We start from the raw sequence: 72,089 nt of genomic DNA, 5'->3' as shown, positions 1-72,089 counted from the left end.
GGTGAAGATGATCGGCTATGAATGGCCTGCAGACAGCAGTTTAAGCAATCTGGACCCCAACACAAGATCTCCCCAGTCTTCCAATCCAGACTAGGGGAGTGGAGCTGCAGCAAAGGGAGACCCAACGGGATTGCTAAATGAGGCAATACGTAGAAGGTGATCTCTTATTCCAGTCGAGCCACCATGCAGAATTGTTTTGCGTAGTCACTTACAGAAGAGTTCCCCTTTAACAAGTTGAGGAGGGCTGTCTCTGTGGAAGACTCTTGAGCTGGCTCCTCGAACACACTTCATGATAGGAAGGCCTGGAAATTAGCGGTGACCGGATAATTCCGATCCCACAGTGGTGTTGCTCAGGCCAAGGCTCTAGGATACTGATGTTAAATGTTATCACAGACAGGAATCAAAGACAGGAGAACTGGGACAAAAAAACTAAGGACTAGCATGCAGAGGCTCCAATGGGGGGGGGGGGGGGACTGGTCAGGACAGGGGTAGGAATATATAGGGAAGTGCTTTGTGCAATTAAATAATTAAGGGTGTACTGCCACTTTAAATCAGTGGGCAGAGGTAAGAGGCCCTGATCGGCCCTGTTGTCCACAGAGACACGGTAGCGGGTGCAGCAAAGGCCTGGAGTATGGGACGCCACCGCATCTGTAACAATTACTTGTACTCTTTGTTGCCTTTACTTTGTGCAATTACCCATTATCTTAATAACTTTGTGAGTCCTCTCTGTCTTCTCTGCCATGAGCAGAGGTTGATTATGTACTGTTTACATTTAATAATAATTTTTTTAACCCGATTACAACACTAGTTATTGGGTTCATATATACCCCTTTCTTTCAAAGTAAACAGCAGTATTGTCTCCATTTTGGTTGTGGTTTGCAATTAAATGGGTTGTTCACCCCCCAAAAAATTTTCTTTTGTGTTGTCTCTCCAGTCTGACACAGTGCTCTCTGCTGCCACCTCTGTCAATGTTAGGAATTGTCCAGAGAAATACTGTAGCAAGTCCCCATAGAATACCTCTCCTGCTCTACACACTAGAAAGAAAACCACTTCCCACAGGACATACAGCAGCTCAAAGGTACTGGAAGAATTTTTTTTATGGAAGTAAATTACAATGCTCTGGCACTTTCTGGCACCAGTTTAAGCTTTGTTTACTTCAATGGAACCGAGTTACAAAAAAACACCTGAACTGGGAACAAGAGCCATAGTCTCTCTGGAAAAACTCATTACCATTAGAGCTTATAGTCCTGCATTTTCTGTATTTAATTCTGCTGCCAGAATGTAGTGGCAGCTTTTTTTTAACTACCTCTATGCCGGGCCAGAAAAAATAATAAAGACCCCATGCTTACCCACTTCCATTCCTCTGGCGTGCTCCTGTCTGACAGCCTGCTCAGCCAATCACTGCACCCTCCCGCCACAGCCAGTGAGCGGGGACCCAAAAAAGCAGATGGGAGCATGATGGAGGATGCAGTGTAACTGTCATTTAAATGTCATTTTTTAGAAATCAATAAATATCAGTAGTACAAGCGATTTTAGGAAACTCTGTAATAAGTTTTTATTAAGCAAAAGAGTCTCCCTCTGTACTCAAAAAGCAGGATTTTTGTGTCCATTATACCTTATATAGAGGTGAGGGGTCCAGGAGTGAGCATGGAGCGGAGAAAAGCCAGAACTGCAAAACACTACATCCTGCAATCTTCTCTAGCTAAGCTCCCAGATAAGCACTGACCTTTCTGACCTTTGAATCCAGAGTTTTATGTGCCCAGTCTGCAAACTGTACAGCTACTTTTATGTTCTCTCTGCTCACTCATCCCCCTTGACCCCTCCCCCTCCCCCCTCCATAGTTAATAATAGACTCAGCAAACCGATCTTCACATTGCTCCTCGGTAATGATGATGGCTTTGCCTGATAATGAGCAAATAAGTAAGGGGGGAAGTTGAGTACAAAAAGTGGCTTTTTTGCCTAATAAAACCTATTACAGAGTTTCTTAAAATCATTTATACTATTAATTTCTGGGGGGGGGGGGGGAACTAAAAAGTAGTTTTTTTTAATTAAATTTTTTTATAAATTTTAAACAGACAATCATCATATCCCATAAAATCTCATACAATAATACTATTAGATAAATACCCACCCTCCCAAGGAGCACTTATTCAAGTAGGCCCATAAACCATTTCAAAACTTGTTTCTCCAGTGGAGTCACACCGCAAGGCTCCGAGAAGCATTTCACAATTTCAGACTATCAAAAAGAGAGAGAAAAAAAAGAAAAAGAAAAAAGGAAGATAAATAAATAACTAAATAGACATAAGACATCATCAAAAACAACACAACCTGCCAACATTAGCAATCCTCTATATTCACTACCCTCTCCAGCAGACCAAGACCCCGCGGCCTACCTCATCCACCAATCCACTCACACCCAGCGAGTCCGGCCCCCACATTCTCCAGATTGACGGCTGACCACCGACAGACCCCCCACTGCTCTTATTTAAACTTGCGCCAAAAGCCTCTCCACTATCATTGCAGAAGTGCCGCACTTCTTCCATATTCCCCTGGTGACCAGTCAACCATTTATTATGCTCATCAATGGACTGATTTTTAACTCACTCAACTCTGAGGCCGCGCCAAGGGGGGAGGTTGAGTACAAAAAGTGGCTTTTTTGCCTAATAAAACCTATTACAGAGTTTCTTAAAATCACTTATACTATTAATTTATGGGGGAAAAAAACTAAAAAGTAGTTAAAGAAAGCTGCCCCTACATTCTTGCACCGGGATTAAAATCTGCTGCAAAAATGCAGGGCTATAGACTCTATTGTGCCGTGTCGGTGCTGTGAGGTTGTGGTACAGCAAGGTGGGCTTGGGTACACTTTGGCACTTGCTAGCGTGGCCCGGGGTGGGGTGAAACAGTGTGAGTTACCTGCACCTGTAATTGGACAACACAGTAACCAACAAAAACTTAAGTTAACCCATAACCTTCAGCTGTGCTGAAACAAGTACATACGCAGAAGCAGTGTGACACCTAGTTGGGAAATACAAATAAGCACCTTCATCCCCTTAGTGTGACACCTGACAGAGGTACTTTTCTCAGGTGTTATAAAAGTCAGTGGACCAGTACAAATGGTAATGAGTATTGCAGCAGATTTGCTATTATATGCACAAAATAAATTTCGCTGCAAACTCGTTACGTGTGAATCTAATCTTAACCCCTTAACGACATCGGGCGTAAGTGTACACCCCCGCAGGGTGGGCTTTAACGCAAACGGGCGTACATTTATATATGTCCGAGACAGAACCAATTGCCATTAGTGTCCCCAAGAAAGATGGTGCTGGTGCCACCCCCACGATCGCCGTGATAGGCCGGCCAGTACCGGGGGTGTAGAGTACCCCACATGTGGACATAAAGCTTTCCGGGTCATTGGTGACCCGGTGACCCGGAAAGCAATGGTGATTGGTGCTGTCCGAGACAGCACCAATTGCCATTAGTGTCCCCAAGAAAGATGGCGCCGGTGCCACCCCAGCGATCGGCGCGATAGGCCGGCCAGTACTGGGGGTGTAGAGTACGAAAATACCCCACATGTGGACATAAAGCGCAATGCGGGTGCAGGGTAAGCTTCCAAAGGGAAGGAACGCCATTTGGTTTTTGGAGGCTGATTTGGCTAGAATGGATTTCGAGGGCCTTATTGCATTTAAAAGGCCTCTCTGTTGCCAAGACAGTTGAAACCCCCCACAAGTGACCCCATTATGGAAACTACACCCTTCAGGGAATGTAACATGGGGTGTAGTGACGGGCACAAATGTGGAACAATGTGGCGTGAAAATGAAATGTTACATTTTTTACACTATAGCCTTAATTTTTTCATTTACAAGGGGTTAAAAGAGAAAAAAACACACAAACACACATTCTGGAAACTACACCCCTCAAGGAATATAACAAGGGGTGCAGTGAAGATATGGACCCCTTGATGACGGGCACATTTGTGCTGTGAAAGTGAAAAAATGAAAATTTGTGCCCGTCACCAGTGCGGTCCATGTGCACCAGTGCGGTCACTGCACCCCTTGTTAGATTCCTTGGGGGGTGAAGTTTCCAGAATGGGGGTCACTTGTGGGGGGTGTCCAGTGTTTTGGCAGCACGAAGGCTTTGTAAATGCGACATGGCCCTTGAAATCCATTTCAGTGAAATCCAGCTTCCAAAAGCCAATTGGCGCCCCTTCCCTTTCGAGGCTCGTCTTGCGCCCGTTTGGCAGTTTATGTCCACATGTGGGGTATTTCCGTACTCGGGAGAAACTGCGCTACACGCTTTGTGTTTTTTTCCTTTTATCCCCTTGTGAAAATGAAAAATTGAAGGCTAGAACATCGTTATAGCGTAAAAAATACATTTTTCTTTTTCACGCCACATTGTTCTGAAAATTTGTGAAGCACCTGTGGGGTCCAGATGCTCACCACACCCCTTGTTACATTCCTCAGGGGGGCAGTTTTCTAAATGGTGTCCCTTTAGGGGTGTTTTTTATGTTTTGGCACCCCAGAGCCTCTGCCAACCTGAAGTGGTACAGTCAAAAATGACCAAATATAACAGAGGCATTGAAATTCACTAGGCGCTCCTTCACATCTGAGGCTTGTAGTTGCGTCAACTAGCATAATAGGGCCACATATGTTGTATTTCTATAAACTGCAAAAATGGGGCAATCTATATTGGGGTGCATTTTTCTGGTAATAGGTTTATAATTATGGAAAATATTGGATTACAATAAAATCCCTGCACAGAAAATTAAAATGTTAAAATTTCTTACACACTAAGCTTTTATTTCTGTGACTCCCCTAAAGGTTTAAAAAACTTTCTGGTTGTGCTTTTGCAGAGTTTGAGGGGTGCAGATTCTAAAATGGGGTGCTTTGTGGGGCTTTCTAACATACAGTCCCCTCAAATATACTTTAAGGCTATGTTCACACTACGTATGAGTCCGGCCGTAGTTCGTACGCAGCCGTACATGTGTGGCTGAAAGTACGGCCGTGGAAAAAATAGACATGCGGCCGGATTGCGAACATGCGGGCGAACCGTGAACATATGCCTGTAGTATAGTTATGCTTCCTAGCTTGTTTCGAAGCGATCTGAAACAGGTCATTTACTTGGAAATCTTCACCCAGCCCAATAAAACACACAGAACCTTTTGGATCTAAAAATCACGTTCAATTTGGCTGAAATAAGTACTCCGTTTGGGACCGCATGGAAATCCACGGACGTGAGTTGGAACATTTCCGTCCTCAAACAATGGTCTTGTTCATTTTTCATGGCGCCGCATACGATCCGGCCGTAAGCTCATACGTAGTGTGCATTGTGCTGCCGTATAACGTATACTTTCAAGCGAACGCATCAATCTCAAAACTACGTGCGTATATTTGCGGTTCGCACTATGGCCGGAAAGATAGGTAGTGTGAACATAGCCTCAACCTGAACAGGTCCCTAAAAATATCTCTTTTTGAAATTTTACTGAAAATTTGGAAAATTGCTGCTAATGTTTTAAGCTTTCTATTGTCTAAGAAAAATGAAAGATCGTTTAATAAATGCCGCCAACATAAAGTAGACATGTTGCTAATGCTATTTAATATATAATTTATGTGGCATAACCATTTTCTGTATAAGCAGAAAAGTTTTAAAGTTGGAAAAATGCTTTTTTTCAAAATTTTTCACGTTATTTAGTTTTTTTTTTTCATAAAGATTCGTTATAATTATCGACTCCAGTTTACCAGAAATGTAAAGTACCATATGTCACGAGGAAATATTCTCAGAATCAGCCGGATAGGTAAAAGCATTCCGAATTATTAATGAATAAAGTGACACTGGTCGTATTCATAAAATTTGTCTCTGTCCTTAAAGAGGACCTGTCACCCCCCGTGCCGGGGTGACAGGCTCCGGACCCCCTGTTAGACCCCCCTATACTTACGTGATTCCGCCGGGTCCCGCTTCCTGAGTCGGCCGGGTCCCGGAGATATCAGCTCCCGAAGCCCGGCGCGCGCGCTGAGAGATGAGTCCGATGCCCATAGAGAATGACGGAGCATCGGACTCCCCATTCATTCTCTATGGGCGCCTGACTCTGCTGTCAGCGCGCGCGCCGGGCTTCGGGAGCTGATATCTCCGGGACCCGGCCGACTCAGGAAGCGGGACCTGGCGGGATCACGTAAGTATAGGGGGGTCTAACAGGGGGTCCGGAGCCTGTCACCCCGGCACGGGGGGTGACAGGTGTCCTTTAAGGCCATTTCAGGCTCTGTCCTTAAGGGGTTAAAGATGCCCTGTCGTAGATTTTTTTTTTTAAAGAAATCAACTGGAGTTATGATCGCAAGCAGTTTTGCAATATGCCCTCTTTATTTCTTTTTTAAAGTCCCACTGTTGTTTTGAAAACCTTTTGACATGTCATAGAGATATGAGTGCTCAGACCATGATTATGAGAATGTGTGGTGAAAAGGCCGCACTGCAGTGTGCTCTCTCCCAGCTCTGTGTCATGTAATATCAGTCAGGTTCCATAGACCTACATAGGCAATGAATGAATTACATAGAGCCTGAATGATCAAGTGACATGTTCTCCTGATCGATACATTCTGGCTGGTTCTCCTGATCGGTACAGGTCTGAACGTTGCCTTCTATTACATCATGGGAGTTGTTTGATCACCAGTTGGATCTGGCTCAGTATTTTGGCTTTTGTTATGAATAAAATAAAAAATACTGATGGGAAAATATCACATAGTGTCAGTATCCAGTGAACTTAGAGAAGTACTGGGGCCCCCTGCTCCTGGCCACGTAGCCTTTTAAATGATGCAACGAGTGACAGGGCAAGGAGCCATTGTTTCCCTGTTCTTCCAATCACAATTATGGCCGCAGGCAGCATTATTAGGACAGTTTCTTGCACCATGCAGTCCAGGCGACCGCACAGGGTGCCAAAAGCTAGGGGGCACCAGCATACCACCCACCCCACCTGATCCTACTCAGCTCCCAATCACCCTGCCAAAGTCACTCAGCTCAGTGACGCTCCCAATGGCCCCAACCTCAGTAGTGACTGCGATGCCGGGAAAAGATATTTCCAGCAAGCGATGTGATGTGACGTCATCGCGCCTGCTGGAGGATCCTTCACGGCAGCTCACAGCCCGATGAGAGGAAGACCGGCTCCATGCTTGGATTAGGTGAGTATAATTTATTTTTTTAATGTTGGGGCATTATTACTATTAAAGGAGACCTGTCACCCCCCCGTGCCGGGGTGACAGGCTCCCGACCCCCCCCCCCCCCGTTACAGCCCCCTATACTCACGTGATCCCGCCGGGACCCGCTTCCTGAGCCGGTCGGGTCACGGAGATATCAGCGCCCGAAGCCAGACGCCCATAGAGAATGAATGGGGGGTCCGATGCTCCATCATTCCTTATGGGTATCAGACTCTCCTGTCAGTGCGCATGCCGGGCTTTGGGCGCTGATATCTCTGTGAAGCGACCGGCTCAGGAAGGGACCCTGTGGGATCACGTGAGTATAGGGGGCTCTAACGGGGGTCGGGAGCCTGTCACCCCGGCACAGGGGGTGACAGGTCCTCTTTAAGGTAAAGCACAGGGGCACAATACTATTGAGGCACAGCACCAGGGGACATTCTTATGATTAAGGCACAACACAGGGGACAATATTACTATAGGGAACAACTGGGGGTATTATTACTATTGAGACACAGCACAGGGGAACATTATTACTATGGGGCACAGCAAAGGGCATTGTTATTATTGAGGCACAACACAGGCGGACATTATTACAATGGGGCACAGCAAAAGGGCATAAATATTATGGGGGCACAGCAGATTACATTTTTACTATGGGGCACAACAGGTGGCATTATGACTATTAAGACACAGCACAGTGGGTTATTATTAATATGGGGCACATCAGGGAACTTTATTACTATTGAGGCGCAGCACAGGGTGCATTATTACTATAGGGCACAACAGAGGAACATTATTACTATTGAGGCACAGCAAAGGGGGACATTACTACTATGGAGCACAGCAGGGGATATTATTACTACGGTGGCATAGCAGGGGACATTATTACTATGGGACCACATCAGGGGGCATTCTTACTATATCGAGGGCAAAACAGGGGGCATTTTTACTATATGGAGGGCACAACAGAGGACAATATTAATATGGGTGCATGGCAGGGGAACATTGTTGCTATGGGGGCGCAGCGAGGAAACATTTTTACTTTGAGGGCACAGCAGGGGGCATTATAACTATATAGACGGCACAGCAGGGGGCATTGTTACAATATAGGGTGCGGCAGGGGAACATTATTACTATGGGGCATAGCACAGGGGTACTTTATTATTTTGTGAGCACAGCAGGGGGCATTATTAATATATGGAGGGCAGGGTAGGGGGCATTATTACTAAATGGCACAGCAGGGGGAGATTATTACTGTGAAGGCATATCACAGAGGGACATTATAACTTTGGGAGCACAGCAGGAAACATTATTACTATATGGAGGGTACAGCGTGGGCATTATTACTAAATGGGGCACAGGAGGAGATCCTACATGCATGGGGCAACCCCTATACCAACTCACTTTACTGTGAGCCTATGGGTGGGAAAAAGGGAGGAAAGTTGCTGGAAAAGTGCGGCGCCTAAGATGTTTGTCTAGCAGGTTCTGAAGAGATAAATTGTAGCTGCAGGAAATCATCATGCTGGTCTGGGCCAGATGGAGAGAAAAGGAAAAGTGATGTCTCAATCAAAGGAGACATCACCTGTGAGTCACTGAAAACCCGATTTTTTTTTTTTTTTTTGCAGAACATTATTTGGTAGGGGCACCCCTATGTGAAAATGGTTGGGAAACACTTCTCTATGATACAGGGGCAGAGGGGTAAAAGACTTACCTCTCCCCGTCATTAATAACCACAGCAATGGAACTGTAATCCAACTTGAAGTTGCAAAAATATTTTTATCTTGTACTTGAAATGATACAAATAAAGTCTTTCACATAAATAACATAAAGAAAGTCACCACAGTGTAACGGACGGACAGACGCCAGATGGTCTTCGCACCATGCTCCGGTGCACAGCAAGTCTCAGTCCTTACGAGGCTCTCACCCTCTGGGAAATGATGACGCAGAGACGTACGCTGCGTCATCATTTCCCAGAGGGTGAGAGCCTCGTAAGGACTGAGACTTGCTGTGCACCGGAGCATGGTGCGAAGACCATCTGGCGTCTGTCCGTCCGTTACACTGTGGTGACTTTCTTTATGTTATTTATGTGAAAGACTTTATTTGTATCATTTCAAGTACAAGATAAAAATATTTTTGCAACTTCAAGTTGGATTACAGTTCCATTGCTGTGGTTATTAACCTCTTAAGGACATAGGACGTACCGGTACGTCCTATGTCCTCACTTGCACTTCAAAGCGGGGCCGCGCGGCGGCCCCGCTTTGAAGTGCCGCGATCCCGGGTGCCGCGTGTAGCCCGGGACCGCCGCTATTAGCGGGCACGGTCGGATCGCCGTGCCCGCTAATTAGCTAATCGGAGGCAGCTGTCAAAGTTGACAGCTGCCTCCGATTACCGGAGGCAACGTTTCCCTGGTGTCTAGTGGGGGAGATCGCTCCTCCGGGACCTTGTCCCGGAGGAGCGATCTCCGTTACTGATGCCGGCCGGGGACGCGTCCAAGATGGCGCCGGCCGCGGCTCGGCACGCGTTCGGTTTCGGCTGCAGCAGCCGAAAGCAAACGAGTGCCGATCTCATGGATCTCTGCAGCATATCTATGCTGCAGAGATCTCAATGAGAGATCACAGTGTATATACTAGAAGTCCCCCAGGGGGGCTTCTAGTATATGTGTAAAAAAAAAAAAAAAAGTGTTGTTTATAGTAAAAAGCCCCCTCCCCTAATAAAAGTCTGAATCACCCCCCTTTTCCCAGGTTTTAAATAAAAGTAAACAAATAAATAAATAAATAAACATGTTTGCTATCGCCGCGTGCGTAATCGCCCGAACTATTAATTAATCACATTCCTGATCTCGTACGGTAAACGGCGTCAGCGCAAAAAAATCCCAAAGTGCAAAATTGCGCATTTTTGGTCGCATCAAATCCAGAAAAAATTTAATAAAAAGCGATCAAAAAGACGTATATGGGCAATCAAGGTACCGATAGAAAGATCAAATCATGGCGCAAAAAATGACACCTCGCACAGCCCCATAGACCAAAGGATAAAAGTGCTATAAGCCTGGGAATGGAGCGATTTTAAGGAACGTATATTGGTTAACAACGGTTTGAATTTTTTACAGGCCATCAGATACAATATAAGTTATACATGTTATATATCGTTTTAATCGTAACGACTTGAGGAACATGCATAACAAGTCAGTTTTACCCCAGGGTGAATGGCGTAAAAACACATTTCCCCCAAATAAAAGAAATGCGTTTTTTTTTCAATTTCACCACACTTCGAATTTTTTTCTGGTTTCGCAGTGTACTTTATGCAAAAATTCAGCCTGTAATTGCAAAGTACAATTAGTGACGCAAAAAATAAGGGGTCATGTGGGTTTCTAGGTGGAAAAATGCAAGTGCTATGACCTTTTAAACACAAGGAGGAAAAACCGAAAACGTAAAAACGAAAATGGGCCATGTCCTTAAAGGGTTAATGATGTGGATACCGGGTCAGCGGCTTGGTTTTTGATTGGGACATAGTCACACAGTGTATTAAGCACCAGTACCAATTTTATTATTTACCTCTCCCCATGCCCACAGTGAGCAGCGTGGCCCGCCACAGGACCCCTCTCTTTTTCTCTATATAAATATTGCAGGATGTGTTTAGCAGCAAGCTTTTTGTATATTTATATATACATTTATATAGTGTGTGTATATAGTATGCTGAAAGGGGTAGTGCGTTGCTACACATTTATTCACTAAATAACACACATTACAAAGTTTGTAATGTATGTTATGTAAGTGAATAGCCCCCTTCCCCGTGTTCCCCCCACCCCCAGAAGTGTGGTGCATTATACTAACATAATCACTGCCAAGATGGCGGCCGGGGTAGACAGTGATTATGTGAGTATAATGCACCACACTTCTGGGGGTGGGGGGAACACGGGGAAGGGGCTATTCACTTAAATAACAGACATTACAAAGTTTTATAACACCACACTACCCCTTTGAGTCCCATATCTCAGTCTTTTGTGCAGTGTAGAGGATAGAAATTAAACATTAGCTTTTAATTTAGCTGCATTTTTCTGTTTCCTTTAATAAAGATTAGCATTGTGTCATGAAAGGGAGAGCAGGACATCTAAAATGGACTTTAAGCTGTGGCAGCAGATACTGTAGCATATGATAAGCCGGAGCAAGCCATTACAAGGCATGTGTTATCGCAGTCTAGCTCTTCTATGTATTTATACAAGTGATGGGAAGTTGATAACTCTGCTGGGAGTGAAAGCAATCAGCATTTTCCATGCTCACCTATTAATCACATACCAATTTCTTTACCCAGCAAGCTGAAAGAATTCTTAGGAGATGAGGCATATTGTATTTTGTCACTGTTATGTCACTGCACCTAAATCTGGAGAAGTGTAAACAGTTGTAAACTTGAAAACTAAATAGTTTGAGGTATTACTTGTCAGGAAGAGTAAAGCCTTCGAAAAGTGCTAAAATAGTATATTGTAGTTTCTACTGGAAATCTTGATTGGGCAAGAACACATTTTGTGCAATCTATTATATAGGAAGTTACTAATTTGCTCTTCTTGTAATTTTTTTAAACTAATAATAAAAACAGGATTTTTTGTATGTGTGGATTGTGCTATAGGTACCACTATATGCAGAGTTTACAAGCCAGGTGGTAATTTACCTAGTTATGTGTCAGCAATGGGTGACATGTCATATGCTTTCCATAAAAGGGGTTATCTGGTAAAATAAATTGTATTTAAAGGGAATCCGTCAGCACTTGGGCGGTTTTGACAGTGTGCTGTAGTTGTCAGTCCCCTAGTGAGCATGTCCATGCAGTGGATTATGCACAATCTCATGTCTCCTATTGTAATGAACAGTCAAAGAGGAGTTGTGCCACAGTGTTTGTTCCACACCCTAGCACTCCTCACCACTGCTTCCTCCTCCCTCTTCTTCATTAATAATCAATGCAGCCCGTCCTCCTGGTCGCTCAGCTGTCAGCTAGTATCTGCCAACAGAGGTCAGATCTGTAATCCGATATAGTTCAACCTCCTAGCCTGTGTTGGAGCTGTGGTCTACAGGTAAATCACCTGTCTAGAGACCAGTAACAGTTTGTTTTCTTTGGTTCAATTGTCCTGATGGAAATTAAATATAGTTATTTATTTTTTCTCATTACTGTATAATTTTTTAGAGTGCAAAGAATTCCCAGTCAGGGCAAAATTAGTTTTTAAATAGAAGCAGAAGATTGTCGGCAGAAAAAGACCACTGGGTCCATTTAGTCTGCCCTTTTAGTATTTACATTCTTATTATCTTAGGATAGATATATGTTTATCCCAGGCATGTTTAAATTCTGTTATTGTAGATTTACCAAACACATCGGCTGGAAGTTTGTTTCAAGTATCTACTATAGAAACATAGAAGAAATTTGTTTCTTTTAACCCTGCTGTTCTGTTCGGTCAAAAATGACCGAATTTGAAATTTGATATTTTTTATAATATTCATTATGCAGTTCTGAAACTTGTGGTTCATTGACTTTTCCTCATTTGAGGGGTTCTTACTAATAGCAGTTTTTATTTATTTTTTTTGTTTACTTTTTGCTCCACGTTTTTTTTTTACTCTTGTACTGTTCGGTCAAAAATGACCGATAGCCTTTTATACTAATCTCCAGCCATTTTTTGAAAAAAGAAAAGGAGTTATAATCTTATTTTGGTCAATCTGTAACTGAGACAACAGAAAGCCAGACATACAGTAATTTTACATTACAATGCCACTAAAGGGGCAGTTGATACTCTAGATCAACTCATAGGCACTTACACCTGTAAACGCAAAACTAATCGGTGGCCAATGGTTGTTTTTTACAATATTCTTGATGTGTCGGCGTACAATGCATTTGTGTTATGGCGTGAAACAGATCCAAATTGGAACAAAAATTAACTGTGTAAAACAAGAATGGGAAATTCACTGGTTAGCCCATATATTGAACAAAGAAAAGTAACACCCAGAGGTGATGAAGCTGCAGCCATTGTCCACATGATCCAACAGCATGCTGAAGAAAGTGAACCAAGGGCTTCCACTAGCACTGCGACGATGGCCACGTATATTTCAGTCAGTATATTTCAGTCAGTATATTTCAGTCAGTATTGCAACCAAAACCAGGAGTGGATTAAAAACACAAAAAGGATTTGTTCACACAATGTTAAAATTGAGTGGATGGCCGCCATATAAGGGCAAATATTTGCTGTTATTTTAGAACAACGGCTGTTATATTGAAATAATGGCAGTTATTTACTGTTATATGGCAACCATCCACTCAATTTCAACATTGTGTGAACAGATCCTTTCTGTGTTTTTAATCCACTCCTGCTTTTGGTTGCAATATGAGGACCACAATACTGACTGAAATATACATAGTGTGAACCCAGCCTGAAAGTGTATTTGAGGGGACTGTATGTTAGAAAGCCCCACAAAGCACCCCATTTCAGAAACTGCACCCCCCAAACTCTGCAAAAGCAAATCCAGAAAGTTTTTTTTAATCCTTTAGGGGAGTCACAGAAATAAAAGCTAAGAGTGTAAGAAATTTGAAAAATGTAATTTTCAGTGCAGGGATTTTATTGTAATCTTTCATAATTGTAAACCTATTATCAGAGAAATCCACCCCAATATTGATTGCCCCGTTTCTGCAGTTTATAGAAATATCCCATAATTGGCCCTAATGCTTTGTTTGACGCAACCACAAGCCTCAGATATAAAGGAGCGCCTATTGAATTTCAATGCTTCCGTTATATTTGGTCATTTTTGACTGTACCACTTCAGGTTGGCAGAGGCTCTGGGGTGCCAAAACATAAAAAACATCCCTAAAGGGACACCATTTAGAAAACTTTTGGTCTAGCCTTGATTTTTTTCTATTTCCACAAGAGGTTAAAAAAGAAAATGAATGTAAAATGTGTAGGGTAATTTCCCCTGAGTACGAAAATACCCCACATGTGGACATAATGTGCCATATGGGCACAGGGCAAGCCACCAAAGGGACAGAGCGCCATTTAGAGGCTGGATTAGAGGATGGAGGCCATGACGCAATTACAAAACTCTTGTGCTGCCAGGACAGTAGAAACCCCCCACAAGTGACCCCAGAATGGGGTCACTTGTGGGGGGTTTCTAATGTCCTGGCCGCACAGAGGCTTTGTAATTGCATCATGGCAAGCTTGTAATAGGAATGGCGGCCATACCTATTTAGTTGGGGAAAAGGGACAATTTTCATTTATTTGGGGGTATTAGGCCAATTATTAGTTTATAAGGTTGAAAAGGACAGGAGTCCATCAAATTCAACCTGTGTTGATCCAGAGTAAGGCAAAAAACCCTCGTGAGGCAGACGACAGTAGCCTCATCACACTGAAAAGAATTCCTTCCCGACTCCATAATGGCAATCAGAATAATCCCTGGATCAACATGACCCCTGAAATAGGAATAAGGGACAGAATTTAGATAATGTAGAACCCCAATGACGTGTGGTACGCTTCGAAGCGATCCAGTATGCAGAGGTTGGGGTGATCAGGACAGGTGTCACACTGGAAAATGGCGTCCTTCCTGATCCCCCTGTTACGCCACACTCTGCACTTCTTCTGGGGTCTCCTGTTTTCCAGTTTGGGGGACGTCACCTGGAAAATGTTGCCCTGGTGCGATACGGGGTCCTTCATATCCAGAAGCGCTGGGTCCACTCCATGGCTGCTAAATATTAGGGCTCTATTACTGCTTCTGATATTTTCGGATCGTGCCGCAAGCTACAGTAGCTCGGGCAGCGAGGGCCCGGAAGAGGGGGATGCTGGTATAAAAGTTATCCCCGTAAGGTGGTAACCTTTATCCAGCAGTGGGAAGATCAGTTCCCAAACTATCTTCCCACTAACTTGGAGGATGGGGGAGGGGATATGGGGGTTGGATTCTGGTGTCCCTTCCTTCATACACTGTAAGGGTACGTGCACACTGCAGAATGGCGAAGGATAACCCTTTGTGCATTCCGCAGCTGGCACCCGCCGGCGGACTTATGCAGGCGCACGTCTCCACTCATGTCACACTCCTTTCTATGCAGGGGTGGATTCCACCCTCGGTCCGAAGAATGAACGTGTCATTCTTTGGACGGACGATGGAATCTGCCCGTGCATAGAATGGAGTCTATGACACGGGCGGAGACACGCGCCTGCATCAGTCCTAAATCTGTTAGTGTACCCTGAGGTACTCTCACAGAGTTTGTAGAATTTCACGCCATACCGCCATCTGTTATTGGCACGGTACTGGTGGAAAAGACGTGTCTGGGGGGCATTGTACGATACGCTACGCTACTCCCAGACACGTCACTGGATGATGAGGATGAATGGAGGAAAAAAGGATCCCCCCATTCATCTTTACTGGCTGTTTCAGTGTCGGAGGCAATAATAGCGTATGCCTCTGACGCCGAAAACACTCTGGGGGCCATTTTTATATGGGGATTGGTATATGGGGTATGTAAATGTGTAGTGTAAATTTTTATTTAATGTACTGAAATGTAGTGTTTTTTTAAACTTTTTCTGTAACAGTAAGAAAAAAAAAACCTACGCCAAGAAAGGAGTTGCTGATAAATGCCTCACTTATGTGCAGTACTTATCAGCAGACAGTAGCAGTAGGATATAGAAAACAAGATACCAATAGTATATACTATGACACTTATTGGGGCATCCCCCTTGATAGAGCTATAAACAGCGAAACGTGCGTCTGGGTTGGCATCAGGACGTCTAAAACCAGATGGGTGAGTCTGCTTTTGCACATCTTTAAGACATAGAAACCGTGGACTAGGATAGGTAGAAATTGGACGATATGAGCTATTTGGCTTTGATAGCAGTGAATTATTTTGACCCAATAAGTGTCATAGTATATACTATTGGTATCTTGTTATCCATCTATCCGCAGTCTAGGAAAGTTGTGTGGTTTCATAACTCTGGCAATATATGGCTATTATTGTCACCTTCGGTGTGTGACTGTATCCTGTTTTGTTGTATTTTAGGATTATCTTGATTCCTCTTTTTAATGTATGTTTGCATTGCATTTTACTAATAAAAGTGAATTTTTGGATATTTATGATCACAGTTTTTAGTGTTCTATCTTATAGTAAAGGCCTAATGTGATGAGCTCTGCCTGACTGTTAGTTAGCGTTAACTCTGGGCAAGAGATAAGCAGAGGGTGAAGTAATATAGAAAAGGGCACCATGCAACTGAGTCCTGACTGTCACAGCAGGGTATTGAACGATGCTCAAGTTAACCCGATCTGTGGCAGTGTAATGGGCCTCAAAAGAAAACAGCTCTAATTAAAGCCAATAACTTGCCATTAGGATATATTATTTATGGATTGATTATAAACCCATTAAACTTTACTAATAATACAGCCTGTGGCAGCAAAGTTTATGATGAAGTTACAAAACATGTTTCATATTGCTTGATGGTGGATGTACTGAATGTCAGATTGACACTGTCTGTAAGGCAGTTTGCAGCTAGAATGTACAGTATGTCTGGTAATTCTGTTTAACAATCATTCATTAGTAGAGCTCCTCAGTTTGTTTATCAGCAGGTGGGTCACCTCGGAATGCAGTGACTGCCAGTGGTAGACATTCAATTACTGTTGTAGAGAGTATATACTGCTTTGTATCTAAAGCGGTTAAGGGAGTCTTTGTATAAGTTATAAAATGACACACAATACAATATTATTATTCAGAACTGCAATTTTCTGTTGCAGTAAGGCAATAACCTTTAATAACAAATGCATGCATCAACACTTTATCTGTACATTTGTACCTTTTCCCCTTTGTGACCAGCCTATCAATTTATTCTTACTTTCCTCAAAAAATAAACTGATTTACTAAGGCATATGTTTCAGAAGAACATTATGCGCCCCGACTGTTAAATTATAGAACATATTTACTTTGACAACCTTTTTTTTTTTTAGCAATTGAATATAAATAACTACTGCTTAGCCACGGCCTTGTGTTAGCATGGTAAGTCTCTGAAGAATTTCCTCTTTTTTCACCTCTTACAGCTACTCTGCCTGAAATAGTTTCCTTAATGTAATAGTGTCCGTGAGACATGGTTGAGGCATTTTCCAGTAATATATGGAGGCAGCTTAGACTCTGTGGTTTGAGGACTTATTTGTGAATAATATTGTGTGTTATCGAAGTTTCTCACTATAACTGACAAGATTTTTCATACTGCAGTGAATTATTTTATTCTTACAAAAATTCATGGGTATAATTTAGTTTCCATGCAGTTTGAATAAGATATTCCCTATACCTTCTCACTCTTAATCGCTATAAATATTTGATCATTCTCTATCTATCAAAAAGACAATATTGATTCTCTTCTTGACCATGTATAACAAAAAGAATCTACAAGTAATTATATTCCAAGTCCCTTGCCTACTTCTTTTCAGTATTCAAACTGAATATACTCTTAACATATTGCCATCTTCCTGGTGTTAACTTAAATAAATCCTTATCCCTTATTTACTTCTTTTTAGGTTCAACTAAATAGATGGACAGTTGAAAAAACATCTAACTACGTATAGGCTAAATTACTTTAATACAAAACACCTACAATAGGCAGGTTATGGACTGTTATGGTGCATTTACACAGAAAGATTTATCTGACAGATTTTGGAAGCCAAAGCCAGGAATGGATTTGAAAAGAGGATAGATCCCAGTCTTTCCTTTATGACCTGATCCCTCTTTATAGTCTGTACCTGGTTTTGGCTTCCAAGATCTGTCAGATAAATCTGTCTGTGTAAACGCACCATTAGGAAAGTCAGCATGAGGCCATATGCACACTTCCTGTTGCCTTCCATTGGAAGTATATTTTAGGGGGACAGCAAGGCAACTTAGATCTCTTGTCAGGCATGATGAAACAAAGTATCTGAGAGCTGTGCAGAGACATAGTTTAATAAGGATCAGAGCTTGTGCAGCCCTCCAGTTTCTGAAACAGCCATTGGTGGCAACAGGGGGGCTACTTGGGGAAGCAGCCTATGTTACTAGAACTGCATGCAGGAGAATGATGCTGATTACACATGACAGTTGTCGCTTCAGCTTTTGAGCCAAAGCCAGAAGTGGATACAGCAGGTTGAAGATATATACTGTAAGTGCTTTCTTTATTTTACCCAATACTTTGAATCCTCTTCTGGTTTTGGTTCAAAGACTGCAATGGCAGCTTTCCCCAAAAAGTTATATGTGAAACCAACATTAGCGTTATGTAACTGTATAAGTACCCACGCTTGTGCAGCCCTGTAGTTCCCAACACAACAGTGGCAGCAAAAGGGCCTTGTTGCCCCTTACAGCGACTCTGTACCCACAATCTGTCCCCCCAAACCACTTGTACCTTCGGATAGCTACTTTTAATCCAAGATCTGTCCTTGGGTCCGTTCGGCAGGTGATGCAGTTATTGTCCTAAAAACTACTGTTAAACTTGCAGCCCCATGCCCAAGGGGAGTATCTGTTCCCTTACTTGCACCACCCCTCTGTCCCTCCTCCCCACCCTTTTCATCATTAGGAATGCCTCTGGAACATTTTTTCAATGCTGAACATTGCACAGGTGCATAACGATCCAGCCCATGTGCCGGGCTGACACAGGTGGGGAATAGGAGACAATCTGCCTGGAGCATTCCTAATGATAAAGAGGGCAGGGAGGAGGGACAGAGAAGGTGTGCCAGCCTAATGTATACACAAGCTAAGCCCCGGCCGTTTGGCACAGGGCTGCCAGTTTAAAAGTTTTTTTTTTAGGACAATAACTGCATCACCTGCTGAACGGATCCCAGGACATTTACAAGCAGCTATCCGAAGGTACAAGCAGTTTGGGGGGTTAGATTGTGGGTACAGAGACGCTTTTAAGGGGTTTTCCGGTAAAGCAAATTGTATGCTGAATCATCCCCCCCTCCTAATGACTAACAATTAATTAATTCCTTAAATGTCTTTACCTTTTCAGTCTCCTTCTATCAGTTCTGATGCATGTTGTATCCATGTTTTGCTATTAGTTTGCGTGCCTGGTAGAGAACTCTACAGGCTAGACCAACATTAAGTGTAAATTGTTTTTTAATTTTTACACTAAATGATTGATCTTGTCTTAATTTTTTCATTTTCACAAAGGGTTAAAAGAAAATGTGTAGAGCAATTTCCCCCAAGTACGAGAATACCCCACAAGACAAGCCTCCAAAGGGAAGGAGCGCTATTAGGCTTATGGGGGCTGGATTTGGCTGGAGTGGATTTCGAGAGCCATGTTGCATTTAAAAGGCCCCTGTGTTTCCAAGACAGTGTAAATCCCCCAGAAGTGGACCATTATGGAAACTACACCCCTCAAGGAATGTAACAAGCGAGCATATGGACCCCACTGGTGACAGACACAAATGTGAAACAATGTGGTGTGAAAATGAAATATAATTTTTTTTTACACTATAATGTTGGTCTAGCCTTGAATTTTTAATTTTCACAAGGGGTTAAAAGAGAAAAAATGCGAGCATAAAGCGCAGGGCAACCCTCCGAAGGGAAGGAGCGCCATTTGGATTTTGGAGGCTGGATTTGGCTAGAATGGATGATGAATGCCATGTCGCATTTACAAACCCTCCGTGTTGCCAAGACAGTGGAAAACCCCCAAAAGTGACCCAATTCTAGCAACTACAGCCCTCAAGAAATCTAACAAGGATTGCCGTGTGGATATGGACCCCTTGATGGCGGGCACATTTGTGCCGTGAAAGGGAAAAAAATATTTTTTTCACTTTCATCTCCCATGGTTCCACATTTGTGCCCATCACAAGTGGGGTCCATATGCTCACTGCACCCCTTGTTAGATTCCTTAACGGGTGTAGTTTCCAGAATGGGGTCACTTGTCTTCGCTGTACTGGGGCTTTCTAAATGCGACATGGCCTATTCCAGTGAAATCCAGCTTCCAAAAGCCAATTGGTGCTCCTTCCCTTTGGAGGCTCATCCTGCGCCCACTTGGCATTTTATGTCCACATGTGGGGTATTTCTGTGTTCGGAAGAAACTGCGCTACACGTTTGGTGTTTTTTCCCCCCCTTTTATCCCCTTGTAAAAATGAAGGCTAGAACAATGTTTTAGTGTTAAAAATTAAATTTTTCCTTTTTTTGCCACATTGTTCTGAAAATCTGTGAATAACCTGTGGGGTCCAGATGCTCACTGCACCCCTTGTTACATTCCTTGGGGGGGTGTAGTTTTCTAAATGATGTCCCATGTTTATGTTTTGGCACCCCAAAGCCTCTGCCAACCTGAAGTGGTACAGTCAAAAATGACCAAATATAACGGAGGCGTTGAAATTCACTAGGCACTCCTTTGTATCTGAGGCTTGTATCAAATTGCGCAATAGGGCCACATATGGGGTACTTCTACAAACTGAGTAAATGGGGCAATAAATATTGGGGTACATTTCTCTGGTAATAGGTTTCTAATTATGAAAGATCAGTATATTTCAGTCAGTATTGCAACCAAAACCAGGAGTGGATTAAAAACACAGAAAGGATCTGTTCACACAATGTTGAAATTGAGTGAAATATTTGCTGTTATTTTAAAACAACGACTGTTATATTGAAATAATGGCCGTTATTTACTGTTATATGGCAGCCATCCACTCAATTTCAACATTGTGTGGACAGAGCCTTTTCTGTGTTTTTAATCCACTCCTGGTTTTGGTTGCAATACTGACTGAAATATACGTAGTGTGAACGCAGCCTAAGCTGGGTTCACACTATGTATATTTCAGTCAGTATTGTGGTCCTCATATTGCAATCAAAACCAGGAGTGGATTAAAAACACAGAAAGGATCTGTTCACACAATGTTGAAATTGAGTGGATGGCCCCCATATAACAGTAAATAACTGCCATTATTTCAATATAACAGCCGTTGTTTTAAAATAACAGAAAATATTTGCCATTAAATGGCAGCCATCCACTCAATTTCAACATTGTGTGAACAGATCCTTTCTGTGTTTTTTATCCACTCCTGGTTTTGGTTGCAATATGAGGACCACAATACTGACTGAAATATACGTAGTGTGAACGCAGCCTAAACCTAAACAGGTCCCTAAAAAAATCTGATTAATTCTTGTGAAAATCTGGAAAATTGTTGCTAAAGTTTTAAGCTTCCTATTGTCTAAAAAAATTGAAAGAAAAAGTAATAAATGCTGCCGACAAAAAGAAGACAAATTGCTAATATTATTAAATTCATAATTTATGTGGCAAAACCATTTTCTCTAAAAGCAGAAAAGTTTCAAAATTGAAAAAAATGCAATTTTTCACATTATTATTTTTTTTTTTATAAATATTCGTTATACGTATTGACTCCAATTTACCAAAAATGTCACAAGAAAACTGTCTCAGAATCAGCAGGATAGGTAAACATTCCCAAGTTATCAATGAATAAAGTGACACAGGTCATATTCATAAAATTTGCCTCGGTCCTTAAGGGGTTAAGCCAGGGGCGTAACTAGGATTCATGGGGCCCCATAGCAAAAAAGTGTATGGGGCCCCCAACATATTACCTGTACCAGCGATATGGAGCTTTCCCCCTGCATTTGGCAGCTCTGAGACGCTGTGCCCTGGGGTGGGGTGGGGGGGGGAGTGGTAGTAGGCCGTTTAGAGTCCCTGCTGGTTGGGGCAGCTCTGAGTCCAGGGGGTGACCTCCATTATACTGACTACTATACAAGATGCTAGGGAAGTGGGATGACCCCATTATACAGGATACCAGGGAGACTGACTGACCCCATTATACAGGATACCAGGGAGGCTGACTGACCCCATTATACAGGATACCAGGGAGACTGACTGACCCCATTATACAGGATACCAGGAAGACTGACTGACCCCTTTATACAGGATGCCAGGAAAGCTGAGTGACCCCATTATACAGGATGCCAGGGAAGCTGGTGACCCCATTTTACAGGATGCCAGGGAAGCTGAGTGACCCCCATTATACAGGATGCCAGGGAAGCTGAGCCTGAGTGACCCCCATTATACAGGATGCCAGGGAAGCTGAGCCTGAGTGACCCCCATTATACAGGATGCCAGGGAAGCTGAGCCTGAGTGACCCCCATTATACAGGATGCCAGGGAAGCTGGTGACCCCATTATACAGGATGCCAGGGAAGCTGGTGACCCCATTATACAGGATGCTAGGGAAGCTGGTGACCCCATTATACAAGATGCCAGGGAAGCTGAGCCTGAGTGACCCCCATTATACAGGATGCCAGGGAAGCTGGTGACCCCCATTATACAGGATGCCAGGGAAGCTGAGCCTGAATGAGCCCCATTATACAGGATGCCAGGGAAGCTGAGCCTGAGTGACCCCCATTATACAGGATGCCAGGGAAGCTGAGCCTGAGTGACCCCCATTATACAGGATGCCAGGGAAGCTGAGTGACCCCATTATACAGGATACCAAGGAAGCTGAGCCTGAGTGACCCCCATTATACAGAATGCCAGGGAAGCTGAGCCTGAGTGACCCCCATTATACAGGATGCCAGGGAAGCTGAGTGACCCCATTATACAGGATGCCAGGGAAGCTGAGCCTGTGTGACCCCCATTATACAGGATGCCAGGGAAGCTGGTGACCCCATTATACAGGATGCCAGGGAAGCTGGTGACCCCCATTATACAGGATGCCAGGGAAGCTGAGCCTGAGTGACCCCCATTATACAGGATGCCAGGGAAGCTGAGCCTGAGTGACCCCCATTATACAGGATGCCAGGGAAGCTGGTGACCCCCATTATACATGATGCCAGGGAAGCTGAGACTGAGTGACCCCCATTATACAGGATGCCAGGGAAGCTGAGCCTGAGTGACCCCCATTATACAGGATGCCAGGGAAGCTGAGCCTGAGTGACCCCCATTATACAGGATGCCAGGGAAGCTGAGCCTGTGTGACCCCATTATACAGGATGCCAGGGAAGCTGGTGACCCCCATTATACAGGATGCCAGGGAAGCTGGTGACCCCCATTATACAGGATGCCAGGGAAGCTGGTGACCCCATTATACAGGATGCCAGGGAAGCTGAGCCTGAGTGACCCCCATTATACAGGATGCCAGGGAAGCTGGTGACCCCCATTATACAGGCTGCCAGGGAAGCTGGTGACCCCATTATACAGGATGCCAGGGAAGCTGAGCCTGAGTGACCCCCATTATACAGGATGCCAGGGAAGCTGAGCCTGAATGACCCCCATTATACAGGATGCCAGGGAGGCTGAGCCTGAGTGACCCCCATTATACAGGATGCCAGGGAAGCTGAGCCTGAGTGACCCCCATTATACAGGATGCCAGGGAAGCTGAGCCTGAGTGACCTTCATTATACAGGATGCCAGGGAAGCTGAGCCTGAGTGACCCCCATTATACAGGATGCCAGGGAAGCTGGTGACCCCATTACACAGGATGCCAGGGAAGCTGGTGACCCCCATTATACAGGATGCCAGGGAAGCTGAGCCTGAGTGACCCCCATTATACAGGATGCCAGGGAAGCTGAGCCTGAGTGACCCCCATTATACAGGATGCCAGGGAAGCTGAGTGACCCCATTATACAGGATGCCAGGGAAGCTGAGCCTGAGTGACCCTCATTATACAGGATGTCGGGGAAGCTGAGCCTGAGTGACCCCCATTATACAGGATGCCAGGGAAGCTGGTGACTTCCAGCTGGCAGTGATAGTTACCATCTTCCTGCTGTGTCTCCTCCTCAGGCCATGTGCGATGAGCGAATATCCCACCCGCGGTGGGCGCTGGGGGCGGGGCTTGTCGCGATGGGGGCGGGGCTTAGTGGAACATCCCGGGACTGTTACACTTGTGGAGAGGGGGACACTGGTGCAGGACGCTCTGAGCCTGTGTCAGGGGGAGGTGCGGAGGTGTTTCAGAGGGGATTGCAGACGCTCCCTTCTGCGTCTCTGGCAGGGTGCTTAACCATCAGTAGCGTAGCTACCTTGAAGACAGAAAACAAGATATAACTGCAGCACTCCAGTCTTGTGGTAAACAACGGTGAAGATTTATTCCATAAAGAAAAACACTTGGAACAGCAGTAGCGACGTTTCAGTCCTTCAATGTGGACTTTTTTCAAGCTCAGTGAAAATACACACACAAGTGAATTATATAGCATACGTGATTAGATAATTAGTGACGTGGATCACTCAAACATGTGAGACATAATGAAGATAAATAAAATCAATTTGCCCAAACAGTGTTAAATTAGGGGAACCATATCTGTTCCAAAAGTATACAGTGGATAGTGTATCAACATAGTTACAATTTACAGATGAATAGAACAATACGGATCGGATCCGGTTCACCCACACAGTAGTATGACCTTGAATCATGGTGCTGGACCGCACGCTGCCTTGGAGCGCACGGCCATATTGTTGTAAGCGTACAATGAGGTATTCGCGTCCTAGGTTGCCTTGAAGACAGGGGAGACAGGCCAGGCGGGCCCCCGGGCCCCCAGCAGTGCAGGGCCCCATAGCAACTGCCTTCCCTGCCTTCATGGTAGCTACGCCACTGGGTTAAGCATATACACCCAATAATAAACAAAATATACATGTTCAAGTCATATTCAAGTCAGATAGCTCTGATGGGTGATATAGAGTTGGGTAAGTTTACTATCAGCTGCAGGTGATACCTACATATGGGATGCCAACATGTCCCGTCACTCATCTGACACCCCTGACATTTTAGTTGACCACCTCCCGTGGCCAGAGCGACCTTTAGCTGTGCGTACCCACGCACAGCTAAAGAAAACAGCAGCTGGGGCAGAGACACAGAGGCTTCCTGTGCAGGCGGCCTCTGTATGACAGGTATCTGCCTGCACCGGAAGCCAGAAGAGGACGGAGGGACCAGAAGAGGAGCTGGAGGCTGCAGGGTGAGAGGTGAGTATCTGGTGGGGGAATCCTGCACAGAGGGAGCCCCTGATATCTCCCGATAATCCCGCCGCCCCGCGATGAACCCTGCCCCGACGCCAAAGTTTACATGTCATCCAGCTCTCCCAGCATCCTGTATGCCAGTGTAATGGAGGTCACCCAGCTCTCCCAGTATCCTGTATGTCAGTGTAATGGAGGTCACCCAGCTTTCCCAACATTCTGTATGTCAATGTAATGGAGGTCACCCAGCTTTCCCAGCATCCTGTATGTCAGTGTAATGGAGGTCACCCAGCTCTCCCAGCATCCTGTATGTCAGTGTAATGGAGGTCACCCAGCTTTCCCAGTATCCTGTATGTCATCATATAATGGAGGTCACCCATCTTTCCCAGCATCCTGTATGTCAGTGTAATGGAGGTCACCCAGCTCCCCTAGTATCCTGTATGTCAGTGTATAATGGAGGTCACCAGCTTTCCCAGCATACAGTTTGGGACCTTATAAGTTGGAAAAGGGGAAGGAAGTTGCTGAAAGTGCAGAGCCTAAGATGTCTGTCTTGCAGGTCCTATAGAGATGAATTGTAGCTGCAAGAAACTGTCATGAAGGCCGGGGCATGATGGAGAGGAAAAGGTACCCGTCAGATCAAAGAAGACGTCACCTGTGAGTCACTGTATAATGATTTTGTATTCAGTGACACATTATTTGGCAGGGGTGCAACACTGTTCTCTGCCGCAATACACACACTGCTTCTTTCTAATAACCTGAATCTTGATAAAAGCCCCCCTTCCTTCCTCAGGGCAGAACTGAGTGAGGGGGGTGGCATTTATCAAGATCCACCCTGTTGCCAAAATGACCTAGAAACTGCCCTGCCACCTAGCTCGAGCCAGGAGGGTTTTTGTTCCAATTTAGACCTAAGTAGATTCAAGTATATGGCTGAGATAAGGCTTCTAGGTCCCTGGCACAGGATTATACCTATGAGGGAAAATGTAGTAAATGGAAGGCCTGTAGAAGGGAATTGGGTCTGGAATGCATGGTGAAGTTACATATAACGATAGTAGGCCTCCCTGGGCAGACCAAATGTATCCTTAAAGTGCTGAAAGTAAAAAAAAAACATTATCTCCCCGGACATCTTTTGCAAATCTAACCTCATGGGTATTCCAGAAAGTGGGTTCTAAAGTGTCAGATAAGTGTGGGAACTGCGGGTTGTACCATAAGGGCATTTTTTTTTTAAAGAAATATAGAGGGATCGGTACCGATAGCCATTCACTCCACCATGAGGAAAACACCTCCAGTTGAGCTCAAAGCCCAATCTACTCGTGCTGTTTCTACTTCCTCGGTGGAAAGAGCTCCTGTTTCTGTACAGCAAATGTGCAAAGCAGCTTCTGCATACTTTTTTATAACAGTATCGTCTTGTTGTGCCTGTTAATAAAAAAGTTGGCCTTTGGAGGTAAGGTGTTAGCGCTGTAGTCCCACCCTAGGTACCGTATTTCTCTGTCAGTTCTCATGTGTGCTGTTCTGGAGAGGACGAGGAAAATGGTGAATTATTCTCGCTGATTATTCCATTTTTAGGAAGTCTCCATGACAGCATGTTAAAACAGCCCACCCTTTGTTCTTTTGTTTTGGTTCTTCTTATATAGTTTAATTTCTTATTTCTTATTTTAACTTATTTCTTTCCTTCTCGGCGTTCATTGTAATACACTGGTGATAGGAGAAAGGGGTAGGGTTTTCATCTCTCCGGTGTTTTTCCTATCCCTGATAAGGAAGAGGCAATCTCAGGTGTGCTGTCATGGAGACTTTCTAGAATAGAATTTTCCGTGAGCTTAATTCATTGTTTTGTGGGTGGTGCAAAATTTATCTTTATGTACCCTACAATGTTGTTGTCAGGAGTGGAAGAGGAAGCTGACGGGTAAACCCCAAGAAAGTCTTCCTGTGGTCGACCCAGGGTTATCATGTATGACGGTGTGTACAGTAGCATATACTTTATGGTGGCTGCTCACTTTACGTTTGTCATGGTGGGTTAGGGGGTACAACCCTTGCCTTTGCCTTAGCAATGCAAGTCCACACTGGTTTCTTTAAAACATTATTATTAATGAAACAAAGACTATTTACTGTGCATACTTGACAATTGCCATAGCACTTTGCTCAGTTTACCATTATGGCATGTTTAGATAAAGCTATGGAAAAATATAGTATCTGTCAGCTAGGCCACCACTAATGACCAGGAAGGGTATGTGGAGGACACGGACAGTAAGGCCTAAACCTTCCCCACCCAGCTGTCCTTGCCTACTTGTCTCACGGCAGCCCTAGGTGGATGCAGGCAACTGGGCGACAATTCACATATACGCAATCAAGTTTTCGATAGAAAGAACAGATTATGGCGCAAAAAAGATGACACCTCACACAGCCCCACAGACCAAAGGATAAAATGGTTATTAACATGGTCATAGAGCAATTTTAAAGGAGAAGTCTGATGAAAATTTTTATTAAAGTATTGCATTGCCTCCCAAAAGTTATACAAATCACCAATATACACTTATTATCGGAAATGCTTATAAAGTGCTTTTTTCCCTGCACTTACTACTGCATCAAGGCTTTACTTCCTGGATAAAATGGTGATGTCATGACCCGACTCCCAGAGATGTGCGGGCTGTGGTTGCTGGAGAGGATGATGGCAGAGGGATGCTCAGTGTCCCTCCTGTGTCCCTCAGTGTCCCCCTGCCATCATCCTCTCCAGCAGCCACAGCCCGCACAGCTCTGGGAGACGGGTCATGACATTACCATGTCATCCAGGAAGTGAAGCCTTGATGCAGTAGTGAGTGCGGGGAAAAAGGCACTTTATAAGCATTTCCGGTAATAAGTGTATATTGGTGATTTGTATAACTTTTGGGGGACAATACAATACTTAAATAAAATTTTTCGCCGAACTTCTCCTTTAAGGAACGTTTATTTTCTGTAACAGGTTTTATTTTTTAAAAGCCATGAAATAATATAAAAGTTATGCAAGTTACACATTGTTTTAATCGCACTTACTTGAGGAACAGTTTTTTTTTTTTTTATTTCACAGTGCATATAATTTTTTTTCTGGTTTCGCAGCATAATTTATGCAAAAATAAGTCTGTCATTGCAAAGTAAAATTAGTGGCGCAAAAAACAAGGGCTCATGTTGGTCTGTAGGGGAAAAAATACAAGTGCTATGGCCTTTTAAAAATGAGGAGGAAATAACGAAAACGCAAAAATGAAAATTGGCACAGTCATTAAGGGGTTAAGTATTACAAACCAGGAAGGTAGAATTAACAGTCCCAGCCAACAGTAGGCTAGCACATAGCATGCAGTCTGCCACTACATGCGGGTCAACCACACTGATAACTCTGCAGCCAGGAAGTGCAACACTTGAAAAAGTAACAATATCACAACAACTCACCCCAAAGTAGCTGCTTATTTACAGGACTTTTATTTCTTCAGACAATACACATGGGGAGGGAGGGATGGAAGTATCAGGTGTACACCTGAAACATCTCTTTAACTATACTGTATTTATAACTTGTTAATAGACTGAATGAGGTTATGAAAGATGTGGGGCGTACCCAAAGCCATACTCAGCAGCTATATTTGAGAACTAATTTGTTGTGTAAGCAAGACAGGGAATCAAAAAAGTGCTTGCTCCTGCAGTAAGAACTAACTGATTAGTAGAACCCAGCTGTTATGGAAAAATATACTCCCCAAAATATTCTTATAATGTCTAACTTCAGCTTGAGGCTATGTTTTAACTGATAAAAGTGTCTATAGGTAAGTTTTATGCAAATAATATAGTTTTATCGACATATTGTGAGCTTGTGAAGAAGCAATGAGCTTCTGAAAGGGAAGAAATTACTGGTGTGGGACAATGGATAAAGAAATGCAGTGCTTCCTGCACTCAAGCAGTGCAGAGACAATATGCAGGTGGATCAGAGAGGCTAGAAATGTATGCAACAGGCATAGGGGTTTATAAGAGAAATAAGAAGTTGCCATTTAGGTTCCACTGAGGCTGATTCAAATGTCTATTTTTACCAAGCAATAAATAGACACAGCTGTTTACTCCGATATTTGAAAACACGACTTTTGTAATATCCATGAGTGAATTGTAATTCTGCTGATCTTTTATAGTTGTTTATAAAATAATAGCGGGCTAACGTATAATGTTTCAGTAGTACACCCATTAGATTAGTGAATGGCAAGTGGAGTTACAGGTGGATACTTTCAAGTGGACATGAACAAGACATTATAGGGGTACTCTGGTGAAAATCTTTTTCTTTCAAATCAACTGGTTTATATACATATATAGATATAGATATATAGATTTATAATTTACTTCTATATAAAAATCTCAAGTCTTCCCATACTTAAGAGCTGCTATATATCCTGCAGGAAGTGGTGTATTCTTTCCAGTCTGACACAGTGCTCTCTGCTGACATCTCTGTCTGAGACAGGAACTGTCTGTCAGGATCAGCGGACATGAGCCCTTTGTGTCACATGCCCGTCACATGGGCGTTGTCTAAGCGTATCCTCTGTTCTTCACAAGATACTTCTGAGCGTGGAGCTAGACTTTCCCAGAGAATACGGCAGGTCGATACCTCCTGAGATAGACAAAGCATGTAACAGCTGGTCCGGGCAGACCAGATGGCAAGGGTGAAACCACCCGTGTTGCCAAACTGACAGTACAGATGAATATACACACACAGAACACACTGGACAAGAGTGCTGAATGCAGGTGACAGATACTTAGGATGAAGACACAGGTACAGTTCACACGATGCAATTCACACATAGCGGGTAAGCAGATGCAGGAACAGTAGTTGGAACAAAAACGTCTTGGAAAAAGCAGATACCTCCATTCTTCCTGAGCTAACTTGATAGCAAGTAACTCCCAATCCCCGTTAATGTAGTTCCTCTCAGCAGGCAAAAATAATTTTAGAGAAGAACCCACACATTACCATCTTGCCCATGGTGTTGTTCTGCCTGAGAACCGAGATGTCTTTTCAAAAATGCACTCCTCTAACTTTTAAAAAGTAAAGGTGGTTTTGCCGTAGTTGATGCAATACCTGGCGTACATGTCTGTGGTGAGAGCAGATATCTGGAGAGAAGACCAAGATGTCATCCAAGTAGACCACTACGCAGGTGTAAAGCAAATCTGGGAAGATGTCATTCACAAACTCCTGGAAGACGTCTGGCGCATTGCAGAGACCAGAGGGCATTACTCTTTATGCCCATCGCGGGTGTTAAATGCCGCCTTCATTTCATCCCCTTGCCGAATCTGAATTAAGTTGTAGGCCCCACTCGGGTCCAACTTATTAAAGATCTTTGCTCCCGGTCAAAAAGTTCAGGGATAAGAGGCAGTGGGTACTTATTTTTTACCGTAATTTTATTAAACCCCGAATAATCTATACAAGAGCGCAGCGAGCCATCCTTCTTTTTGACAAAGAAGAACCCCGCCCTGGCCGATAATGAAGACTGTCAGATGAACCCTCCTTTCAGATTTTCTTCAATGTATTCATACATAGCCCATGTCTGTGGGAGAGTGAGGATAGACCCAGCCACGAGGTGGTGTTCCACTGAGTAGGTCAATCGAGCAGTCATATGGCCTGTGCGGGGACAGAACCTCAGCCTCCTTCTTGCTGAAGATGAAAGCAAAATTGGCATACTGGGACAGAACCCCAGAGAGACCCTCTGGAACCGGTGGAAACTGAGCTGGATGTATCGTGGTTAGGCAAGATGACTGGCATGATGGTCCCCGCTGAAAGATGTCTCTGGGCTGCCAGTCAATTAATGGTGCAACCAGGGCAGTCCCAGAATAACAGGATCCACTGCGACCAGCAAGACATAAAAGATAATCTCCTCACAGTGCAGGACTCCAATCTGCAGCTTGAGAGGTTTGATGGCATACATCACGGGATATGACAATGGGGAGCCGTTTACTGAAATGACAGTGGCCTCTCCAACCTGGTCACTGGGAGGTGGTGTTGTAGGACTAAGTCCTGCCGCAAGAAATTACAGGTGGCACCAGTGTCCAGGAAGGCTGAAATGGAAAATGCCACTCCCTCCACGGAGATGATGACAGCCACAGTCACAAGAAAGCTTTTTTGCTTGTCTAGGACCACCTCTCCTATCTGTCCTAGACATTGGCATTTCCCGACTTCTCAGGACAACTCCTGACCATGTTTCCCTTGCCACCACAGTTCAGACAGAGATGCTCAGCTAGGCATCGCTGACATTCCTGCTGAGAAATCTTGGAACAACCTAGCAGCATAGGTTCTTCAGCAGAAGTTGCTGGTGGCGGTAGGATAGGCCTTTGAAATGAAGGCACCAGACAGGGCTGTCTTCTGAGGTGTGCAACCACCTTAAAATGTTTCCGAAATCTTAAATCGATCCAAATTGCTAGGGAAACCAGGTCATTCAAGGTGGTGGGTCTGTCACGACCTGCCAGCTCATCCTTTACCCTGTCAGCTAGTCCCTCCCAGAAGACTTCTAGCTGCGCTTCCACGTTACACATGAACTTGTCCGACAGGGTACGGAACTGAATGGCATAGTCCCCTAGGGTCTGGAATCCCTGACACAACTGAAGCAAAGCTGAGGCTGCAGATGTTGTTCGACCAGGCTCCTCAAATAAGGACCGGAACTGGACCAGGAAGAGCTGGATACTAGATGTCTCTGGACCTCCACGTTCCCAAATGGGATTCGCCCACACCGGGGCCTTACCAGAGAGCAGGGAGATAATAAAAAGCCACCCTGGAGCACTTGGTGGGAAAGTGGTGTCCGTAGAGCTCAAAGTGTATGGAACACTGATTCAGAAAACCACGGCACTGGACTGGGTCACCGACATAGCGGGATGGCAAAGACAGCTGGACAGCTGGCGCTCCTGTGTCCGGAAGCTCATGTACTGGAAGAGGGTTGTGCACTGTCTGAACAGGAGCTGACAAGGTGTCAAGACAGGATGAGATGGTGATAAGGAACTGCATGAGAACGTCTTGTCTGTCGATCTGGCGCTTCAGCTCCCTCCTCAATTCCTCCATAGCAGAAGCAGGCTGACCAGTGGAGCTCATGGCCTAAGAGTACTGTTAGGATCAGCGGACGTGAGCCCACTGTGTCACCTGCCTATTCCTTAGGGTGTTGTCTAAGTGTATACTCTGTTCTTTACAAGATACCAGAGGGTGGAGCTAGACTTTCCCAGAGAATACGGCAGGTCGCTACCTCCTGAGATAGATAAAGCACGTAACAGCTGGTCCCGGCAGACCAGATGGCAAGGGTGGAACCACCCATGTTGCCAAACTGACAGTACAGATGAATATGCACACACAGGACACTCTGGATAAGAGTATTGGATGCAGGTGACAGATGCTAAGGACAAAGACACAGGTGCAGTTCCCACAGTGCAGTTCACATAAAGTGGGTAAGCAGATGCTGTACTGTAGTTGGAGCAAACAGGTTCACACTCTGGACAGGAACACGCAGATATACTGGAAGCAACTGGGACTGCAAGATCAAACAGTAGAAACTCTAGGGAACGAGAGCACAACAGCGCTAACACAGGAACAGGACAGTAACACAGGAACCAGAGCAGAAATTACAGGAACCAGGGCAGGAATTACAGGAACACAGAAATGCTTTTGCAGAGCAAATGAGCAATGACCTTTGCAGGACCAAAGGTCCTTGATGCTCAGGCAAAGCACATGTGCAGGAAGCTTCCTTAAATGGCTGAAACACAAGTGCAGGGTAGTAAAGACACAGAGCAATGTGCACGTGCCCCCTCTAGTGGCTAGATGTATACTGCAGGAAAAAAGGAAAGAGAGGACACATATTGCTATTGCTCTATGCACCTGGGGACAAAAGCCATGACGGTGAGTAAGAAGACATCAGCTGGAATACCCGGCCACCGTTACACTGTCCACAGAAGGTGAGGTTTTCTAAGCGGATTTGCTACTGCTCTTGACAGTTCTTGTCATGGACAGAGGTGGCAGCAGAGAGCACTGTGTCAGACTGGAAAGAATATACCACTTCCTGCTAGACATACAGCAGCTGATAATTATGGGAAGCAGGGGCGTAACTACCACTGTAGCAACCATAGTGGCTGCTATGGGGTCCACTGCTTCAGGGGGCTGTTTCTACAATACAACGGTTATCATTTGTTATCATTGAACTGTTATCATTTGCAGCTCCATGGGGCTGAGCAGGCCTTCCGGGATCTGCAAATGTGCCTTTACTGAAAGCACTCCTGATGAGCGCTTGCATTAAAGGGGTTATCCAGTGCTACAGAAACATGGCCAATTTCTTTCAGAGACAACACGACTCTTGTCTCCAGTTCAGGTGCAGTTTGCAATTAAGCTCCATTCACTTCAATGGAACTGAGCAGCAAAACCCCGCCCAAGCTGGAGACAAGAGCCGTGCTGTCTCTGGAAGAGATGTTTTTGTAGCACTGGATAACCCCTTTAATACAGTTATGACTACACTTGACGGCTTACTGGTCAGTGGGGAAGGAGGGGAGGGCCCCAATCAAAAGTTTGCTATGGGGCCCAGCTATTTCTAGTTACGCCCCTGGCGGGAAGAGTTCAGATTTTTGAATAGCAATAATTTACAAATCAATATAATTTTCCGGAACCAATTGGTTTGAAACAATAAAAAATCTGCTGGAAAACTTTACATAAAGTTTTCTCTCTATACATTGCCATCTTTCACGTTGGCATATGGGGCATGGACATTGGAAAAAGATTGTTAGTCTCTATGCAGTTATGGAGTGGCTATGTACAAAGAAACATAAAAGGATTTAAGGTATACTGTATAAAAAGTATAGCATGCATTTCTTAGACTCTTTTGCTCTCTCCTTGCTATCTCTCTGTTGTGGCATCCCTCATCATAGAATTGCCATCCATATCTTAAGTGCAACAATCTGAATATGTAGTGCAATTTGCCATTCGAGCTTTGTGAAACTCTTCAGCAGTATATTTATATGTAAAGTGTCATATATTTGCTGGCACTACATATTTACTACAAATACCTCCTTAAAATCTTAGTTACAACATGGAACAATTGTGGGTAAAGTATTCCTCCACTTAATGAAACTGAAAAGCGTTCGCTGCATATTTTTCATGTCCTGCGTTTGATTTCTCAGGGGCCTTATATAAATGTGAGTAATTCACGCACAGCAGATGTTTAAAAAGATGATGCATGCTCATACCTCTCAACAACACTTGTGATATTCACCTTTTGTGCACATTTTTTTTTAGTTCCAATAGAACTCCAAATCCCCTGTTTCCCTGAACATAGCTGTGGTAGTGGCTGTCAAACCTATTATTATTTAGCTTTATTGCCATGTAAATGGAAAAATAACTAGCATGGAATCATAGACATGGAAATTTTGTTTAAAGGGTTTTTTTCCACATAAAAAGTTGTGTATGTTTCAAAAGTGTGCATAAAAATAAATATTTCATCTATAGCAATTGATAAAGCACAAACTGTTTCCATTATTTCATACTATCTTCAACTGATGTCAGAGGTAGCACACAATGCTGTTCACTTTTCTGCTTATTTCTGTGTCCGTATTTTGCAGCCTCCAGTGATGGACATACAAGTCCCATCACTTACCTTCTTACTGGGAGCATTTACTGACTACCGTCACTCCTCCTGCAGGCCGTCCACAAAGTGTGGCTGTGAATTCGCTGTTACTCTCTTGTACACAGGTAATATATGCAATGACCAACAGACTGTATTCTTGCTGACATCATGACTGCTTATATGATATGGCAGCACTACACTTTTGACTCAGCATTGATGCACATTTACTGTACTGCCAGAATGAGATATATATTTTGTGATTAGACCCATGTGACTTCACCCTACTGACCTTTTGACAAACCTGATTGGTTCACTGTTTATTGGCAGCACAAACTCGTTGAAATGTCGCATTTTCTCTGATGTACCTGGATATGCAATAAAAGAACCTTGAACTTCAGTTCTGGATGTCGCACATTTTCTTTCATGTTTGTTACAAGGGTATCAGTTAACAGGATTGCTGGCCTACTGGTGTGGACTATGGATGAGCGAACCGAACCGTGACGAACCAGATTCGTTACGAACTTTGCAAAAAGTTTGTGACGAAGTTCGATAAAACCACAACGGCGTCGCAAAACTGTATTGTTTTCACAGAATGGAAGAAGATATAAGGAATTATTACTTCTATAATCCCTTTTATCTTTTTATTATGTGAATATCAAGGTGTGTGACGTCACTACAGGAACATGAAGTGCCTGAGCGTCCATGCTCTTTCTCATTGTGTGTCTAGACTGCAGAGAGAGAGGAGCTCCGTGCTAGTTAGGAAAGGAAAGCACATAGATAGATAGGCAAACAAGTAGATAGCTACAGGGAGGTAGAGAGAGGGAGAGATAGGCAGAGATAGGAAGTAAAAAAACTTGTGATATCCAGAAAATAGTCAAACACCGATATATCACAAAATATCTTTATTACATGCTCAAAATAGTATAAAGCACAGGATAGTGGTTGAGGGGGGGGCAGAGGCTGTATGACCCCTAATCACAATCATTTATGCCAACAACAACCTTAGTATAAGAGGGAGTGCAGGCCGCCCACAATTTATTCTTTAACGTCAAGCCAGGTGTTCGTCTCCCTGCCCAGGCTCAACAGGGCCCTCTTGGCCTCTTGGTGGTGGAGTCATGATGCGTGCCTCCGTCAGATGAGGTTCTTTATTCTCTTCATCCGATGAAGTCTCTGCTGTTTGTTGAGCTTCTTCATCTTTGCTGACAAATGAACAGTGGACAAAATCTGTTATTACAAACATGTTAGCAACATTGTAACAATTCTCAAGAACCAATATGCATCCAATGCAGGATTTTACTTAGGCTTTTTGTGTCCTTTTTTATCCGGTATGTCCAATGTGTTAGCCAGGGGCGTAACTACCACTATAGCAGCCATAGCGGCTGCTATGGGACCCGCCGCATCAGAGGGCCCCATGGCCTGCTCCTGCAATACACTGGGCCCCCTGAGCCGTCATCATTTGCAGCATCGGGTGGCCCTGCTGGTCTCCTGGGTTTTGCAAATGTCCCTTTAACTGCAAGCACTCCTGACCAGAGCTAGCAGTTATGTAGTTATGACTTCACTTGACCGTTTAGTGGTCAGTCGGGGGGGGGGGGGGGGGCCCAATCAAAAGTTTGCTATGGGGCCCAGCCATTTCTACTTACTCCCCTGGTGTTAGCCTTACCTTTGCGCATAATCTAGACTATTGATCAACATTCACACACTGCTCCCCAAAAATGATGCTCAGGGAAAATAATATGTCTGCAAAGAAATAGTAATTTATTCTCACATCTGGCGCTAATTAGCCCTTGGCTCCCTAAAAATCTCACTTGAGAAATGAGTGGGACATTGTTAGATCATATGTAATCATTGGGGCACATTTGTCGCCATTTATCCTGTCCGTGCTTTGTAGCTAAATTATTATCCAGTAACTGTATTATTATCCAGTTCCATAAATATATAGGTCCCCCTGCAGGAAGCTCGATGTATATAATCTCTGTCTACACAACACATGTCTATATGTCTGCACACATAACAGACTGAACTAATACTGACATCATCTGATCCTAGCATGGACAGATGCAATTAAGACACACACTTACTGGCGCCGTCTGCTGGCATTCAAAATGAAATGCAGCATTGGGGCAAAACGCAAAGAGCAGAGTTCTTCTTGTGAGGCCCCACGCCTCACCAGCTGCCGTCGCTCCCTGATGAATCTGTCCCTCACACTGGACCACCTGGTCTCCACATGTTTGGCTGAAAGCAAAAAACGTACAGACATTAGTAATATATGAGCGTTAGGGGACCATAACAGTAGAGTTTCTTGTTTGACATAGTGGGTAAATAACTTACCAATGATCAACTTCTGTAATCTACTATGCTTGTCTCAACCTGGGTACACAATCCGGGCAACCTCCCTCCATGCGGCACTCCGCCTTAGCCGGCTTGTGTACCCAGGCGCAGGGCCGTCCCATAGCAGTGGCCGAGCATGGACCTTAATAAAAAGATAAATAAATAATATAAACCTCTTGCAAACAATGCTCGCTTGGTAAGGTAATAGCTAGTCGAGGCTTTTTCGTTGTTAGCAGAGCCGTCTTAACAAAACTATGGGCCCCTGGGCACAGCTGCGGACTGGGCCCCCCAACACAAGAACAAGTCCCCGCATCCCCCTCACCTTGTGCTGTGCAGCCCCATGTGGAGAAAAAGAAATAGAATACCCCCCTGCATCCCCCATATAGAATAGACCCCCCTGCATGCCCACATATAGAATAGCCCCCCCTGTGTACCCTCATATAGAATACCCCCCTGCATCCCCCCATATAGAATAGCCCCCATGCATCCCCCCCATATAGAATAGCCCCCTGCATCCCCCATATAGAATAGCCCCCCCTATGCATCTCCCCATATAGAATAGCCCCCCTGTGCATCCCCCCATATAGAATAGCCTCCTGCATTCCCCCATATAGAATAGCCTCCTGCATGTCCCCATATAGAATAGCCCCCTGCATCCCCCATTTAGAATAGCCCCCCCTGTGCATCTCCTCATATAGAATAGCCCCCCTGTACATCCCCCCATATAGAATAGCCCCCCTGTGCATATAGAATAGCCCCCCTGTGCATCCCCCGATATAGAAAAGCCCCCCTGTGCATCCCCCATATAGAATAGCCCCCCTGTGCATCCCCCCATATAGAATAGCCCCCCTGTGCATCCCCCCATATAGAATAGCCCCCCTGTGCATCCCCCCATATAGAATAGCCCCCCTGTGCATCCCCCCATATAGAATAGCCCCCCTGTGCATCCCCCCATATAGAATAGCCCCCCTGTGCATATAGAATAGCCCCCCATGTGCATCCCCCCATATAGAATAGCCCCCCCCCTGTGCATCTTCCCATATAGAATAGCCCCCTGTGCATCCTCCCCTTATAGAATAGACCCCTGTGCATCCCCCCATATAGAATACCCCCCTTATAGAATAGCCCCCCATGCCCCCCTATGTAGAATAGCCCCCCTGTATATCTCCCCTTATAGAATAGCCCCCCTGTGCAAAATAGCCCCCCTGTGCATCCCCCTTTATAGAATAGCCCCCTGTGGATCCTCCCCTTATAGAATAGCCCCCTTGTGCATCCTCCCCTTATATAATAGCCCCCCTGTGCATCCTCCCCTTATAGAATAGCCCCCCCTGTGCATCCTCACCTTAAAGAATAGCCCCCCTGTGCATCCCCCCCTTATAGAATAGCCCCCCTGTGCATTCCCCCTAATAGAACAGCCCCCACGTGCATCCCCCTTATAGAATAGCCCCCCCTACAGCCCCCCCTGTGCATCCTCCCCTTATAGAATAGCCCCGTTGTGCATCCCCCTATGTAGAATAGCTACCCCTGTGCATCCCCCTATGTAGAATAGCCCCCCCTGTGCATCCCCATATGTAGAATAGCCCCCCCTGTGCATCCCCCTATGTAGAATAGCCCCGTCCTGTGCATCCCCCTATGTAGAAAAGCCCCCCTGTGCATCCCCCCTTATAGAACAGCCTCCCCTGTGCATCCTCCCCTTATAAAATACCCCCCCCCTGTGCATTCCCCCCTCATATAGAATAGCCCCCCCCCCCCGTGTGGCCACATTTAAAAAAAATCGGTGGTGTGGAAGACCGGACCGGCGGCACATGCCCTCCGCCCCAGCTCGCCCCTGGTCTTTCCCTTTCTGAGTCATAGGCCCCCCATGAGTCATAGGCCCCCGGGCAGCCGCCTACCCTGCCCAATGGGAAAGACGGCCCTGCTTGTTAGAGGCAATGTTGCTGACTAAATATGACGTCACTTATGTGGGTGGGTTATAGAGCTTCCTGTGCTGCTAACTCCCTCCCTCCTCCCTCTCCCTCCATGATGTCTGCTGCCGGCCCATATCATATACACAGTACACAACTACTCCCATCATGTGGTCATAGTGTAAGCCTCAAATATTTCAAACATAACGTAATAGTGAATTTGACACCGCAATCCGGAGGGGGGAGTGAGTTAGCTGCACGGGCGGGAGAAGCATTGCATCCATTTTGCCCAGACATTCGTGCATCAATGGGCTCAATCACGAAGGGGTTAAAAAAATTTCCCTGTGATTTATCTATGATGGGTTTACTTGCTACAAATTTTAACCCGTTTGTTTTAATCACTGTCTTAGGGCCCTATTACACCAACAGATGTTTGACAGATTATCACACTTTGTTTTTTTGCCAAAGCCAGAAACAGACTATAAACAGAGATCAGGTCATTAAGGAAAGATTAAGATTTCTCCTCTTTTCAAATCCATTCCTGGCTTTGGCTTAAAAAAAAAAAATCTGTCCGATATCTGTTGGTGTAATAGGGCCCTTAAGCACATTTCTTAACCTTCCTTACTCCAACCACTTCTTTTCTGGTGAGTCAAACTTTGCTTTCATCATCTCCAAGGTTTTCACTTTCTCATGTACCATTACCCTTACTGGCAGAACCCCCCCCCCCCCTCACAAAGGTTCCTCATTATTCCGAGCCCTTAATGGTTCTCATTTACCCATAATGGCACAAAATGAAATTAACCTTTAAAGTTCAAGATTTTTTTTTATTCCCCCCACCAAGATTTGACCAATGCCTTCACTATATCCCACTCTCTCTATTCTCCTTTTTCCAATATTCCAGGTTTCAATTTCTGATATATATCTGATGGAGACATGGTGTGATTTTTCCCCAAGAATTCAAGGAAGGGGCTATCTTTCTAAATTGTAAGCCATGCTGGTTGAGATGCAATAAAATATTTTTCCGTTTCAGGCAACCCCATTCCTCCCTTTTCTTTTGATACAAACAGGGATTCAATTTGCATGTAAACCTTTTTGCATCTCCAAATTAATAAATTAAAAGCAGCTATTATTATTATTTTTTTTTAGGTACCTTTCGTCTTTCCAAGTAGGGGACACTCCAAACACATATAACAACTTAGGTAGGCAAACCATTTCAAACAAAAATTTCTATCTTTTTTCAATAGCGTTAATAACCTGTTTAATATTTAGTTCATTAAACTCCTTTTTTTCTTGAGATTTTGAGCCCCAAATATTTTAAGGGTATATTCACACGAACGGACTCGCAGCGAGATTCTCGCTGCGAGTCCGGCAGGTCCTGGCAGTTCCCACACACTATATACATAGTATGTAATTCTACCGCACTTAACCCCCTCTGCTCCCACCCGGCTCCCCAGCTGTAAGCATACATTACCTCTCCTCGCTGCACGGGTTCGGCGTCCTGCTCTTCTGTCCGGCCAATCAGTGTGTTGCCCAGCCGCAGCCACTGATTGGCCGGACGGGAGAGCAGGACGCCGGACCCGTGCAGTGAGGAGAGGTAATGTATGCTTACAGCGGGGGAGCAGGGCAGGAGCAGAAGGGGTTAAGGGCGGTAGAATTACATACTTGCTGCGGTCGTTCAGACCGCAGCAAGTATATAGTGTGTGGGAACTGCCAGGACCTGCTGGATTCTCGCTGCGAGTCAGTTCGTGTGAATATACCCTAAGTTGGATATTTCCTAGACTTTTTATTTATACATTACCTCAGAATTCACCTGAATTTTCAAACTTCTTAAGGGTAGCTTCACACATACCGTATCACTGCGTTTTTAACGCTGCGTTTTGGTGCGATTTTTACATGCGCGTTTTGATTTTCACATCAAAATCATGTGAAAATCAAAAAGCGCATGTAAAAATCGCACCAAAAACGCAGCAATAAAAATGCAACGTTAAAAACGCAGCGATACGGTACGTGTAAAGGCACCCTAAAAGAGTTTTCCAGAAAACAAACAAAAAAAAACAAAACAGCCAGCTCTGGTGATGCTTAGAGTTTGCACTGGGAACAGAGCTGGAATAAGTGTAGTGATGGTTTAAATAAGAATAGGAGCTGTGGCTGTGAAGTAAAAAATCCCCATCCCTAATAAAAGTCTGTATCACCCCCCTTTCCCCATTTTATAAATGAAAATAAATAAATAAACATATTTGTTATCGACGCATGTGTAATCGCCCGAACTATTAATTTATTTCCTTCCTGATCTTCACGGTAAACAGCATAAGCGCAATAAAGTTCAAGTGCAAAATTGCAAATTTTTGGTAGCATTAAAAATTGTAATAAAAAGTGATCAAAAAGTCATATATGCGCAAGCAAGGTACTGATAGAAAGTAAAGATCATGGCGGAAAAAATGACACCTCACATAGCCCCATAGACCAAAGGATGAAAGCGCTATAAACATAGTCATTGAGCAATTTTAAGAAACATTTATTTTTTAAAAAAGGTTTTAATTTTTTTTAAAAGCAATCAAATAAAATAAAAGTTACACAAGTTACATATTGTTGTAATCGTACCAACTTGGGCAACATGTATAACAAGTCAGTTTTACTCTAGGGTGAACGACGTAAAACGAAAACAACCCAAATAAAAAAAAGGTTTTTTTTTTCCCAATTTCACCACACATTTAAAGGGGAACTCCGGATAAGAAAAACCTGTTTTCTATTAAAAGTACAGTAACACCTTAAGGTCAAAGCCATTTTTTGTTTTTACACTTTTGCTTTTTACACTTTACATTTAAAAGGCCATAGCGCTTGCATTTTTCCACCTAGAGACCCACATGAGCCACAATATGCTGCGAAACTGGAAAAAAATCATTTGCGCTGTCAAATTGAAAAAAAAAGGAATTTGTTTTTATTTCAGGGAGTTTCATGTTTATGCCATTTACCCTGGGGTAAAACTGACTTGTTATGCATGTTCCTCAAGTTGTTACAAATACAACAATATGTAACATGTATAACTTTTATTTTATTTGATGGCTTGTATAAAATTCAAACCAATGTTAACAAATATATGTTCCTTAAAATCATTCTATTCCCATGCTTATAACGCTTTTATTCTATAGTCTATGGGGCTGTGTGAGGTATCATTTTTTGCGCCATGACATGTACTTTCTATTGCTACCTTGATTGCGCATATGCAACTTTTTGATCGCTTTTTATTAAATTTTTTCTGGATTTAATGCAACCAAAAATAGTTCGGGTGATTACGTGTGTGGCGATACTAAATATGTTTATTTATTTGTTTATTTTTTATTTATATTTATAAAATGGGAAAAGGGGGGTGATTTGGACTTTTATTAGGGGAGGGGATTTTTTTTATTAATAAAAAAACATTTTTACTTTTATTTTTACATTAACTAGAAGTCCCCCTGGGGGACTTGTATATACACAGCACTGATCTGTCATAGAGATCAATGCTGTGTATATACACAGCAAAGATCCATCAGATCGGTGATACATTGCTCTGGCCTGCTGCAGGCCAGTGCAATGTATTGCCGAGCCGGGATCAGCGTCATTGCGACGCTGAGTCCCGGCCTGGCCAGAAGCATGGATCTCCCCCCTATGATCGCATCGCGCGGGGGGGGGGGAGATCCGCCCCACTAGACACCAGGGACGTGTGAGCAAAGCCTCTAAATGCAGCTGTCAGGTGTGACAGCTGCATTTAGAGGCTTAATTAGCTGGTGCGGCAACAGGACCTGCAGCGGCTAATAGAGGAGCTCCCCGGCTGCACATATCAGCCGGGAGCGGCGCTGTTCAGAGCGCGGTCCTAGCGGGACCCCTCTCTTAACTCCCCCTGCAGCACCATGACGTACCAGGTACGTCATGGGTCGCTAAGGGGTTAACCCTTAGAGGACCAGGCCAATTAAAATTTTTGCGTTTTTTGTTTTTTCCTCCTTGTGCTTAAAAGGCCATAGCACTTGCATTTTTTTCACCTGGAAACCCACATAAGCCCTTATTTTTTGCGCCACTAATTGTACTTTGCAATGACAGGCTGAATTTTTGCATAAAGTACAATGTAAAACCAGAAAAAAATTCAATATGTGGTGAAATTGAAAAAAAAAATAAAAAATACACATTTTTTTTATTTATTTATTTATTTTTTTACGCCGTTCACCCTGGGGTAAAACTGACTTGTTATATATGTCCCTCAAGTCGTTACAATTACAACGATATGTGACATGTATAACTTTTATTTTATTTGATGGCTTTTAAAAAACTTTAAACCATTGTTATATGTTCCAAATATATGTTCCTTAAAATCGCTCTATTACCATGCTTATAGCGCTTTTATCCTTTGGTCTATGGGGCTGTGTGAGGTGTCATTTTTTTTGCCATGATGTTTACTTTCTATCGGTACCTTGATTGCGCTTTTTGATAGCTTTTTATTACAATTTTTCTGAATTGGATGCAACCATAAATTCGCAATTTTGCACTTTTGGATTTTTTGGCGCTTACGCCGTTTACCGTGCGATACATGGGAAAAGGGGTGTGATTCAAACTTTTATTAGGGGAGGGGGCTTTTTATTAATAATAACACTTTTTTATTTTTACACTTATAATAAAAGTCCCCCTGGGGGACTTCTAGTATAAGTAAACTGATCTCTCATTGGGATCGTTATGATAGTTATACTGCATAAATCAATAAGATAGGCATTCTATTGCTATCGGCTGTTGCAGCCGAAAGCAATAGAGTTCCGAGTCGGGATCAGCGACATTACGGCGCAGACCCCGGCCCAGGTCAGAAGCAGGGATCTCCCCTCCGCGATCTCGTAGCGCGCGGGGAGGGGGGGAATCCACCCACTAGACACCAGGGATAAGGCTGCAGTTAGTATTCAGATGCAGCTGTAAACTTTGACAGCTGCATCTGAATACTTAATTAGCAGGCATGGCGATCGGACCCGCTAATAGCCGCGGTCTCGGGCTACAATCCCCACCCGGGACTGCGGCTGCCCAACTCTGAAGTCCCCTAGGCGACCCAGGACGTATGGGTACACCCAGGGTCGTCTAGGGGTTAAAAGTTACATAGATGTGTCTATACAATGTATTACCATATCTGTGTGGTTCTGCCACACTGGTAGCTGATAGAAATCAAGTAAGTAAAAAAAATGGCCTCTGTGCCATTTCACATTGTCTCTGGCTCCCACTGCTCTCCCATCTTAGGAGGCAAATCTTCCAGGCCTCTGTCTTACATTGTGTGTGTTTGCTTAGGACACGCTGATGATGCAGACAGGGGGCAGGGTGTGATGTCACAGGAGGCTTGACTGGATCCCCCAATCCCCTGAGTGAGTCACCATCTCTGACCGGCCCCTCAGGAGGAAGGACATCCTCTGAGGATCACCTTGTCCATGCCGGGGATACAGTCTACATGACACAGGACAGCATATCTGACCCCAATAGGAAAAAGCTGCAAATAAAGCCTACGTATCTTACTGTAATGCATGGCTAATTTGGGAAGTCTTGTAAAGTCTGCTTAACCCAGCGCAGGGACCTGGGACCTCATACTACGCTCACACTGTAGGGCATAAGGCAGTCAGATCAAAGTTATCTACACATGAGTACGAGTTTCTTCTTCTTCTCTTGTTTTCTTAACTATGCTATCCTGGCAGAATACACAGCTACATTGCACAGTGCCCTAAAGATGCTCCTCTACTCCACTTTCCTTTTGTCCAAAAACTACTTCTACTACCTCTCACCTGAACCTGCAGTTGCCAAAGTATTATTGTATTGCACTGAAGACCTTAAGTAAACAAACGCTATCTTGGTTAAGGTACTGGACTTTGGTCTGTTCTTACTGCATCCACACCCATACACCAAGCTTACACTTGGGTTACACTTGTTCATCCTGGGGTGGGTTTCAACGCCACTCTGGGATACCGTGACAAGTGCCCAAGTTACCCACATAGCTGCCTCCAACACCGCACCAGCTACTCATTTCATTTCCACAGAGCTTCCCCTCAAAACCCAGTCAGTGCTGCTGCCCAGAAAACCTCTATGCTGTGTAGTGTTCAGGGCAATGGCCTCACCATAAGGCATGTTATCAGAATCAGTTCACCATGTGGCTCTCCCACAGCATGAGTCACCAACAACTCCATCACTCTATTAAGCTCGGCCTCTGGAGCTCCCATCTTGCAGCAGCAGGGCTCCATCCTGTAGGACCTACCTCCTGTCATTTGTGCCTGGGATTCAAGGAGGACCTAAGCAGGCCTTATATGCCCACTCCCAATTAGGTATCTTCCTCCTCCTCCTCCACCATAGAGCATATCCTGGGAAGAGTCCAAGGTCATAGGCTTGATGTATGCGACTAGTCAGTCATACTACTGAATTTTCACAATTACAAATATTATATTGGTGAAGTTTACATGTAAAAAGTGAATAGTTTTACCATTTTGAGAATTAGTCTAAATCGCTAATTTGCTAGTTCACCAGTCCACAGAAGAAAATAGGCACATTGGTTAGGCCATTTAATTAATTTTATACCACTGTCATTGTCACTATAGTAGAGTGACACATTTCATATCCATCTTGTCTTTATTTTTCATTTTATTCCCACCAGTTTAACATAATGTTTAAATTTCAACCAACCTTCAATTTTAACTAATAAGGATAAATAGTCTTGTAAGTTAAGTGTCATTAATCATTATTAATTTTCATTAAAAGGCACAAGAGAAGTTTTGACATTTCAGAGTATGTAAGTCCTTATTTGACATAAAATAGATGGGTGAGGTCATGCCATCTTGGGAGACATTTGACTTCTTCTGCTGGAAAACAATAAATCAGTGAGACAAACTGTAATTAGCTGCCATTTAGTAAACACAAAATATAATTATAATATAATTGGCCATAACTGACTGACACTATATTAATTACTTTGATCGCACAGTTTAAATAACCACGGAAAATGACAGATCTGATGAAATGACTAATAACACTGGACAACATTTTATTTTTTATTTTTTGAAATTTGAAGTGATTATGATAAACACAGTTGAGCTAATCGGAAATATATCACGTAGAAACATAAGATAAGCTTTACTGATTATGTAACATTTAAATGTTACCAGCAGCATTAGTTCAACTGAAACAAAAATGTTTTGCTACTGATACTGGTTCATTCCGTATTAGTGTCCAGCAATAGTAAGCTATAGGTAAATATTATGAACAGATTACCATCTGCACAGGCTTTGTAAGTGCAGTAACTTTAATGTGTCCAATGATAATGATCACTGGACCTATTAAAGTTACTGCAAACATCCTAAAATGATTTCCCAGCAATTTTCTTAGGTCCCTGTGTCAAGTTATCTTGGCTTCAAAGACAGAAAACTTTGTACCTGGTGATAGCTAATGCTATCCTCTGCATTTGTTTTTGGCAAACATAAACTCTGGACAAGTATTTTCTGTGTTATAAGATGAGGCTTACCAGACATACTGTACATGGCTTAAAGCGGCACTATCAGCAGGTTCGGGCCAGTGAACCTGCTGATATGCACCTGCCGTTCTTTACCTCAGGATCCCCGGGCTGTCTTCTTTATTCCGGTGCGGTCAGTTAATCAGTTGTTTTAGGCTAGTTACTGATATGGTAATTAGCATGGTCGGAGCATTTGGGGCGTTCCCAGGGGTGTAACTACCACTGTAGCAGCCATAGCGGCTGCTATGGGGCCCACCACACCAGGGGGCCCCATGACCTGCTCCTGCAATACACTAGGCCCCCTGAGCTGTAATCATTTGCAGCACCAGGTGACCAAACGGGCCTCCCCGGTTCTGCAAATGTCCCTTTAACTGAAAGCACTCCTGTCTAGTGATTGCAGATATGACTACAGTTGACGGCTTAGTCGGGAAGGCGGGGGGCCCCAATCAAAAGTTTGCAATGGGGCCCAGCCATTTCTAGTTACGCCCCTGGGCGTTCCCCATGCTCCCAGAGCACCAGCACGGACGCACTAGCCAACCTCCTCCCGACCCGCCCCACTATGCATATTTAAATATGCATAGCTATGTCGGTTGTTAAGGCACATGTTCAAGGAGCAGCCCGCAACAACTGGCATAGCTAGTTGCTGTTTTAAAGTTTGAATCAGCATTGTTCCCCATCTCTGACTGCAACATCTTTACTGTCTGCCTCATCTAGACTTCATGTCTCTGGTGGTTTTAATACTGGAAGAGTGTCATCTCAAGGCTGAAGGCAAATTGGGGTATTTAGTGGATTTCCTATACTTAGCTGGGAACTCAGAGACATTAGTAGGACAGAAGTAACAGTCATTCACATGACCCTTCTGTTCTATACAGCGGGATCACAATCTCCCTCTTCCTACTGGTTATACCTCCAGCTATGCAGCCCAGCACGTTGAGGCTTTCAAAAGTCACCCCTCTAAATCCTTTTCTTCTGAACTGCCGGTATGATACTTGGATAGATGATTTGTTCTGCACAAGTGCATAATTTTACATTTGAAAACATTGAACTTAAATGTCTAATGTTTTGACCACTTATCTAGTAAAAACTGAATTATTTTTCATATTACAGACACCTCCAGGAATATCATCCTTATTGCACACTTTTATGTAATCAATAGCGATGAGCGAGTAGTACTCGATTGAGTAGCTATTCGATCGAATACTAAACTATTTGAAATGCTAGTTTTTTATCAAGCATCCGACCGAAAATGCAGTAAAAATATGTTTCCCCTCCCACATTCCCTGGAATTTTTTTTGGACCAATAACTATGCGGGGGGGGGGGGGGGGGTAAATGAAAGGGAGAGAGGCTGGAGCAGGTTGAGGATTTAACTGATTGTAGGCAGGAAAGACCCTAAAAGGCCTTGTTAGGGCTACAAGTATTACACAGCACAGCGTATATCTTGTGATTCCCTGTGAATAGGCCGGCTACCACCGTATATGCAGCTCATTCTCACAGGGAGCAAGGCATTTGCTTACTGTGAAGAATAGGCTGCAGTTTATCTACTTGCTCCTACAGTCTAAAAGAGATTGAATTGGGCACAATTAGCATCTTATCAGATTGTAGATAGGAAGACCCCTTGTCCTTGTTAGGGCTACTACACAGCATAGCATACACATCTGCTTATATAGTGCATAGACTAGCAGCATATCAGCTAGTTAGACAGGCAGGCACACAGTTTAGAATTCTCCTGCATAGACCTGTGTCTGTCTCTTTTGTCATACAGGTGAATTGTCGCAAGATAGTTTATTGCTCTCTGAGACCGGGGCCTACTTCCTCCCTGAGACCGGGGTCTTAATTACAGCAGCGGACCCGTCCGACATGCCGGAGCTGCAGCCTGCGGAGGTATGCAGCGTGAGTTTCAGCAGGGGCAGGCATCAGCGGCGACGCAGGGGGTCCGGGCGGGTCCGATGCTGTAATTGAGGCCCCGGTCTAATGAAGGAAGTAGGCCCTAGGAATAGTGATCCGGAGCTCTGGAATGCTGCTCCAGGATCAGTGGCAGGCTCGGCAGTGGTGGCGGTGATGGGGATAGCCCTGGTACAACTTCCCCATCATCTGCTCATGAGCAGATGATGGGGAAGTAGTACAGAGCACATGTAGTGGCATCAGGGGGGGGGGATTGGTGATGGGCATGGCCCTTCCCCATCATCTGCTCATACTATAAGCAGATGATGGGGGAGTAGTACAGTGTATAACAGTGTATACAGTTTTACATTGACAGCCATTCATTTAATAGAGTGTCCATCAGGGGCGCACTATAAATAGAAGTCAATGGTACTCATTGAATTCTATATATAGTGTGCCCCCTGCTGGACACTCCATTGGAATTACACCTGATTCGTGACGTCACTGTATTTCAGAGAATTTGAAGTCTCCATGATCTACTAAATTAAGGGAAATAGCAGTATATGTGCATTTCTCATAATTAATGTACCTTAGGAATTTGTCTAACTTTCCATAAGTAATAACATATTAAAAAATACTTTTGGCCGGAGTTGTCCTTTAAGTTAGGCCTTAAGGAACTGATTATGAAGAACTTGTCTGACACAGGAAACTTTGCCTTTGGTATCCAGAGGCACATCGATTTGGGAATTCAATGTGACCCAAGCATAGGAATTTATAGGCTTTACTATTTTAATGTGGCTCTTGGGCGACCTTGATTCAATATTGCCGACAAGAAGGGCAAAGCTTGAACTATTGTTTCAAAGCACAAAATTTTGGGAAAAAAACCCCAAAACAAACAAACAGGCGCTGCTTCCAACAAGAGTTAGGATGGTATCATCCTCTGTCTAAAATTAGCTTTTGAAATTATTAAAATAACTTGATTCAAAATTCAAAGTAGTCAAAGTCAAAATTAATTTTTGGAGGGCTCACCTTCAGGGCCTTAAACTCAATTTTTGGTGTGCTAACCTCATTTTTTGTTACTGCTCCTCCGAGTTGAGAGCGCTCATTTTCTTTCCCTATGCCTTTAGGTAGAAAACACACTGTTTAGCAGGCAGAATCAATCAGGTCGGTAGAGGTGGTAGTAGAGGGTGTTTTGTTCATCAATTTTAAATGCCATCAAATTCAACTAAAAAATTTTATGTCATTTTTTAAAAAATTAAAAGCACCTAAAAAATAAAACATATCCTGGTTTGCCAGGGCTACCGCACTTGCCCTCTCTTAGATACTCTTTAAAGAATTTCAAGTATGAACATTGGGAAGAAAGGATATGCAAAGTAGCTCTCACACCTCTTAAGCAAAGAGATGTCCCCAGTCAATGTTCTAAGGCTCCTTGACTGAGCGAGACTTGACTTGAAGGGACATCTCTTTGCTTAAGAGGTGTGAGAGCTACTTTGCATATCCTTTCTTCCCAGAATTCCTAGTGGAGCAGCAATGGTCTGTAAGTCTCCACATGTCCTTGAGACGGGCTCTCCTTAAGGAGAGTCATTACCCCTTTGACCCAAGTATGAACATTCAAATTCCAAGGTCTCTTAGGAAAACTTTATTGTTATCAGTTCCTCTGTAACTCCAAGGATTTTGGGTCGGCTCACCTCACTTAAGGGCCTCAGTTTAAATTTTTACATGGTTTCCGTGAGACCCACACCCTTTTATGTGTAGGAGGTTTCTTACCACATTACACAAACAAACAAACACACACACACACACACACACAATGACAGTTAGTGGTGGATGTGGTTTGATTTCTCCCCTTGTATGTGCCATCTGTAGTTGTCATAGGCAACGTGATTTAAAGAGGTTCATGGAAATGTTTTATTTTTTTGCTTAAAATTTGGCTTTTTGTCAATGGTAATGGAGAGGAAAGAATGCTTCCTAGTGTTTTTTTTTCTACTTTACATAGAGGTTATATTGTGTTTGGAGTGTATAGTTAATAGGCTGTGATAGTGGCGTAATGCTGCTACTTGGGTATGTTAGATGCACCCAGGCATGCTTCCCCTGCTGTCCCATTTGCATTCCAGAGGTAATTGCATCATTTTCTGAAATTTCATTGAGGACTTAGTGACCTCCAAGTGGTCAAATTTAGGCTAATTTTTTTTAGCCAAACACAAATCAATGGAACTCCCCTTGGAGAGAAAATCCAAATTTCCCCTATATGATCTTTTTTGGAACAGTGCCAAAGACTTCAAGGGGTATTCCACTCAAATTAAGCTTTTAATATGTTGCTGCCTCTGGGGAGAACATAACAAACAACCTATTCTTACTTCTCCTATGCCATCTTCCTGTCTTCAGATAAACTACTGTGCGTCTGATTCCGAGTTGGACTTGTCTCAGCAGTGACAGCCCAGTCAGCCAGTCACTGGCCATGCCATTGTTCCGTCATTGCAGTACAGTTTCATTTACTGTTTCTAATGGTCCTTCATTGCATTACTGCAATTAAACTCCAGCGTGTGTGAACAAACCTTAAAGACATTGTGTGGCACTTGCAACCAATCCTAAAAAGGAAACACTTACACTGAACTTGAACACTAAACACTGTGCTGCTCTCTATGGAATTCCGGCCGGAGTGTATACACATGGTACACACTTGGCCGGGATCCCTAGCGGCGCCGCAAGAAACTGACATGTCAGTTTTCTGCAGCCACTATTTAGTGAATAGCGGCCACAGACAACCCTGTCAGTGCTCACAATGGGGAATGTGACTACAGCCGCACGCTCCATTGTGAGCAGTGGGGAATTTTGATGCAGGCGTGCACGGATGCGCCCGCATCAGAATTCAGCGACGGTAAAGATCAGTACCGGCCGGTATGATCTTTTCTGACTGTTGCTATGTTCAGACGTGGTAAGACACTGGCCATTCCATTATCCGGCCAGGTCGGCCGGCCGGTGTCTTACCACATCTAAACATAGCCACAGTATGTATGTGAAAAGTATTGTGCTGATTTTACAGGGTTTTTTTTTGCATTTTTTAAAGTTAACGTGTGTTTCTCAAAGATATAAAACAACGATTTTAATTTCATAAAGTAAAGAAAGAAACATATCAGTAGATTTTTTTAAATTGTCCCTAAGTATTATAAAACAGAATAGTCTACAATAGTCGGAATACATGTTAGTTTCTTATTAGACTTTACAGCACCCTATGGAGAACTAACCCAGTTAATGTCTTGTTTAGTGTAGAAAATGGCAGACATGTTGTGCTCAATGCCATTGTTCTGAAAGGTTTTGTAGCTCACAAAGATTTCTTTATATATGGACATGCTGTTAAATCTTTTATATATAATGAAGTCAGTAGTTGTTGCTGCCTTAAACTAGAATAGTATTACATGACAGTTATTAGGAGCACGTTATTTCTAGGTAGCGGTCAAGATATTATGATTGTAGCTGCTCCTAATGTAATATGTTACTCTATAAGGCTATGGTCACACACAGTATTTTTACTCAGTATTTTGGTCAGTTTTTCAGGAGTATAAAATAAAGAATGGATTAAAAAAAATCAGAAATGTTCACACACTGCTGAAATCGAGAGGATGGCATTACGGTAATTATTTGCCATTAAATGACAGCCATTTCATTATTATGACCAAATTAATTTGGCCTGAAAATAAGAGAAAAATATATAATTACATCTTAAGGCTATGTTCACATTACGTGAACACCCGGCCGTTCCTTGACCTCGGCCAGCGCGCGCCCGCATCAGAGCTTCCTATAGCCCACAGTGAAGCAAATGGCCGGAGCTGCTTGCTTCACTGTGTGAACTGACAGGTCTTTCTGCGGCGAGAACTACGGCCGTAGTTTTACGTAGTGTGAACATAGCCTAAAAATGTTACACAAACATGCATACAAGGACTCTAACTTTTGTTATATTGATGCAGTGAAATAGTGTGTATAGGGAACTTGTGTCTAATTAATTTATTATTTTAATATTTTATGCTGAGATATGATGGCTTGAGGGTATGGGCTAAGCCTAGGGATGAACTAATGATAGCTATTGAGATTATGTATTCTTTACATTCTTAGTTTTGACATGTTCTAGTAGTGTGTAGCTGGTTGGATCTGGTGGGACATTTGTGCTAAAATAGCATTACATGTGTTTACTAGGTGTTACTAGGTCGTTTACAGGTGTTAATTTAAAGAGGCACTGTCACTATAAAAAAAAAGCAACTTTTGACATGTCAGAGAGCCATAAATAGAGGAGTCCAACAACATCCAAAATTGAATCAATAATATTCAAGTTTATTCCATATCAATCAATATTCTTCAAGTTTATTCTATATCCGAGGAAAATAACAGCAATGTTTCGACCCATAATAATAATAGCTAGTATATATGTCCAACATAGTGCAATGAAACCAATCAGTGTAAGGCCAGTTTCACATGTACTGGATTTGCAGCAGATTTCACGCTGTGAATTCCGCAGTGAAATTCGCTGTGATTCCTGGTACTGTCAGTTTGAATGGATTTACATAATTGCAGCAGATTTTTCATTCCACTGCGAATATGTTAACGCCGTCCCTCTTAACCCACAGCTGATGGGTAAATACTTTACCTGTCTGCCCTCAAGCCTGCTTCTATGGCTCCTGGATCCCTGGTGTCCTGCATAGCCAATCAGTGCACAGTCCACAGATTGGCTCAGGGGGACCTATAGGAGCCGGGAGCCACAGAAGCAGCCCGGAGCGTGGATGGGTAAAGTATTCACCTGTCAGCTGTGGGTTGTGGGACATGTCTTATAGATACTCGCAGTGGAATAAAAAATGTGCTGTATGTAAACCCATTCAAACTGACAGTACCGTACACTAAACTGACACTAAATACATGAATTGATACATGGTATATGGTGCTAGGGGGCTTACTTACATGGATGGACACGGTAACTGTTACCAGGAGGCATATAAAGGCACACAGTGACTGGTACCAAGAGCAGGATATTTAACGAGCATGGTGTCCCTCCCAAGTTGATAAGCGTACATTGATGTACATGATTATTGTTACCAGGGAGCCTAAACACATTCATAGCAATCAGTACTTGGGGAATACATACCATAATATAGTTCATAGGTCGGCACATAATAAAGGAAGAGGCGACAAGGTTTGTACTTAGTAAAGGGTATGAGGGCATCAATAAGAGCAATGGTTGGTCAATATTAACCATATACTGTAGGGTGCTCAGGACCAGTTGGTTATGCTATATATGACCAGAAACAATTATGCACCATGCATAATACTCTCTTGAGTACAGCATCAGTACAGCAACAAAGGCGAGTACCATCCTCCCAGCAGTGGTCTAGACAATGTCCACTCCCACAAGACCCAGGGTTGTCATGCAATCAAGAGGACTGCACATAATAAAGTTAGAGACGACCAGGTGTGTACCTACTAGAGGGTATCAGGTTTTGCCAATATTAACTGTGTGGGGTGTACAGGACTTGTTGGCTATGATATATATCACCAGGAAAGATCATACACCATGCGGTCGTGGTCACCCTGTCTGGAGAACAGCATCACCTTTCAGAGGAAAAGCATTATCCTCCAGGCAGCACTATAGAAAACCACTACTCCTGTTTAGGAGGCAGTGTCCACTCCCACATGACCCAAGGTTGACATGTTTTCTTTTTTTTATTATTTAATTTAAGTCAGAAACTTACAGGTACAATAAATTACAAAAAAAAAAATGTTTATATGGTATTCCATTAATCCTCCACTGCCCCCTCCCCTCCACCATCCCACTCCCTAACAAAGAGGAAAGGACGAAAGAAAAAAATTAAATAAATAAATAAATAAATTGCCTATTTTATAAAGGAAGGAGGTAGTATATGTAGTGGGTAGTAGAGGTCGGGCATTTAACATAAAGGGCTATTTTACATGCATGTTGAAAAATGTGATTTATGTAATCAAATGCCCCTGTTGGTGATAGATGCCCCTGTTTCTGTACATGACAGAATTTTCAAACTCAAATTTAAAATTTTCAAGTTCACAATCCGATGTAACAATATCCTACTCCCAGTTCCATTTCATTTTAAAGAAAATAAAAAGTAAAAACATTCTATCAAAAGAAACCTTTCCTGAGACATTTTTAACCCCTTAACGACATCGGGCGTAAACTTACGCCCTCGCGCCCTGGTACTTGGCGCATCAGGGCGTAAATTTACGCCCGATGTTTCCCCGATCGCTGCGTGTTCACACACAGCGGTCGGGGAAGATGGCCTGCTATAAATCATAGCAGGCCATCATAGCTTCACGGCACGGGGGGTGGTTAACACCCCCCGTGCTTACGATGGCCGCTATAGGCTGATCAATTCAGATCAGCCAATAGCGGCGATCGGAACCTTTCCGGGTCATCGGCGACCTGATGACCCGGAAAAAAATGGCGGTCGGTGCTGTCCGAGGACGGCACCGACCGCCATTACTGTAAAAAGTAATGGTGATCGCCGTGCCACCGGCCCGATCGCCGTGAACGGCCGGCCGGCCGTTCACGGAGATCGGGCCGGTGGCACGGCGATCAAAGTCCCACGATATAGTAAATACCTGCCCTGGACCCCTCAGCTAGGTAGCCGAGGGGTCCAGAGCAGGTATTTGTACATTACTCACCTGTCCCGGGCTCCTGATCGGCGTCTTCCGGGTTCGCGGCATCCTCGTCTTCGTTCGGGTCTTCGGCTTCTTCCGTGACGTCACGTTCGGCTTCTCTCGGCTATTTTCGGCTCCAGCGTCGGCTCTTTCCGTATTTTGCGCTCTGCTGCCCTCTAGCGGCTGATATGTGTAATACACTTATCAGCAGCTACAGGGATGTTCAGAATGTAGAATTTTTTTTTTTTTTTTTTCACATTTTTTTTTTTTTATTTTCCGCACCCTATCGCCGCTGAGTGTTGATCAGCATCGCACGAAAGTGCGCTGCTAATCAGCAACTCCTCCTTTTTGGCGTAGGGTGTTTTTTTTCTATATTCTACTGCCACGGTCTGCTGATAAGTGCCGCACATAAGTGCGGCATTTATCAGCAACTCCTTTGTTGGCGTAGGTTTTTTTTTATACTTACTGTAAAAAAACACGTAAAAAACACTACATTACACCACACTACATTGAATAAAGTTTGACACTACACCACTACATACCCCATATACCAATCCCCGTATACAAATGGCCCCCAGGGTGTTTTCGGCGTCAGAGGGATACGTTATTATTACCTCCGACACCGAAACAGCCAGTGAGGATGAATGGGGGGGATCCTTCTTTCCTCCATTCATCCTCATCGTCCTCATCATCCAGTGACGTGTCTGGGAGTAGCGTAGCGTACGCTGCCCCCCAGACACGTCTTTTCCGCCAGTACCGTCCCAATAAGAGATGACGGTATGGTGTGAAATTCTACACACTCTGTGACAGTACCTCAGGGTACACTTACAGATTTCGGGTACGTGCACACTGCGGAATGGCGAAGGATAACCCTTTGTGCATTCCGCAGCTGGCACCCGCCGGCGGACTGATGCGGGCGCGCGTCTCCCCCTGTGTCATAGACTCCATGTTATGCACGGGCGGATTCCGTCGTCCATTCAAAGAATGAATACGTTGGACAGAGAGCGGAATCCGCCCGTGCATAGAATGGAGTCTATGACACGGACGGAGACGTGCGCCTGCATCACTCCGCCGGTGGGTGCCAGCTGTGGAATGCACGAAGGGTTATCTGTCGCGATTCCGCAGTGTGCATGTACCCTTAGAGTGTATGTAGGAAGGGACACCCGAATGCAGCCCCCAGATGCCCCCTCCCCCCCCATCCTCGGAGTTAGTGGGGAGATCGTTTGGGAACTGATCTTCCCACTGCTGGATAAAGGTCACCACCTGTACGGGGATAACATTTATACCAGCGACCCCTCTTCTGGTCCCTCGCTGCCCGAGCTACTGTAGCTTGCGGCACGATCCGAAAATATCAGAAGCTGTAATAGAGCCCTAATATTTAGCAGCCATGGAGTGGACCCAGCGCTTCTGGATATGAAGGACCCCGTATCGCACCAGGAGAACATTTTCCAGGTGACGTCCCCAACAGTGGAGAAAGGGAGACCCCAGCAGAAGTGCAGAGTGTGGCGTAACAGGGGGATCAGGAAGGACACCATTTTCCAGTGTGACACCTGTCCTGATCCCCCGGCCTCTGCATACTGGATCGCTCCAAGGCGCACTACACGTCACTGGGGTTCTACATTATCTAAATTCTGTCCCTTATTCCTATTTCAGGGGTCACGTTGATCCAGGGATTATTCTGATCTCCATTATGGAGTCGGGAAGGAATTTTCCCCTGTGATGAGGCTACTGTCGTCTGCCTCACGAGGGGTTTTTGCCTTCCTCTGGATCAACACAGGTTGAATTTGATGGACACCTGTCATTTCCAACCTTATAAACTAATAATTGGCCTAATACCCCCAAATAAATTAGAATTGTCCCTTTTCCACAGCTAAGTAGGTATGGCCGCCATTCCCATTAGAGGATGCCATGATGCAATTACAAAGCCTCTGTGCGGCCAGGACAGTAGAAACCCCCCACAAGTGACCCCATTCTGGAAACTACACCCCATAAGGAATCTAAGAAGGGGGGCAGCGGGGATATGGCCCCCTGGTGACGGCCACATTTGGGACGTGAAAATGAAAAAAATTGTATTTTTTATTTTCTCGGCACATGTTCTACGTAAGTGCCCGTCACCAGTGGGGTCCATATGCTCACTGCACCCCTTGTTAGATTCCTTATGGGGTGTAGTTTCCAGAATGGGGTCACTTGTCGGGGGTTTCTACTGTCCTGGCAGCACAGGAGCTTTGTAATTGCGACATGGCCTCCATCCTCCATTCCAGCCTCTAAATGGCGCTCTGTCCATTTGGTGACTTGCCCTGTGCCCATATGGCACATTATGCCCACATGTGGGGTATTTTCGTACTCAGGGGACACTACCCTACACGTTTTGTGTTCATTTTCTTTTTTAACCCCTTGTGGAAATGGAAAAAAATCAAGGCTAGTCCAACATTTAGTGTAACTTTTGTAAAATTTTTACTCTAAATCATTAATCTTGTCATGTTTTTTCATTTTCACAAGGGGTTAAAAGATAAAAAAAACATTTAATGTGTAGAGCAATTTCCCCTGAGTACGGAAATACCCCACATGTGGACATAAAGCGCCATGCGGGTGCAGGGAAAGCCTCCGAAGGGAAGAAGCGCCATTTGGTTTTTGAAGGCTGGATTTGGATGGAATGGATTTCGAGGGGCCATGTTGCATTCAAAAGGCCCCTGTGTTGCCAAGACAGTTGAAACCCCCCACAAGTGACCCCATTATGGAAACTGCACCCCTCAAGGAATGTAACAAGGGGTGTAGTGAGCATATGGACCCCACTGGTGACGGACACAAATGTGGAACAATGTGGCGTGAAAATGAAATATTACATTTTTTACACTATAATATTGGTTTAGCCTTGAATATATCATTTTCACAAGGGGTTAAAAGAGGAGAAAAAAAACAAAATGTGTAGCGCAATTTCCCCCGAGTCCGTAAATACCCCACATGTGGACATAAAGCGCCATGTGGGCGCAGGGCAAGCCTCCGAAGGGAAGGAGCGCCATTTCGTTTTTGAAGGCTGGATTTGGATGGAATGGATTTTGAGGGGCCATGTTGCATTCAAAAGGCCTCTGTGTTGCCAAGACAGTTGAAACCCCCCACAAGTGACCCCATTATGGAAACTACACCCCTCAGGGAATGTTACAAGGGGTGTAGTGAGCATATGGACCCCACTGGTGACGGGCACAAATGTGGAACAATGTGGCGTGAAAATGAAATATTACATTTTTTACACTATAATGTTGGTTTAGCCTTGAATTTATCATTTTCACAAGGGGTTAAAAGAGAAAAAAACACACAATATGTGTAGAGCAATTTCCCCCGAGTCCGTAAATACCCCACATGTGGACATAAAGCGCCATGTGGGCGCAGGGCAAGCCTCCGAAGGGAAGGAGTGCCATTTGGATTTTGGAGGTTGGATTTGGCTAGAATGGATGATGAACGCCATGTCGCATTTACAGAGCCCTCGTGCTGCCAAAACACTGGAAACCCCCCACAAGTGACCCCATTCTGGAAGCTGCACCCCTCATGGAATCTAACAAGGGGTGCAGTGAGGATATGGACCCCTTGATGACGGGCACATTTGTGCCATGAAAGTGAAAAAATGAAATTTTTCCCTTTCACGTCACATTGTTCCACATTTGTGCCCGTCACCAGTGGGGTCCATATGCTCACTGCACCCCTTGTTAGATTCCTTGAGGGGTGTAGTTTCCAGAATGGAATCACTTGTGGGGGGTTTCCAGTGTCTTGGCAGCACGAGGGCTCTGTAAATGCGACATGGCCCTTGAAATCCTTTTCAGTGAAATTCAGCTTCCAAAAGCCAATTGGCGCTCCTTCCCTTTGGAGGCTCGTCCTGCGCCCCCTTGGCACTCTATCGCCACATGTGGGGTATTTCTGTACTCGGGAGAAACTGCGCTACACATTTTTTGTCTTTTTTTGCCTCTTATCCCTTTAAGAAAATGAAAAATTAAAGGCTAGAACAACGTTTTAGTGTAAAAAATAAATTTTTCTTTTTTCACGCCATATTGTTCGGAAAATCTGTGAAGCACCTGTGGGGTCCAGATGCTCACCGCACCCCTTGTTATATTCCTTGAGGGGTGTAGTTTTCTAAATGGTGTCCCTTTAGGGGTGTTTTTTAGGTTTTGACACCCCAGAGCCTCTGCCAACTTGAAGTGGTACAGTCAAAAATGACCAAATATAATGGAGGCGTTGAAATTCACTAGGCGCTCCCTTATATCTGAGGCTTGTGGTTGCGTCAAATAGCGCAATAGGGTCACATATGGGGTATTTCTATAAACTGCAGAAACGGGGCAATAATTATTGGGGTGCATTTCTCTGGTAATAGGTTTATAATTATGAAAAATATTGGATTACAATAAAATCTCTGCACAGAAAATTAAAATTTTCAAATTCCTTACACACTTAGCTTTTATTTCTGTGACTCCCCTAAAGGGTTAAAACACTTTCTGGATGTGCTTTTGCAGAGTTTGGGGGGTGCAGTTTCTGAAATGGGGTGCTTTGTGGGGCTTTCTAACATACAGGCCCCTCAAATACACTTTAAATCTGAACAGGTCCCTAAAAATATCTGATTTTGAAATTTTACTGAAAATTTGGAAATTTGCTGCTAATGTTTTAAGCTTCCTATTGTCTAAAAAAAATGAAAGATAGTTTAATAAATGCCGCCAACATAAAGTAGACATGTTGCTAATGCTATTTAATATATAATTTATGTGGTATAACCCCTTTCTGTATACGCAAAGAAGTTTCAAAGTTGGAAAAATGCATTTTTTCACATTTTTTCACATTATTTGTTTTTTTTTCATAAAGATTTGTTATGAGTATCGACTCCAATTTACCAGAAATGTAAAGTACAATATGTCACGAGAAAACAATCTCAGAATCAGCCGGATAGGTAAAAGCATCCCGAAGTTATTAATGACTAAAGTGACACTGGTCATATTCATAAAATTTGTCTCTGTCATTAAGGCCATTTCAGGCTCTGTCCTTAAGGGGTTAAAGCTACTAGCAATGCCCAATAGATTGGGTAAACCATGGCCTTACTACGTGTTCTATAAACTCTGTGATACATTTTGTCTTTTATTCTAGCGTACAAGGCAGGGGGAGAAACGGGAACTAGTCATCTGGGCCGTGACTAGTCATAGCTCTCTGTCTTTCAGGGAGCAGAAGACCAAATTTCTGCAGATAAAGGTACCATAGACCGCATAGAACACATGGTAAGGCAGTGCTTTAAAACATCTATTTGGCACTGCTAGTAAGTTTAGAACCACTTTCCCAGTGAATGGTTTCCTATAAACATGCCTGGGATAAATATTATCTATTTAGATATATATCAAATAAATAAGGTAATACTAAAAGGAAGACTAGATGGAACAAGTGGTATTTTTTTCTTTATTAAGGGTAATGTGTTTGTGTGTGTGTGTTTGCTTATGTGTGCGCGCACGTGTGTGTAAAACTTCTTTTAATGGGTAGTATGAATTTTTTCTTTTATAGACCTGAATATTATGCTAACTTTTTCATGATTAAACTATAAATCTACTCAACATTTTTGTGAGCTATTCGCATCATTAGATGTGTGATCTGGAATACATTTATATCTTTAGCACAAATGAGCAAAATATCATGCTTTACTTGAAACTCCTATTAGTTGGTGTTAATATTTTCTTTTTTAGTCGCTAGGGGCAGGTTGACATTGAAACCCTTGAATATTTTCATCCATATGTTATAATAACTTCATGTCTAAAATGCATACAGAACTGATTCTACATCAACATTCTTTTTTTCCCACAGTGTAGACAGTTTACATCCATTTGCGTGCTATAGCTTTGGACATTTTGTGGTTAATGACTTGCATGGAGAACAAACACTTAACAATGACTTTGGCCATTTCTTCAAACATATTTTCAGTGAAGTCAAATGAAAAGTGAGCATATGCTATGCTGAGATTAACAAGCTATTAAATATGAGTAGCCAAAGGATATATTGAATTGAAATGCTGCATCCTGCCACCATTAAGGAAAAAAAGAGATGAAAATGTTTTACAAATGTGTATTTATTATGCAGATAAATTGAATATGCATTTCAGTTAAAACTATTATCTGTTATTTGATTCTTCAGATAGTATAAACATATTTCTCCCTAAAATTAGGGAAAGAATACACGTCAGCTTTTACCAATGTCCTACATGCAATAACCTGGGGTTGCTAGTTGTTGATTTAGCAGTGGGCTAAGTATAAGGTGTACAAACTAGGCTTTTGTCATGGTGGCCAGAAGTGGTATGCCCACCCCTACTGACATATGACTGTGAAGGTAGGTGTAGGTGTGAGGCTGGAGTAACCACAGAGTTCAAGTCCTAACCAGTTGAACAGGTTACTAAAGAAATTCTTTGCAATACAAGAAAAATAGTAACTTGGCAAATATGGTGCAGTGTATATAGCTCAAGATTTTTATAGATGACCAAGCAGTCATAAATAGAGTACTTCGGCACTTTTGCAGACAAACCTCTTTTGTTACTGGAAAGTCCTGGCTTGAACAGAAGGATAGTCCCTCCAGATGTAGTCGAAGGTTTATCTCTGTAGTGGTAGTTACCCCACCTTCCGCTTTAGCACTGCATAATAATACTGGAACTATTCAGAAGAAGACTTGATCTGACATAGGGTCCCTGACAGGCCCTGAAGTAAAGTTCATTAGGAACAGGCTTTCTGAACACTTTCTCTGACATAAAAACTGACTAGAACTCCCTCCTAAGGACCTTCAGAAGGCTTTATAGGAGAGGTTGGGGCTAATCTCCCATTTGTGGGTAACTTTCTGGAACACCCTAACCCTGGGTGTATGATAGGTGGAAGTGTGTGAGGTACCCAGCTCAAGGATTGGAAAACAAAGTGGATACATAACAATAGATAAGTGCAGTGTTAACCCATTATACTCCCTTCAGCTGTGTTATGTGCCTAAAGGGAACCTGTCACCCCCCGTGCCAGGGTGACAGGCTCCCGACCCCCGCTAAAGCCCTCTATACTAACCTGATCACGCGGGGTCCTGCTTCTTGATAAGGTCCGGTGACGGAGATTTCAGCGCTCGAAGCCCGGCATGCGAGCTCCTGAGATGAGTCCGACGCTCATAGAGAATGAATGGAGCATCTGACTCACCATTCATTCTCTATGGGCATCGGTCTCATCTCAGGAGCGTGCGCGCCGGGTTTTGGGCGCTGAAATCTCTGTCACCGGACCGTATCAAGAAGCGGTCAGGTTAGTATAGGGGGCTCTAGCGGGGGGTCGGGAGCCTGTCACCCCGGCACGTAGTAGGAGAAACTGTAATTATCATCCAGAAGAGTAAACTGGAAACATGGAACAACTTATAGCCTGAAATTTAGCTTTAAGAATAAAAGAGATGGGCAAATTGTAAAATATTCGATAACTCATACAAATATGGAATCCCATTATAGTCTATAGGAGAAAAATACTTGGGAACTCCTCTGTACGAAACATCAATACATTTAACAGATGAGATTATTTAAAAAAAAATTGTTCTGCAATGCAGACTGTCAAATATGGGCTCTGTACCAACTCAGGAAAAATTTAACCACCAACTCCTCTGTACAAAACATTGATACATCTAACAGATGTTGAGATTGATTTTTTCCAAAAATGATTCAGCAATATAAACTGACCAAAATGGACTTTTTAGCCACTCATGAAAAATTTGACCACCAACTCCTCTGTATCAAAGATTGATTAATCTAAAAGATGTTGAGATTGATATTTCAAAAAGTTATTCAGCAATATAAACTGACCAAAATGGGCTTTTCGCCCACTCAGACAAAATTTAACCACCAACTCCTCTGTACCAAAGATTTATTAATCTAAAAGATGTTCAGATTAATTTTTTTAAAAATTATTCTGCAGTGCAGACTGACAAAAATGGTCTTTTTACCCACTCCTGAAAAATTAGTACCATTGAAGGCAGTGAGAAGAGCCCAGATAGTCATGGACCATGGTCTTAGGGCGGTCTCTGTGTGTCATAATACTGCCCTGCCTTGCTGGCGTTGGTGAGGTGGTAAAAATTAATTGCCAAATGTCACCCAGTAAGGTTCTGCCACACTGCCTGCTGCTGCTGTGGCGCCTAGTTGTGATTTTACTGCTGTCGAATTGCTGAGGCTGTTCTGCCATGACATTAGAATGTGAAGACCCAAAAGATGTCTCGAGTTGGTCAATGAGCACTGTCTCAAAATCCTGCATTCTACTATCAATTTCTGTGGGTGGAAGGAAATTGCTCACTTTGGTCTTGTAACGTGGATGAAGGAGGGTTGCCACTAGAGATGAGCGAATTTGCCGAAGTTCGGGTCCATATGAACCTGAACTATCGGCTTCTGATTCCCGCTGTCTGCAGCCTCCTTAAACAGGGTGGATACAGCATTACGGACCGCCCGGATAACTGGGATACAGACATTGGCATAGGCTGTATCCCAGTTTTCCAGGCGGTCCTTACGCTGTATCCACCCTGTTTACGGAGGCTGCAGACAGCGGGAATCAGAAGCCGATAGTTCAGGTTCATACGAACCCAAACTTTGGCAAATTCGCTCATCTCTAGTTGGCACCCAGTAATTGCTGTTCATTTTTCTTTGCCTTGATGCATGGATCATGTTGGAAGTAATGTAGCATCCAAGCACTCATATGTGAGATGCTACAGGGATCTCTAAAGCCTCGTGGTCGAGAGGCAATACCAGGATCTTCCTCCTCTTCCTACAACTCCTCCTCCTCCCCCTGTAATCTGTACCAACCTCTTACCAGTGAAGGGGAATCAGTACCGGTGGTGTCCACCCCTGCTTCCTCCTCTTCCTCCACTTCTTCCTCCTGACCATCACCAGAGGCCTGGCTAACCTCATGCGATCTACCGTGGGAGCTGTACTGCTGTCCTGCACCTGCCCTCGACCTAGAACCAGTGCCTAAAGGAGACCTATACAACTGTGTAACAGTTGGGTCATCTACATTATCCGTTGAGTAAGGTTCCGTGTCTGCCTCCTCCTCATCCCCCTCCTCCATCACTGATGAGACCTGCTGCTGCAGAGTGCCTAACACTTGTTCCAGTAAAAATATCACCATAATGGTTATGCTGATAAGGGCATCATCTCGACTGACAATTTTGGTGGCCTCTTCAAAACTGGCAACAATGGCACACAGATCTTTCACCTGTTTCCACTCTCTATGAGTGAACACCCCAAGGTCCGCACCACTGCTAGTCAGGTCATGCGTCATTTCGTACTGCATAATGGCATTACACTGCTGCCACAACCGCTGGAGTATGTGGAGCGTGGAATTCCAGTGTGTTGCCACATCACAGATGAGATGGTTGACGGGGAGGCCCAGATCCTTTTGCAACGATGCCAGTCGTGCCAAAGCAGGGTGAGAACATCGGAAAAGGGAGCTAAGACCTCAAGCCTTTTTCAGGAGACCGACAACACCAGGGTAGCACTTAAGAAATTTCTGCACAACCAGGTTCATGACGTGTGCCATACAAGGCACATGCGTAAGTCTACCGATCTTAAGGGCAGCAAGAAGATTCCTCCCGTTGTCGCACACCACCTTACCTGGTGACAGTAGCAATGAATAGGGATGGGTGGCACTAACGGTGTAAGTCCATGGTAAAAGGATAGCTCCCGGTGTGAACAAGAGGCAAGACTCTGGGGGTGCTAACCTTAGCAAAACAGTCATATGTATAGAATCTTGAAGTAAAGGAAAAAATAGTTGCACTCACCGCTCCGGTCTTCTTAATTCTTTATTCTTTACATGAAAAAATAGAAAACATACAGTGTGGACATACCAGTGAGCAGACGCTACAAACGGAGTGGTGACAGCTTGTTTCGCGCTCAACGGCGCTTCTACAGGGAGGTCTGTAGAAGCGCCGTTGAGTGCGAAACAAGCTGTCACCACTCCGTTTGTAGCGTCTGCCCACTGGTATGTCCACACTGTATGTTTTCTATTTTTTTATGTAAAGAATAAAGAATTAAGAAGACCGGAGCGGTGAGTGCAACTATTTTTTCCTTTACTTCAAGATTCTATTACCTGGTGACAGGTTCTTAGCAGCCAGACAGTGGTCGGTCTGAGTGCGCAGAGCCCTTCACAGCTCATGTCCTATGTGTTAACAGTCTCCAAGACAAATTAATTTAAGAATGACCTGGTTTCTCTTAGCACGTGATGCTACCTGTCAAGGTTGGTGATCCAGGCTGTGCACCATCCCAGCAGTTTTGGAGACTGTCGGCGGAGACTTAGAGGCACCAGAGGAAGTGTTAGCCACTAAATTCACCCAGTGAGCAGTCAAGGATATGTAAAAACCTTGACTGTGCTTACTGGTCTATGTGTCTGTTGTGAGTTGGACCTTGGTGGACACAGATGCAGCAACTGAGCTTGAGATTCTGCAACATGCTGGGCCAGGGCAGGGAAAGAAATGCCTGCTAGGTATCTTATAATGGAGACATGCCAGGGCCAGATGTACCATCTGCTATCTGCCATCTGCGTCCACCAGGTGGAAAGGCAACAATACCAAAGCCAACAGCCTAGCAATGGCGACATTTAGTTTTTTGGCTTTGAGATGGTTGGGGTGAAAGCATTTCTTATGCTCCCACACCTGGTACACAGAAGGCTGGCTGCCGGACTGACAGCTGAAGGGCATGCAGGTCTCACTGGTGGTAGGGGGAGAGGGCCGCTTTGCCTTGGAAGTGGAGGAGGAGGAGGTAGATGTGACGTTAGTTGGAAGCCCTGGACCTGTGTGGCCTTTTTTCTTCAAGCGACTATTCCACAGCAATTCATGCTTTCCCTGCATGTGCCTGTTCATTCTCATGATACTTAAACACTTTTCGTTTTTTTCTCTACTGACGTGTTGCCGGCAAATACGACATATCACCTCAGTTGGAGGATCAGAGGCTTGATCAAAGAAGGCCCAGGCTTCACAGGTTCGGGACCTCTTAGACAGCGAAAACCTACTACCAGTCTCCCCGCTGCCACCACTGACAAAGGCTGATGCAGTAATATCAGCGGACTTGTGCGACCACCGTCTCCCTTACTTAGGTGGGACCCGCACTGTAACTACCTCATCCTCCTTATCCTCCTGTCGCTCCAAAGACCACGTTGGATCCGCGATCTCATCATCATCATTGTCATGACAGGTGACTTTTTCTATCTGACAGTCTACATCCTCAATTTGCGGGCTAGAAGCCACAGGCACTTTCAGGCATTGCTCGATATTTCTGACAACAGACCAGCTTCCTGATCCTCCTCTGAGGGCGTCAGCAATTGTGCGTCAGAGCAGACTAAATCATCCTCTACTAACTTTAAAAAAAAAACCGCATAGTGTCCCCCCTTTTTTTATAACCAGCCGGGTTAAAAACCAAGCAACAGCAGCCTGGTAACACCAGACTGGGAAGAGCCATTGGTTTAGGCCCTCCCCAGCCTAAATCTTACCAGCCTGCTGCCGCCCCAGTCCAGGAGCGCCAATTTTGATGCTACGGGACCACAGGCACCCGGCTCTTCCCAGTACCCCTGGTGGCATTGGGTACTGGGGTAATAATGGGGGGTTAGTGTTAGCCATTTTATACCGGCTAACACTAGGCCCCGACTTAGTAATGGATTCCGTCTATTAGACGGCTTCCACTACTAAGTCTATAAAGTAAAGAAATAAAGACAAGACACAAGTGAAAAAATTTTTTTTTATTCAAATAAAAACACTCCCACACCCCTCATTGACCATTTTATTAAAAAAAAAAAACACCAAACAACCGCTGGTCATCGACGTAGTCCACCGAATCCGATGTAATCCACAGGATACCGATATCTGAAAAACAAAAAGGGAGAAACACACAAAAAACACACAAACAGGAGCACAACACCCTTCATTGTGAGCTGTGTTGTGCACCTTACAGTATGTAGCATCTTTACAGATTGCTGCTTACAGTCTGGCCCCCAAAGGGTTAAGGGAGGATGTATTGTATCCCCCTTAAGCCCTTGGGGGCCAGACTGATGTCAGACTGCACCCATCCCAGCAAGGAAGGGGTTAAGTGACCCCCCCTTCCTTGCTGGGATGGGTGCAGTGCTGGGGAGGGGGTGGGGAGAGCTTTTATACTCACCCCGATGTGTCCTCTTCGCTGGTCCGCAGCACAATGAAGTCACTGTACTGCGGACCGGCTCTTTATATGTGCGCTCAGCCGATCAACCAATCAGCTGAGCGCACATATAATTCAAAATATTTCTTCTAATAATGCTATTGTGATAACATAATTAGAAGAAACATTTGATGTTTTTAATTAAAGTAAAGTGTTGATTAGTACAGAATGCTCTATTGCCGGCAATATGAATTAACGGCTTATGGAGCTTCCTGTACTAATTAATATTTAATTAATAAAACACATTTTTGTTTTTGTTTTTGTTCAATAATTTAATTCTAACGAATCCATCATTGTGCAACAAATATACTGTCAAAAAATAAATATATATATAAATATACATTTATTTATATATATATTTATTTTAACAGTATATTTAATTGCACAATGATGGATTCGTTAGAATTAAATTATTGAACAACGAAAGGGACTTTATTACAAAGAAAATGTGTTTTATTAATTTAATATATTAACTATTAGAGGCATTGGCATTCGGCATTATTGACGGCTATTTTTGAAGTACTCTGTACGGACCGCCTGTCAATCCACGGCCGTGAATTTGCACAGTTCCAGCCGCAAACAATGGTCTTGTTCATTTTTTACGGGTCCGTTTACGATCGGGCCGTAGGCTCATACATAGTGTGCACTGTGCAGCCGTATATCGTATACTTTCCAGCGTACTCATGAACCGGAAAATACGGCCGATGATTTACAGCCCGCAATACAGCCGCACAGATACATAGTGTGAACATAGCCTATAGGAACAGAACTGTAATAACTCAAGAAATGCATGTACACAAATTAGATGTACGTTTAATTACTATATAACAGATGTCTACTATTTTGTATTTTTCCCGACAGGGGACCTTTTGCAGCTTATAAGAATAGAACTGTAATAACTCAAGAAATGCACGTACACAAACGAGATGTGCATTTAATCACTATATAACAGATGTCTACTATTTTGTATTTTTCCCGACAGGGGACCTTTTGCAGCTTATAGGAATAGAACTGTGATAACTCAAGAAAGGCACGTATACAAATGAGATGTACGTTTAATCACTATATAACAGATATGAGCAGACCAAAATACACTTTTAGGCACTATGTATAAATTGGCAAATCCAATATGCAGCCTGAAATCCCAAAGATAATTATTGCTGTGACTGCAATGGTGTCTATGGACAGGGAAATGCTTGTTGCAAGTGTAACTATGATGGACACCCCATTAATCTCACTAATCTCAATGCCTATCTCTGTAATATCACTAATCTCACTGCCTATCTGTGAGATAGCTGTCTGTACAGAAAAGTGAGTGAGGAAACAATGGCGTCTAGAAAGCAGCACAGTGACTACTCGAAATGTCTGCATGCAGTCAGATGATACACTCTGATAGCCCTCTGTACAGCACAGTCATTCACTGAGTGAGTGAGGAGACAATGGCGCCCAGAACGCAGCACAGTGATTAATGGAAATGGCAGCGTGCAGACGATGCTACACTGAGATTGCCATCCACACAGCATGCTGAATGAGGAGAAAATGGCGCCCAGAATGGAGAACAGTGACTTTTAAATGAGATGGTCATGTGCAATGAGCAGCCAAAGAGACCCCTACACCTCAGCAATGACAATTCTGCTCTGCATTGATTGGCTGGCAAAAAGGCGCTTGAACGTTAACTCGAACTTGAACGCTAACTGGAACGAACAGTAAAATGTTTGGTTCGAATTTGAGAAAATTGAGATGTTCGACTCAAACTTCTATTGGTAAACAGTAAAGTGCAAACCTTTAGGCTAGGGCATATAAATATGCATAGTATCTGACAACAGGTATGCTAGGAAAAGTAGGGTCACACCCGCTCTGAGACGCTGCACTACATCCCTGTTGTTTCTTTTTTTTACAAACCTATATGCCGTTGTTTTGGATATTACCGTAGCGTGGTGATATTTAACTGCATCCCAGTTCCCATTCACTTGAATAGGAGCTGAGCTGCAGTTACAGATGTGTATTGCTATGGGCATGTCTGTGCTCCAGGGACAAAGAACAGGAGCTGGGAGCAGAGGGCAGGGGACAGGAAGAGTCAGAGCCTGTAGCATAATGCAGGTAATTTCAGCACAGTAGGAAGTTAAGCGCAACATACAGTGTCAGCGGATGATAGTACCTGCAAACAGAGAACAAGCGTTGGCATCACAAAACAGGAGCTGGTAACTGATTAAAGGAGCCATTGGTCATTCTGGTTATTAGAAGATGGAAGCTGTTAGCAGAATTACAGGAGATATTGGCAGAGGACAGAAACCATAGACAGAGGACAGAGGACAGAAGCCATTAGTGGAGCACTGGAGCTGTGGACAGAAGAGAGTGCATGGTACTTAGCAGTGTTGTTGGCAGGAGCCGCAGCTTTGAGAATTTGGTGCTGGGTGGAGGATGTGCAGACATGTCGGGGGACGTGTCACAGAGCCTAGGCAGGTCAGACATGGTGTCCCCTACAGTAGGGAGGGGGTCTGGTTCAGCAGCATTCTAAATTTGATGCCGGCTGCAGGGCTGTATTTACCACTAGGCACCCATGGTCCAATGCCTAGGGCAGCACCTTGCAGGGGGGGCAGCACCAAGAAGCAGGGGGACAGAAACAACTTTTTTTTTGTTTCCCACCTCCTGTTTAGACTTGCCAGTAAATCTTGTGTCCTTTCGAGGGGGGGCTGGGGGTGTATGGCGGTAATTGTCAGGTCTGGTATGGCGTTATTTTCCAAGTCGGGTATGGTGGTGTTATTCAGTCACAGTATGTTGGTATTGTTCAGGTCTGGTGTGGCGGTTTTATCCTTTCACAGTATGGTGGTATTGGTCAGGTCTGGTGTGGCGGTGTTATCCAGACACAGTATGGCCGTATTGTTAAGGTCTGGAGTGGCGGTATTATCCTGTCACAGTATGGTGGTATTGGTCAGGTCTGGTGTGGCGGTTTTATCCAGTCACAGTGTGGGGGTATTGGTAAAATCTGGTGTGCCGATGTTATCCATACACAGCATGGCGGTGTTGTTCTGGTCTGGTATGGTGGCGTTATCCAATCACAGTGTGGTGGTATTGGTCAGGTCTGGTATGGTATGGTGGTGTTACCCAGTCACAGTATGGCAGTATTGTTCAGGTCTTGTATTGCAGTGTTACCCAGTCACAGTATGGCAGTATTGGATAGGTCTGGTATTGCGATGTTATCCAGTGACAGTATAAAGATATTGGTCAGGTCTGGTGTGATGGCGATAAACCGATCTATCAAACCTGTGGTGAGAATTCTGTCAGATAATATGCAGACTGCTCTAATCATTGATTCAATGTAGAAATTTGTTTATGTTTTAAGCAGTTACAAACAATGAAAAAAGTGATCCAGGCAATGTTTCTACATGTAGAGAAATGCATGTGGCCGACAACCACTTTCCCCCACACTCCCCAAGATTGGGCGTCTTCAGGTTTAATGCCTAGGGCAGCAGCAATTGTTAATACAGCCCTGGCCAACTGTGGCCGACAAACAATGGAGGGCACCTGAGGTAGGCTTCTTGGGGCTTGGGCAGGCAAGCAGTGGTCTGCTGGTGCTGAATCAGCCTTGAGAAAGCTCACAGAGCTTGGGGAAAGGCAAGTGGTGGTGAGAGGCAAGAGTGGCATGACGAAATTTGGGACCAGCATTTTTTGGGAAAAAAGTGTGTCTTTTAAGGCAAAAAATATATATTGACCTCTACTAAGTATTAAATAAGGCCTTGTTGGACTATAAAAAAACAAGAATCAAGCAGCAGTTACATAAGCCACCTGGAAGGTAGCATAATAATAGTTCAGTGTTTGGGGCTGTAAGGGCAGGTTCAGACTACAGAATTCTTGCGGATAAATTCTGTGGAATTCCGCCACCTGTACACGCTCACGGCCGCTCGCCTTTCGCCGGCTCCATAGAAACCATTCTATGGGCCGGCTGATTCCGCATTCCGACGAAATAATTGTCACGTCAAGGTGACGGAATTCCGTGGAATTTATTCGCGAGAATTCCGTAGTCTGAACCCGCCCTAAGTGTTTACACTTAAACCTCCAATCACTGAACTATTATTAGTGGTCATCAAATAAGTATCAGTATTGATAACTTGTAGTAATAAGAAAAAAGAAGCATGCTTTGGATTATGCTTGGGGGGCATTTATTTTTTTGTGCTTTTTTTCAGTCTTTTTTCTCCACATTTAAATCACAAACGTCACATTCCTTTGTCAGACAAGGTACGAAAATGTCAAGTACATAAAATGAGTGAATCTAGGGACACAGAAAAGTAAGGACATAGCATTTTTGGAAAACATTAAGACAGATTTTAAAGTTCCTAAATAAATTGTAGAGTAGGTTAAATGTTAAAGCAAAAATAAGCTGTTGTATAGCAAAAAAAAAATAAAAAGTTAAGGCTCCCTCCTAATTAACCCCCCCCCCCCCACTAAAATGGTCTCATTTCTTACAGTTGAACACAAAGTTAAATTAGTTTTTTCTAACTTTTAGAACTATAAATGTTATCGTCAGAATTTTTATTGATAATTGTTAAGTTGATGATGTGTAATCCAGCTGTTTCTGCAAAAGGAAACTGTCCTCAATTTTTAGTAGCCTACACTTTCTATGTAAGAACAAAATGTTCATCTGTGGATAAGTTGTCTAGGTTCACAGATAAATGTTTCAGACACGTTTCATTAAAATCCCTGTCAGTCACACTGACATACAAAAAAATTATATAAGATTTTTATAGCACTTCATTAAACTTTTAACATGTTGATATATTTTGCGGTAGTCTGCATTTCTAAAAGTACAAATTCAAGCAAGATGGTCCCTAATGTGGAGCAGGAAAGCAATCCACAACATATAAATTTTAAACAAACTCACACATGAGGTAAGAAGGTCTGTCAAGTTATGACAGATACAGTTTGGAAGCAAAAGGAACATAAATAGGTTTATTTAAATCTCTAACCAGCTGTTCTTCTGCAGGTAATTTGAGAGGGTGACAGGCATGAGTAAGCAT

Source organism: Dendropsophus ebraccatus, chromosome 2, assembly GCF_027789765.1.
Source record: "Dendropsophus ebraccatus isolate aDenEbr1 chromosome 2, aDenEbr1.pat, whole genome shotgun sequence".
NCBI lineage: Eukaryota > Metazoa > Chordata > Amphibia > Anura > Hylidae > Dendropsophus > Dendropsophus ebraccatus.
The sequence above is the reverse complement of the archived record's forward strand: the minus strand, read 5'-3'. Positions refer to the sequence as shown.